The sequence below is a fragment of the Desmodus rotundus genome, chromosome 3 (assembly GCF_022682495.2).
Source record: "Desmodus rotundus isolate HL8 chromosome 3, HLdesRot8A.1, whole genome shotgun sequence".
Classification (NCBI taxonomy): Eukaryota; Metazoa; Chordata; class Mammalia; order Chiroptera; family Phyllostomidae; genus Desmodus; species Desmodus rotundus.
The window spans coordinates 132,863,000-132,935,088 of NC_071389.1; the positions used below are offsets into that span (position 1 = coordinate 132,863,000).

At 39.1% G+C, this 72,089-nt stretch overlaps 2 protein-coding genes across 9 annotated transcripts; both read left to right on the forward strand.

The window, feature by feature from the left end:
• The first annotated feature begins 14,910 nt into the window (after nt 1-14,910).
• On the forward strand, nt 14,911-44,162 carry NAP1L1 (nucleosome assembly protein 1 like 1). Of its 8 annotated transcripts, none has more exons than XM_053921086.2 (16): nt 14,911-15,047; nt 25,321-25,357; nt 29,483-29,568; nt 31,017-31,119; nt 36,486-36,627; nt 36,921-37,001; nt 37,613-37,741; nt 38,567-38,638; nt 39,265-39,404; nt 39,859-40,004; nt 40,096-40,115; nt 40,804-40,926; nt 41,667-41,696; nt 42,207-42,254; nt 43,283-43,354; nt 44,031-44,162. In XM_053921086.2, the coding sequence occupies exons 2-15, from the start codon at nt 25,341-25,343 to the stop codon at nt 43,316-43,318; spliced, it is 1,173 nt and encodes a 390-aa protein (XP_053777061.1). In that variant the 5' UTR covers nt 14,911-15,047; nt 25,321-25,340; the 3' UTR covers nt 43,319-43,354; nt 44,031-44,162. The 8 variants fall into 8 exon arrangements, with proteins under 8 accessions (XP_053777061.1, XP_053777063.1, XP_053777065.1 ...); XM_053921088.2 differs by having other exon boundaries at nt 43,283-43,326; XM_053921089.2 differs by lacking the exons at nt 14,911-15,047; nt 44,031-44,162 and adding an exon at nt 15,100-15,287 and having other exon boundaries at nt 43,283-43,637.
• Nucleotides 44,163-56,751: 12,589 nt separating this feature from the next.
• On the forward strand, nt 56,752-62,515 carry PHLDA1 (pleckstrin homology like domain family A member 1). The gene is made up of 2 exons (XM_045187315.2): nt 56,752-57,991; nt 58,416-62,515. Exon 1 carries the CDS (start codon nt 56,767-56,769, stop codon nt 57,955-57,957), a length of 1,191 nt encoding a protein of 396 aa, XP_045043250.2. The 5' UTR covers nt 56,752-56,766; the 3' UTR covers nt 57,958-57,991; nt 58,416-62,515.
• The last annotated feature ends 9,574 nt before the right edge of the window (nt 62,516-72,089 follow it).

The window sequence follows — 72,089 nt, forward strand, 5'->3', positions numbered from 1 at the left end:
CTCTCCTCTTTAATTTTTTGTCCAATTATCAAGAGAGTAACTACTGGATTTGAAATCTTTTTGTCTCTTTTTCTGTCGTGGTCTTGCTGTGTCTCTGTGCCTCTGTATGTCTCTCCCCGCCCCCACCCCAACATACATGTACACACGGAGGGAAAAATACTAGTTTCTGAGGAGAGCACTTGTCCAGGTTTACTCAGGCAGTGAGTGGAGGACTCTGGGATTTAAATCCATCTCTGCAAGTCTAAGTGCCCATCAGTACCTGAGTGGATAAAAAAGCCATGGTACGTTTACATAGTGGGATACTACTTGGCTGTACAAAAAAAAAAGTCAATCCCCCCTTTTGTGACAGCATGGACGGAGGTGGAGAGTATTATGAAGTGAAATAAGCCAGTCAGAGAAAGACAAATGTCATACGATTTCACTTATATGTGGAATCTAATAAACAGACTGAACTAACAAAGGGGAGACAGACTCATGGATACAGAAAACAGACAGCTGTCAGAGGGGGTGGGGTTGGGAGCTGGATGAGAAAGGTGAAGGGATTAAGCAAAGAGGAAAAAAGGAAGACTCACGGGGACACAGACAACAGTAAGGTGAGGGGAGGGGTTGGGGGGAGGTAGAAGAGGGTGAAAGGGGGATAAATGGTGATTGAAGGAGATGACTCGGGGTGGTGAACACACAGTACAATATACAGATGATGTATTACAGAATTATACACCTGAAACCTATATAATTTTATTAATCAATGCTACCCCAATAAATTCAATTAAAAACAATCAATCAATCAACCAATCAATCTACCTACCTCTGCTAGGTTCTAAGTTATCTGCTTGTTTTAAAAAGATTTTAATTTTAGAGCAGGGCAGGGGGGGTGGAGAAGGAGAGAGAGGGCCAGAAACACTGATGTGAGAGAGAAACATCGATCGGTTACCTCTCGTATGTGCTCCAACCAGGGACTGAACCCGAAACGCAAGCTTGTGCCCTGACCGCTAGTTGAACCTGTGACCTTTTGGTTTGTGGGACGATGCCCAACTAACTGAGCCACATCACTCAGAGCTAAAGCATCTGCTTTTTAAATGTAAACACTCATAAAAACAGACTGGTTTCTTTATTTTATTTAAAATTATTGAAATAATAGTTTCATCCCAAATAATAACTGTCATTTTTTTACTATAACATGCTGGTTCAATGTGCCCTTATGAATTAGCTCATTTGATCCTCTAGGTAGTAGAATGGCAGGGTTTGCTAAACTGGTTTTACGTGTGAAGAAACGTAGTAACAAAGAATTGAATGACCGGACCATGGCCAAGCAACCAGTTGGTAACATTGTCACAACCTCGTCTAATTCTCCTGAATCCCAGACAGCTGCGGTTTTTGGCTGTTTCATTATTGCCTCTTCCCTAACAGCCTACCCAATGAATTTTTAAGGGATTATTCCTTTTAACCACAGAGCTCTGGGGCATAGCTTCCCAGGGTAGTAAGAAAGCCACTGTTCTGAAATCCTATGACCTGGGTGTGAGTCCACCTTTAGCTATGGGGGGGTGATAGGACCTGCCCTGGGGAATGAACTGGGAGATACGAGAGTGAAGAATAATATAGAAAGGCCTCCATGTCCTTGACCACAGGCTTCTGTGTGGAAGGACCTCCAGCAGAAAAACCTGCTTACTCTGTCCGTCTGGAGTGTTTATGCCCAGGGCAGAAGGAGTGATGTATCTGATTGGGGCTTTCGGGAGGAGGAGCTGCACAGGACTCATCATCAGTCCAGGGCTGCATTCTGCCTTGCTGTGGGTCCAGAGGGGGCTGCGTCTGTGGCGAGGCCTCTGTCTTAGAGATGAAGTCTGATGCAAACCCAAAGCCATGTTCTCCAACCCCGTTTATCTGTAAGAAAGGTGGTGTTTTGATTTCCATTTGCCTGCCTCCTTTTAACTGATTCTAAACTCACATAGGGAAAATAGATTTTATTTAGAAACCAACAAATAAATAGATTCCTTTGCTTTCCTTGTTCATAGAAGATATCCTAAATTTACTGAAAAATTGTATCTGAGCAAAGTTATAAATACTTTTGATATGTGAACCAAGTTTAACTTGTAGGTGTGAAAAATGCTTTTATGTCATTATAAATCTAAATGAATATTGCTTTCCCACAAAAATCAGTGTTTGTTATTGGTGGTTCTGGAGAAATTTGGTATTTCAGAAGCTTCAAAATATCATAAGAACAGACTGAATATTTTTTAAAAACCCCGAAGAAGTAGAGTAATAATTATAATGCTAATAAAATATCACTAAAGTTAGGAAAATGGAAGTAGAATGCTCCTTTCTACCTTTTAAATTAGAGCCATTAACGTAATTAGCAGTAGGAATGTACTAGGACTCTCCTCTAGCTAATTTCTGATGCAGGAAAGTCATAGTCCCCTCAGGCTTACAAACATTATTCTTTGAACTTGCTATAGCTTTTATTACTGAGGCCTGGGAACTCCTTCATGCGAGGGCATCAGTACATCAACTCGTAGCAAGAACAGACTGAAGGATCCTGCCCGTTCACCTTCATCTGGTGTCTCACACACTCCTCCGCCTTTTCTTCTACTCCAGCTCATCCTTGCTGACTCTTCTGCCAACTCTTTAAATGCTGGAGCTCCTGGTCCTCTTGTTTTTTTCTCACCTTTTCTCCGGGCATCCTCATCTACACCACTTGCATTGAGGACTTCTTAATCCATATTTGCCTCCCCCCACCAAAATTATTCTCCCGAAACTATACATTCAAATTCGTAACTGCTAGAGGTATCAAGCCACCTCAAACACAGCATGTCTAGAATTTGGCTCATCTTACATACTTCTCCCAAATTGATTTCATATAAAAGCTTTTCTTGAAAAATAAGAAAATCTGATAATCCTGAACCCATGTGACAATAGCTGGCTGAGAGTAAGGAGTAGCTGCCCCCTTCAAATGAAGCCTGTGGTCTCTTGTTCACCATCCCTACCAGCCCCCATGTCCTGTACCTGGCTGACTTCACACAAGACATTCTTTGCCTGGCAACTGTAGATGCTGTAGTTTGTGACCACTCATCTAGGCCATCCTAGACCACTTGCTGAATTAAGAAGTGAATTAAAGAAACAAATAGCATCACTCTTTTCTATTCAGGCTGGAATTACCTGATTTTATTGAACCCTGGCTTCACCAGTTACTAAACTTGTTGCAACTTTGCCTAAGTCACTTAACTTCTCTATGCCTCATTGACTTCATCTATGAAATTGTGATAACAATACCAGCTACCTCACAGATTTGTTTTGAAAGTTGAATGAACTGAAACATAGAGGCAGCTTAGAACATTGCCCAACGCACAGTAAGCCATAGTGTTTGCTGTCTCAGCTCCTGCTGTTACTCTCTGTAGGATTTTTGTAACATATTTTTCAAACCATTTTCTAAAAGAGATTGCTTCATAGAATTTTAGAAAATTGATTTAATCTGGTTTGTGACCTATAAAAAATGGCTTGATTGTGTGAAACTACATAAATGCATTTTTTTCATTACTAAGAAATGACATTTCCGGACTTAAATAGAAGTTCAGTCTGACAAATGAAAGTAGAGAAAATGATAGGCCTAAACTGAACTAGCAAATACTTAATACCAACATATTTCATGACTTGACTAGAGGTTTTCTGTATACAAAATCCATGCCCAGCCAAAGGCAGAAGTCATTGTTTGAATGGTTTTGTATTCCACATGTATTTCCTACAGGACCGTCAACAACTAGGCCCAAATATCCCCCGTATGGCTGTTCTCTTGCCAGGAATGCTCTCCTGCTCTCGCCACACAGCAAGTTCTTACTACTTCATCAAGATTTGTTTTCAGTGTCACTTCTGTGACATCTTTTCTGCTACTCTCTTCTCTATAATTAGCACTTATATTGAGTTATAACTGCTTATTTATATGTCTGTTTTTCTTGGACTGAATTCCTTGAATACTGAGCCATCTTATGCATTTAACTAGAAAAGATGTAATTACCGGCTCAGGCTCTGGTGCCAGGCTGCCTGTAATCAAATCCCAACTCTGCCACTTATGGGCTGTGTGGCCTAGGGACAGGTCCTGGAGGATCTTTCTGAACCTCAACTCTTCATCTATATGAGAGGGATAATAATAGTATCTTATTAGGGTTGTGAGAATTAAATCAGCTGATATTTTTAAACTATATAGAATAGTTTCTGGCACATAGAAAACATTTAACAAATGTTAATGATTATTTTTGTTGTTGCTGTTGACTTGATTTTTAAAATTTTATTTCCATATTTTACTTCTAGTTGCCTTTGATTAATCAAACTTACTCTTCTACAATAAATGTGATACATCACAAGCAAAATGAAAGATAAAAATCACATGGTTATACCAATAGATACAGAAAAAGCATTTGATAAAATCCAACACCCATTTATGATAAAAACTCTCAGCAAAGTGGGAGTAGAGGAATCATACCACAAAATAATAAAGGCCATATATGAAAAGCATACAGCCAACATCATACTCAATGGGCAAAAACTAAAAGCATTTCCTCTTAGATCAGGAACAAGACATGGATGTCCACTTTCACTCTTACTCAACATAGTACTGGAAATCCTAGCCAAAGCAATCAGACAAGCAGAAGAAATAAAAGGCATCCAAACTGGAAAGGAGGAAGTAAAACTGTCATTATTCACAGACAACATGATATCACACATAGAAAACCCTATAGGCTCCACCAAAAAACTATAAGATCTAATAAATGAATTTGGCAAAGTAGCAGTATATAAAATCAATGCTCAGAAACCAGTGGCATTTCTACACACTAATAATGAACTCTCAGAAAGAAACTAAGAAAAGAGTCCCATTTACTATTACAACAACAAAAAATATGGGGTACCTAAGAATAAATTTAACCAAGGAAGTAAAAGACCTATATCTAGAAAACTATAGGACACTGAAGAAATCAACTGAGGAAGATACAAATAAATGGAAGAATATACCATGCTCATGAATTAGAAGAATTAACATCATTAAAATGTCCAAACTACCCAAAGCAATCTACAGATTCATCATAATTCCTATCACAATACCAATGGCATATTTCAGAGACTTATAAAAATATTCCAAAAATTTATGTGGAACCAGAAAAGACCTTAAATAGCCTCAGCAACCTTGAGAAAGAACAACAAAGTTGGAGGGATCACAGCACCTGATACAAACTATACTATAAGGCCATGGCAAACAAATAGTCTGGTACTGGCATAAGAACAGACACATAGATCAATGAAACAGAATAGAGAGCCTAGAAATAAACTCATGCTTTTAAGGTCAATTAATATTTGACAAAAGAGGCAAGAGCATACAATGTAGTAAAGACAGTCTCTTCAATAAATGGTGTTGGGAGAACTGGACTAGTACTTGCAAAAAAATGAAACTAGACCACCAACTTATACCATTGACTAGAATAAATTCAAAATGGATAAAAGACTTAAATGTAAGTTATGATACCATAAAAATTATAGAGGAAAACATAGGCAATAAAACTTCAGATATCTCGTGTAGCAATATTTTTGCTGATATCATCTCCTAGGGCAAGGAAACAAAAGAAAAAATAAGCAAATGGGACTACATCAAATCAGAAAGCTTCTGCACAGCTAGAGAAACCATTAGCAAAATGAAAAGGGACCCCACTGTATGGGAGAACATATTTGCCAATGATACATCAGAAAAGGGTTTAATCTCCAAAATACACGACTATAAAGAATTCATACAACTCAATACCAGGAAGATAAGAAATCCAATTATTTAAAAAATGGGCAAAGGACCTGCATAGACACTTCTCTGAGGAGGACGTACAGATGACCCACTGACATATGACAAGATATTCAACATCATTAGCAATCAGAGAGATGCAAATTAAAACCACAGTGAGATATCACCTCACAACTGTCAGAATGGCCATCATTAATGTCAACAAACAACAAGTGCTGGCGAGGCTGTGGAGAAAAGGGAAACACAGTGCACTGTTGGTGGGAACGCAGACTGAGGGGACCGCCCTGGAAAACAGTATGAAATTTCCTCAAAACACTAAAAATGGAACTACCCAGCAATTCCACTGCTGGGAATATACCCAAAGAACCCTGAAACACCAATTCAAAAAGACCTATGCACCCCATGTTCACAGCAGCGTTATTTACAACAGCCAAGATTTGGAAACAGTGCAAGTGCTCATCAGTAGGTGAGTGAATCAAAAAGCTGTGGTACGTTTACACAATGGAATACTAGGCAGCAGTAAAAATGGAGGAATTCTACCTTTTGCAACAGCGTGAATAGAACTGGAGACTGTTATGCTAAGTGAAATAAGCCAGTCAATGAAAGACAAATACTACTTGATCTCACTTATAACTGGAATCTAAGAAGCAAAATAAACTATTGGGAAAAAAGAATCAGAGACACAGAAACAAGGAGCAGACTGACAGCTGTCAGAAGGGAGGGGGAGGGTAGGGCTGCTTGAAAAAAGGTGAAGAGATTACATAAAGAACATCTGTGCATGACCCATGGACTTGAACCACGGTGTGGGGATTAACTGTGGGAAGGGGACAAAAGGGGGAAAATTAGGACAACTGTAATAGCATAAACATTAAAAAAATCTATGCTGCTACAACTGATACAAATCTAATTTTACTGCCCTTCACTTCTTCCAGTTTAAGAGCTAATCTTTCAAAATATGAATCACAATTTGATCTGTAAAGATAGAACATTGAGAAATGAAATATATTGAATGTCTAGTATTGGCAAAAGGTACATAGTCACATTCCATTTTTTTAAAAAAATATTTATCTTGCAACTCCTCCTCACTTCCTGATAAGACTCTTCTAGATAAATAAATTGATTCCCTTTAATTTTCTGTCCTCCACTCTCATTCCATTCTACCGCCATTACAGTGTATTTAATACATATTTGTTTTTTTTAAGATTTTATTTATTTATTTTTAGAGAGAGGGGAAAGGAGAGAGAGACAGAAACATTAATGTGTGGTTGCCTCTCGTATGCCCCCTACTGGGGATCTGGCCTGCAACCCAGGCATGTGCCCTGACTGGGAATCAAAATATATTTGTTTATATTTAATTATTATATTGCACGTGAGTGGTATGTAGAAATAAAAATCTGGGTGCTGGGCATGCTTATTGCTATTGGAGTACCGCTGCTTCTAGGCCTTCTCGATGGACAGAACTAGGAAATATATTCATACATACTAACCTATACGTGCACGTATCTATCTGTCTATAAACACGAATTCATGCAGATATCTCTGGCCCCAATCCAGTACCACAAGGCTTATTTTAGCCTTCTCTCCTGGCTTCCTTGTGACTTTTTCTCAGATAATGAGAGACCTGGCTCCCATTATCTACAGTTATTTACTTATTTGTTTGACCCTAGTGTTATCGGCTGAATTGTGCCCTCCCCAGATTTTTGTGTTAAAGTCCTACCTTCCAGTACCACATAATGTGATCTGATTTGGAGACAGTCTTTACAGCGGCAAGGGGCAAGCAAACTGAAATCAGGTCATTAAGGTTGGTCCTAATCCAATATGTCTGGTTTCCTTACAAAAATAGGACATTTGAACACAGACACATATGTAGAGGGAAGGTAATATGAAGACACAGAAAGAAGATAGATATCTACAAGCCAAACAGAAAGGTCTGGAGCAGACCCTTCCCTCACAGCCCTCAGAGGGGACCAACTCTACCAACACCTTGATTTCAGACTGCTAGTTTCAAATAAATTTCTGTTGTTTATGCCACCCAGTTTGGTACTTTTTTATCACAGCCTTAGCAAACTAAAACAGATTTCATAGTATATAGGTAAATTATTTCATAATTCCTATTACTTATCCCTATGAGAAACAAATTTACTAGAGTACAGTGTTTATGAATACCTCTTTTTGCAATTAGCCTTATAGTATCTTGTCAAAACACTGATTTCCAAAGTCATTTCCTTTTTTACCTATCCCTTCAGTGAGGCTATATTGTATATTTGTAATGCAGTTAATTTGTCACAGTCTGCATTCCAATCTGGGATCCCTCATTAGAATCCCTGGTAGATTTTTAAAAATCTGAATACAGCAAATGGATTTTGACAAATGGATAAAGGGTGTAGGTATCCCCTATCTATAGAGTATAGAGGAGTTCCACTAACCTAAAAAACCCCTCCCTCTGCAGAGTCTTTCGAGTCGACTCTTCATTCCCCTTGAGTCCCTGGCAACCACTGAAATGTTTTTCATTCCTGTAATTTTGCCTTTTTGATATGTCATATAAATGGAATTATACACTATGTAGTATTTTGTACTTGGCTTCTTTTGCTGAGCAAAAATGTATTTGAGATTCATCCATGTTGGTGAGTGAATCAGTAGTTTTTAAAATATATATTATGAGTGGGATTTCATTGTGCCACTGCTTATCTATCCGCCTGTGGAAAGGTATCTTCCTTGCTTCTGGTTTTTGGCAATTGGAATAAAGTTGTTATAAATGTTCACCTCTGTGTGTGTGTGTGCGAACATAAATTTTTAATTCACATGGGTAAATACCCAGGAGTGAATATACAATACTGCCAAACTGTCTTCCAAAATAATTGTACCATTTTGCACTAATACCAACAATGAATGAGAGTTCCTATTGTTCCACGTATTTGTCAATGTTTTTGTACCTTCGGATGTTTGGGGTTTTTTTTAAAGATTTTATTTATTTTTATTTTTAGAGAGGGGGAGGGAGGAAGAAAGAGAGGGAGAGAAACATCAGTGTGTGGTTGCCTCTCCTGCACCCCCCACTGGGGACTTGGCCCGCAACCCAGACATGTGCCCTAGACTGGGAATAGAACCGGCAACACTTTGGTTGGCAGGCCAGCATTCAACCCACTGAGCCACACCAGCCAGGGCTGTTTTGTTTTGTTTTATTTTTGTAATTTGACCAATTCTAATGGCTGTGTAATGATATCTAATTGTGGCTTTACTTTGCAAGCTCTGCATTTTACAGATTCATCCCTGTTGCCATACTGTGATCAATGTTTCGGCTGCATAACACTCCGATGTGCATTCACCACATTCCACCATCAACTCTCCCAATGATGGAGACTCTGATTGTCTCCAGTTAATACGATGTGATTTGCTTTCTTTACTCATTAAAATCCCAAGGATTTCAATATTGCTTTACTTTTTCTTTACCAGCAAGTTGTTGCATGGATGAAGACAAAAAACATCCAAACAAAGATTCAAACAATATCGAAACGATATCTGAAAAATCCTCTTGCATTGACTAGATTGCCACATTTTCTCTATGAAAACATTTCTCTGTGGAACATAGACTCCATGATCACTGTAATGCTGTCTTCAACAGAGGATTATTTGTTGTCTTCAACAGAAGAATTATGACTTCTGGTTTAATTTCAGTGACTTCTATTTCTCTTTCTCCCTCCACACACCCTCCCCTCTATGTTTTCTTCCTTGCTTTTAACTTTTCATTTCATTCTCTCAAACAAATATTTATTGAAGTCCTTGCCCTGCTAGTTACTGTCCAAACCAGCGGTATACAGAAATAAGGACACTTCCCTATAGCATGAATAATCTAGTATAGTGTATGTTGAAAGAGAAGAAAACATAGAAACATACACACAGAAAAGAGTTGTCTGCAAACAGACGAAAGTGTGCGGCCAGATATGCCTTTGTGAGTTAGGAAAGGTTCCCCGGAGAAGAGAAAATCTTGAAGTAGGTATTGAAGGATAGGTAGAGGGAAGAGCAGAGAGCATAAAGAAACACGTGGCATGTTGAGGGTTTGGTGAGTAGTTCAAAGTCATAGAAAGTGGGGTTCATGACCATGGGTAGTGGGATGCATGGCTAGAAAAATAAGATGGCTGTGGACTGGAATGGGCTTTGTAGACCTTATTTTGTCAGGCAGACATAAAGTGCCATTGAAAAGTTCTATGTACAAAGCAGACTTAATTACACTTATATTTTAGATCAATAACTTGTCAATACAGATCAGAGAGGAATAAGAAATTGATATTAGGGAGACTAAAGGCAAGGCTATTGCAAATAGTTCAGATAAGCAATATTGAAAACCACCCTGAGCAGAGTGATTCAGTTGGTGGGGCATCGTCCTGCAAAGCAAAGGGCTGTCCGGTTCGATTCCCAGTCAGGGCACGTGCTCGGGGTTGCAGGTTGGGTCTTCAGTCTGGTGGAGTGTGAGAGGCAGCCAATCAGTGTTTCTCTCTCACAATGATGTCTCTTTTCATCTCTTTCTCCCTCCCTCCCCCTCTCTGTAAAAATAAATAAATAAAATCTTTTAAAAAAGAAAGGAAGATTGAAAATTCATACTAGGGAATGGTCTATTTTCCACCTAAGTGGTCAATGTGTGAGAAACAAGAGAAAAAAGTAAAATCTGGGGCCACATTTGGCACGTAAATCAGGGGGGAAATACCCCGATCATCATGAAAGGCCAATGTCATTGATTCATGTGGTGGTAGAATGCTTCTACATCTTGCCTGTGGTGACAGATACACAAATTATGCACTAAACACACAAACACACATGGATCCGAGTGGAACTGGGGAAATCTGAGTAAGACTGTGTATTGTTGTTACCATGGAAAACTGGGTAAAGTTTACATGGATCTCTCTGTGTTATTTTGTACAACCGTGTGTGGATTTCCAATCAGTTCAACAAAAATTTCAATTAAAAATCATAGCAACGTAAGGATATTTTCAAACAAAAAAATCTATTAATCCTTCTTTGGATGCAGAGGGAGAAATTCAAGGCAATTTTTTTCATAATTCTGCACTGGAATTTAGATTGATTTTATGCTTTTATGCCTTTAGATTGATTGTATTTCTATAATAATTTGGAAAAAAAATAAAACCAACCAGACTCAAAACTAAGATAGCAGTTATTTAAATATACCTTGTGCAGTTTTTAGAGGACAATTGTTGGTGCTTTGAGACATTTTGCACACTTATTAGTTGGGAGGGGAAAATAAACATTTATCGAGCACTTCAAGTGTACGTCACTGCTCTGGGGGCTTTACATAGTCCTCTGTTTCATGCTAAGGAAGAGGCAGGCATGATTAGAATTGTTAATGCACTTTACAAGTGGGGAAACCTACGGGTCAGAGCACATAAGTCCTTGTGCGAAGTCAGAGTATTGGGATGAATCTGTCTGCCCTACTTTCAAGCTTAAGCACTTTCCTACTATTCAGGGGCTGAAATACAGACAAATGGACACTTCAAATATTGTTTCTGTCATTGGCTTGTCTGGTTGATCTCTACAGTATCTGTATCCAATATTTAGAAATTTGGAATATAGTACTTTCACGGTAATTGGCGTGAATCATTTCGGCTCAGTAAAACATGTTTAAAATTTCTGACAAGATAGCTTTCTACAAAATATTTCATAAAAATAGTGTTAGATACTATTAGAAGACTTCAGGAAAGTTCCCTCAAACTTCAAAAAATAAAAAAAAACCCAAATATACAAATTTAGGAAGAGGTTTATAATATTTAACTTTTATTGAGTGTTTACTATATGTCAGTTACCATGCTTATGTATGTAACTTACAGGGTGTTTAAAATTTCACAACAAAATAAGGACAAAACCTGGGCTGTTTGACTCCCAAAGCCATACTTCTAAGCCACTAGGCTAAGACGCGATTAAAAATCTATCAAATGAAAATAATGGGGGATAAGAAAAAGGGAACTTACCCCAAAGTTTATCACAGTCCCAGGTCAGTGACAGGACCACCGTGTATAGTAGTTAGATGAGTTAACTAAGTTGTGTGAGTTGGGGATCTAAGTCGGGTCAGTGTGCAAAAATCAATGGTTTCTTCAAGTCAGCCATCTTCTACCCCATTGTCTCGTTTTATTTTCCTCATAGCTCATGAAATCTACAATCATTTCATTACCTGTCTGACATTTGCTCAACCTCCCTAGAACATAAGTTCAGTAAAATCAAGAATCTTGTCTTTCTTGTTCAAGGATGAATTTCCAGTGTCTAAAGTTGCTCCTGACATATAAATATTTGTTTAATAGAAGCATAAGTGATTGGCCTTCCCTGGACTTAAATGGCTGGAGAAGAGGGGGGAAATGAATATAAACTAGTATCGATAAGCCCTTAAGTCTAGGGGTGGGAGTTGAAGCATCAGAAATTTGGAGGCCTAGGTCAGTGCCTGAAATTGGTGGGGGTCAGATGGAGTAGGATAGAAACCATCATTCTCAATTTGGTCTCAGAAGTTCTACCACCAAAAAAGGTTTATTGAGAGGAGGGAAAAGCTATTTAGTTCACTTTTAACATGTGAATTACCTCACATCGTGCATAGCTTTAATTAGAATGCAGAACTCTAGAGGCCTCCATTGAAATTAGTGCCAAGTGTATGTACATATTCAGCACTGGTCCACCTAGGTATTACGGATTCTTTTAGAGGAGTCTTTACCGATGCTATTATAAACCTTGTTAGCCTTACATCATTTTTGAGTAGGATGTGTATAAAGAAAGAAGGTTGAAAAAAAAGACAAAGAATAAAAATAAAAGTAAAAATAAAAGAAAGAGGTTGAGAAAAACAAAAGTATCACATGGGAAGAACCAAAATGAGTAGGTAAAGTGAGGCATCTGTAGTACAGAGTGGGAAGGCAGCTCATTTTAATGAAACTGGGGAGTGTCAAAGGAAAAAACTGTATCCTCTAAAATGGACTAGAGATAGTTTTTAAACATGAGTCTTACAATAGAAGACTCTAGGCGGTTTGAAATTTCAAGGAATGCAACATTTAGAGAAGAGGTTTTAAAAACTATTTGGTTTCAGTACCCCTTTGCACTCTTAAAAATTAAGGACCCCCAAAGCTTTTATGTGCCTTACATAAATACTGGTATTTATCACATTAGATATTAAAGAAATTTTTAGAGTAGTTACTCATTAGTTTATTTAAAAACAATAAACCAATTAAATGTTAACATAAAAGAATATTTTATATGAAAAGTGTTGACCCCTAAAAAGCATACACTACTGGTGTGGCTCAGTTGGTGGGAGTGTTGCCCTATAAGCTGAAAGGCTGCAGGTTTGATTTGTGGTTGGCACACACGCCTGGGTTGTGGGTTCAGTCCTGGTCGGGCCTTGTGCGAGAAGCAACCAATGGAGTTTCTCTCTCACATTGATGGTTCCCACATTGCTGTTTCTCTCCCTCTCCCTGCCTTCCTCTTTTCTCTATAATCAATAAGCACGTCTTCTGGTGAGGATTAAAAAAGAAAAAGAAGATACTTACTAAGAAGAGCTCCTGGTGGCTGTCAAAACCACTGCTAAAACTGCCTACTTCTCTCACTGATATGCCTGTCTGTGGTTCTGAGCCAGTGTTTATAAAGGTGTTACCGAAATCCTATTTTAATCAATAAAACTGAGACTTTCCCCATCCAATCAGAGCTATGCAGCTACATCTTCAATAGCATCTTTACTGACCAATCAGAGAAGCTACCTTCTGACTAATTAGGACAGTGCTTTTTGGACCAATCAAGCTGTGAGGATTTGGAGTCATCATTTGCATGAGGGGCCCAACAGGGTGAGGGACTTCTCCCTATACAAGTCGCTGTAATTTGGATTGCATGCTTTTCCTTTCCACCAAAGAGTGAGGACTCTGGTTCTCCGGCTGGAATTGAAACTCTGAAGATACTAGCAGAGCAGAGTAGAGCTTTCTACCTGGGGGCGAGGTGGGGGGTGCGTCATCTGTGCTGTTTCATAACTGAGCTGTTTCCAATACTGTTGCAAAGCTCTACATGCTGTATCAAAATTGATGTGTTTGCACAAAGTTTTCTTCTTCACCAAATCCCAAATTGGAGTCCCTCTTGGCTTGAATTAACACCAGCTATCATTGATTGACAAAGCAACGACTTTACAAAACAAAAAAATTGAGTGGCATGCTTTTACATTTTTGTAAATCTGTGTGCTTTACCAGCAGATGACTGCATCCTAACATCTGCTTCTGTTTTCAATGTTTCCATATCACATGTCATGTAGCTTCTGGAAAACACTGCGAGAGGATGAGAGTGCAAAAAGCGAGTAACTTTTTAGTAAGTACTTTTACAGGAATACTTTTGACCTCCTCCTTGAAAGGGTCTGGGAACCGGGACCACACTTTAAAAACCACAGTTTTAAGAGTGACTATTAGTCAATCCAGCATCAATTGAAAAATAGCCATGCTGTTTCATAGTCCTGAGGATTTACATAGGATTTACTTTTTCTGAAAGATGAAACATGACCATATTCCCTATAAAGCATCCAGAGAATAAACAAATATGCCACCTTCATCCATCAGGAAAAAAAAAAAAACTAAAGGAAAAATGAGGGACCACAAGCCAAGTAAAAGGAGCTGAGCTGAGGAGAAACCCCAGAAGCCAAGGAGATCCATCGTATAGGAGAAGCAAAACCGGTAAAAGCCGCCGCGGAGGTGGTCAGGAGGGAAGAACTGTTGTTCTTAGGGTTGAAATGGGCGGGGAGACAAAATGGTTCCCGGGAAAGGAGAGTTGGAAGGACAGGGACGGGTACTAAAGAGCGCTCGCCATCACCCTGCGGCGAGCGGGGACTAGACGGCTGGCCCCTTTTCTTCACCCAGTCCCTGCCTCAGGGCCTTTCCCCAGAATGAAAGGGGTTGAAATTTCCTTCCCAGAAGACCGGGTGAAAAAATAGAGATAGCCCACAGCATAGCAGGGGACGGAAGCGGGAACGGTGGAACCCAAGAAGTACGTAGAGGGTGTGGAGGTCGTCAGGGAAGAAGGACGGTTCTGTTGCTACGCAACCTGTCCTAATCCCGCCTCCCGCTCGCGTTGCTAGGAGATGGTGAGGCCAGCGGGAGGGCGGGGGAGCTGGTCCTACGTGCTGACGCTAATTGTATATGAGCGCGAGCGGCGGGCTCTTGGGTCTTTTTTAGCGCCATCTGCTCGCGGCGCCGCCTCCTGCTCCTCCCGCTGCCACCCTGAGTCACTGACTGCGCAGCTCCGGCCGCCTGGATACCCGTGCTAGCCATCGGTAACGGATTGGGGCCTGAAAGAAAAGAGGGAACGTAATGTCGGCCGCGCGGTCGGCGCAGAGGGGAGGGACGGAGGAACGGGGAACCGAGAGCTGGGGCCACGGGCCGCCCAAGGCCTCCCGGCTCATTGTGTGGGCCAGAGCCGGACCCGTTCGCAGAGTTTCGACCCCGTAGCCTGAGAGGCTCCTGGGATCGACCAGCGCTGTTTTTCGGGAACGGCTGAGGAGACGCGGGGGATGGTGAGGCCTGGGAGGGCTGGGGACCGTGCCAGTTTGCGCCGAGGTACAATAAGCACTACCGGCTTCTCCGCGCGGACGGGGGCGAGGCCACGGCTCCGTCCGGGCGTCCTGAAAGGCGACGGCTGCGCCTCTGGTTCCCGGGGTGCGGGGTGGGGGCCAAGCTCCACTGCATAAGCTCTTGCCGCCTTGACGTCCCCATTTCCTCAAAATTAATACCCGGAGGAGGCCGCTGGGGGATGGAAAGAACGGTGGGGGCTGCGAATTCCGATGGGTGGGAGGGGCTGTGAAGGGACGAGGCCCCAGGGCTGAGAGGGGGCGGGGAGGCTGCAAGGCTCGGGGGCTCTCCGCCTACTGGGGCGGGGACTGTGCTGGGCGGGGAAACTCCGGCGGCTTCCCTCTGCACGTGGCCGCCATCTGGGACAGAGGGCGACCCCACCTCCTGTTGCACTTTCTGAACGTTGCAGTGACGGTGGGGTTTGAAAATGAATGATGAACAAATAGTCTAGCCCTTGGGTGTCAAACTGTTCACCTGCTTTTATTTGGGCATAATCTTTTTATTGGTACAGGAGAAAAGTATGAGTGTTAGGTGATAGATGATGATGCAGGGCCTCCATTACTAGAATTTTTAAGAATTGATGTGTGTAAAGCGCTTATGTTAAGTGTTCTTAACAAAAGGTTTTTTGGTGTACCTCAGGTACAATTAGAATTTGGGTGTTTTGATCATGCTTTTTTGTTCAGAAAGGATTGATCCTCGAACTGTTTTAAGGTGGCAATACTAAAGAATTTGGCTTGCAGTGTCTTCAGTTCTTCTAGGACTTCTATTGCTTCCTCACAAATTAGTTACTTTATTGTAGTTTCCAGATAAGATACTTAACTAGCTGTTTAGTTTTTAAGGTGAGTGAGGGCATGGTGGAGGAACTATATAGTAGAATGAAGAGCAATGTAAACTTAGACAAGTTTGTAACATGCCTTGTCTATGCCCCCACTTCAAAAAAGGGGAGAGTGAAGGGAAGCAGCAAATGAATCTTGTCTAGGAGGGCTAGACTTCCAGAGTACCAAAAAATGAACTGGGTACCGGATGTGATCGAGGAGCCCCTGTTTTAGACTATCACTGTCTGATTAGTTTTGTAAGGGTTGCACTTTAAAAACTCAACACTAGTTGCCAGGTTTCAGGAGAGCTGGGCTGAAAAATGAAATTTGCCATTCTTGAAAGCAGGTAATACCAAAATACCTTTTAAAATGAGCGTTTAGGTCCTATTTTCTTGTCAGATTTACTACTACTGTACTTTCTATACTTAGGAAGTAAGCTACATTAACTTTGGGTAAGGGGAAAACCTTATATATTAGGCGTCACTAACTCCCTGGATGAATTATTTGACTTTAACTGAAATGATGTGTAGGCTAATCAATATAAAAGAGTTAGGTTCCTAAATCACCTAATCGACTTTAAAATAAAACAACATTAAATGAAACCATGATATTCTAGGACCTGCTGTATATAGACTTAATTTAAAACTGACAGGAGGTAAATGAGATTTATAGCGATATTTTGGGAGTATTGAGTCTCAAATGCTTGTTCAAAGTTGTCTGAGTTCGAGTGAGCCAAATTCAAAATGTGCAGTTTGTTTTTTAGGAAATCTGGAGGGTAGGTGAAACTAAACATTGATTGGTAGCTTGGATATATAATATTGTAAAAATCTTAACTTCATAGATTGTCTTTTTAGGTAAATGTTACGTTGATTTAATAAATAACATTTTAAAAATTCACAAACCTGTTTGAAAATCTTTTGTAAATTTTGTCTGTACCAAAACTAATCCAACATGCAGTTTTATTATGTGTTGTTTTATTGCAGCTTGTTTTATTACTTTATTTAACTTATGCATATTGTGTTCAGATGACTGATTTGATTCTAAACATTTATTTATTTAATTTTAGACAGATGGGGAGGGAGAAAAAGGGAAAGAAACATCAGTGTGTGGTTACCTTGCATGCACGCCCCCTACTGGAGGCCTGGCCCGCAACCCAGGTGTGTGACCCGACTGGGAATCCAAGTGTCAACCCTTTGGTTCACAGGTGGGCAGCACTCAACCCACTGAGCCATATCAACCAGGGCTGATTCTAAACATTTAAGAATACATTCAATACAGAGTCCTTTTGTGGGAAAGGGAGCTAAAAGAAGTAGAATCTATTTGACTTCAAGTTATGAAAATGTTAAAAAACAAAAGTAAGCCAAGTCAATTTGAAGATCTAATTAACATTTTTAAGTCATGGGCAGCATCCTACCCAGCCCTCTGAGGGCTTGTACCAAATGGAAGGTTTTCCTGTAGGAAGAAAGGGTTTTCAGCAGGGAAGTTTATGCCCTGCAATTGCCTGTTTCCATGGAGTGGGAGAAGAGGGTCCACGTGACACGTTACTTCATTGATGTCGAGCAAAAATTTCCAGACTGATTAAGGTTTCTGGGAGAGATTGAAACTGCAATTAGATCAGGTATTAAATCTAGGCTTGGTATCATGGGCTTTCAGCATGAGTGATGCCATTTTGGGCCTGTGGTTTTCTCTTCAACGATATCAAAATAAAATACTACATTGCTTACTTTGTTCCTTTTTTCCTTGGTTGTAAATTTGAAATACTAGTGACAGAAAGGATTAGAAGGAATGAATCCTAGTCAATTTAGAAAGCTAATGATTAGTCTATTCAGATCAAATCAAATATATGATTATTTAGTGTTCTTAGTTGATTCTTTGTGTATTTTAGTACCTGTTTGGACATATATCTTACATCATGAACCAAAAGGGAAATTGGTTGTCTATATAGAAAATGTTGAGTTGTGATGGTGTGAAGAAAAAGAAAGTGGGGTTAGAGTAGTATTTATAACATTTTTTTAAATTTAAATTTTATTGGTTTTAGAGAGAAACATCAATTTTTGTTGTTCCACTTACTTATGCATTCATTGGTTGCTTCTTGTGTGTGCCCTGGCTGGGGATCTGACCCACACCCTTGGCATATGCAGATGACACTTTAACCAACTGAACTACCGGGCCAGGGCTTCCACAACATTCTTCACATGAAGGAGCGTGTTACGGGGGTGATAATAAGTCCTATTTCATGCTTATTTCATCTGAATAAGTCCTTTCCTTGTTGGGCAGAGTCGGGGTTAGAAAGTGAGTGCTGTTTTCACTCATCCTTGTAAATTGTTTAGTACGTTGACAGCAGACCACTAGACTGCATTGCTGGGCTTGCCATGGAAGGTGTCCTGTTTAAGTCTGGTTACCAACTCCACCTTCTACTGCTGCATGCTTGTCTAGAAGGTTTGTGTATTTTGATTTTTATTGGGAAAAGAGGCTATAATTTTGAAGGTTATTAATTTGGATTGTGTGCTGAGGTAAAGAGGGTACAGAAGTAGGAAGATAATAACAGCACTTCCTGGGTGATTATTGAGGCAATGTTTTAAATTATTTTGCATGTATAGTAATTTGTTTAGTGCTTCTGGAGGTGGGTAGTATGACCATTTTAACGAGGAAATTGAGGTACGTAGTAAAGAACTTACCCAGGGATGCAGACTGAGGAATGAGGATTTCTAATGAGGATTTTGTATTGGTTTTAAAGTGATAGTTCCCTTGACTTAAATTGTTATGCTGTACATCAGTTTGGAATTTAAAAACATTTATTTATTTTTTTTTTAGATTTTATTTATTTTTAGAGAGAGGGGAAGGGAGGGCAGTGAGAGGGAGAAACCTAGATGTGCAAAAGCTATTCCGAGTAGTTGCTCTTGCGTGCCCCCAAGTGGGGACCTGGCCTGCAACCCAGGCATGTGCCCTGACTGGAAATCGAACCAGTGACCTTTCAGTTTGCAGGCTGGCGCCCAGTCCATTGAGCCACACCAGCCAGGGCTGAAAGCAGGTAATACCAAACACTCTTGCTGAGGTTTCACTGCTCTAAGGAAAAGCTGCAGCACTTTAGTGGTTATGAAGTTGCCTTTAATATGTCATGTTTCATGTGAATAAACTTTCTGTTTACGCTTGTGTGTATTTTCAAATATCAGTCCAATCCATTGTTTTCTTTGCCATTGGATTAGATAATACCTTAGATAATGAGATCCTTTGAACAGTGGTTTGTGTTCTCGAATGGGAGTCCATTTTGCTTGGGGCTGACTGAAGTCGTGTTGGAGCCATATCAAGTGCTGAGCCCCTGGACCACTGAAAATGTGCATGGAACAGTAATGCCTGAAAGACAGATTTGTTAAAGTGCATTTGGAATGAGATGGGGTCTGAGGTAAAGGGAAATCTTTTCCTTGGGATGTTACTTCTTCTCTTTATTAATTCTTATGCTTTAAAACATGTAGTTTTTAATGACTGGCTGTTTAACCATGAATGAGTAATTTTCCATAAAGGAGTAGTAACTACTTTGTTACATAATCTGTGGGACAATAGGCTGATAGGGAAGGCACCTTGGTGTTTGGAGTGGTGTGGACTGGGCGTGGGTTTTAGAAGTCAGATTGTAATTCCTAGTTTTTTTCCACTTGACCTCTTGTGTGTTGCTGAGAAAGTTGCGTAATGTTTTATATGCAAATAAGAGGAAACCCTATAATAGTCCACTACAGAGTAGGCTCTACAAATGTTAGCTTTCCTTCTCATTGAAAGTAAGGAGAACTTAGAACCAGGTTTACTGTAATGTTAAGTTACTTGATAGCTCCTGTCTGGACATCTAGCTATTATAAGATCACAAAATAATTAGTTTATGCTTTGATTCAATCACTTTTTCCCCTCTTTTTCTCCACTGTAAGGTTTTCTTTGTATTTAAGTTCTTAGGTTAAGGTATGCCTTTAGTCATAATGAACCTTGTCTTTTCATTGAGATCTTCTATACTTTACACATATAAGGTAATGAGTTGAACCTTTCACCTTTTTATTTCTAGTAATATTTTCCTTAAAGTCATTGACCTGATGTTATCACAGTGATACCAGTTTTCTTTTGGTTAGGATTGTATTTCAGTGACAATTTTAATAAGGGCCTTTAGTTGATTTAATGTAATTACTGCGGTGTTTGGTTTAAATCTGATTTTATTTTTTTGTGCTTTTTTCATCCAGTTTTCTTCAGGTTGATGTAAAAATACACACACACACACACGTATAATTTTTTTTTCCTCCTGTTTTGCAGTGTATATGTCTTGAATTTTTTGGAGTGTTAGCCCTAGACATTTCAATATACATAAATAAGAACATTAGAATACTTGGATCCATTTCCTCTCCTTGTAACCCTCACCACTGACTTCATATTGTAGCAGTTTAAATTTTTTAATATACTACACAGTGGTGATATTACTTCTAAAATATTTATTTAGATATATATGGATATCCTTTTGCCCCTCATTTCTTATATCTTAGACCTTCCATTTGCAATCACTTGCCTTCTGCCTGAAAAAAGTCCTTTTAGAATTTACTACTGAGAGTGTTGGAGCTGAAAGTATGTTATCTTCATATTTAAAGGATGTTTTGGTTGGGTATAATACTCTAAAATCCTCCATTGTTTTCACCATGTTAAGCACAACAGCACAGTCTATTGTCTTTTGATGTTTATTACTAAAAAGAGCTGTCTTTTGTGCCTTTGAAGTTAATACAAGTATTTTCTGTGTGTCTTTAAGGTGATTTCTGTTTTTAGTGTCTTGCTTTTTCACTCATATATCTCAGATAAGTGTGGGTTTCTTTTTTACTTGTCCCGATTGGGATTTGTTGGGCTATCATTTATTAGGTCTGGAAAATTCTTTGCTCCTAATTTCTTCAAACATTCTTCCCATTTTCTTCTTTACTCCTAAAAGTTGTATTAAATCTTTGTTAGACTTTATTTTACTCTAAAATCTGTTTAAACTTTAGTATTTTCCTCTTTTAGTTTCTGTCATATTTTAGAAGATTTCTTTTAAGCTTGCTTCCTGCTCACTTAATTCTTTAGCTATATTTAGTCTACCATTAAACTTGTGCATTTAGTTTGATTTTTATTCCTAGAAGTTCTATTTAGTCCTTTGCCAAATTAGCTATATCACCTTTAATATATTACTGTTCCTTGTCGATACAGTTGCAGGCATTGTATTTTCAAACATAGTTCACATGGTTGTTTTTGTCTATGTTTATAGTTACGTTTGTAGCCTTCTTGACAATATGTAAGTCTTTATGGACTGGTTTCTGTTGTCCCTTTTGTTCTTGGAAACTTTATGAGTTATTTGAGATCTAGGACGAAAGTGCCTTTCACTTATATTTGGATAGACAGGTGCCTAGAAACCCTTGTCAGAGACCACTTTAAGCTCACAGCTTGGATTTTGAAGGGAACATAGATGAGGTTATACTGGGCTTTTGTTCAGGAGAACTGGTTTATTCCTGCGAATTTAGCACTTTTAGGTTACTGCTTAATTTGGGAGGGTTGCCATATAGATTTCTCACCTTGAATAGGTTCATAGCTTTTGATTTCACCATTGTACAGTAGCTCAAGTTTGAGGTTGGCAGTTGGCCACATGCCAAAAGTGACTTCCTTATCCTTATCCTTTTGCTTCCTCAGGCATGATGGTTCAGAATCTGAGTGTGGAAATCTTTTTTTTTTGAAAATGAACTATTTGTAATTCTGTATTGACAGAGAAGTTGTAGACAGTTTAGACAGTTCCCAATCACTTTCTCCTAATGTTAACATCTTACATTACCGTGGTATATTTGTCATTCTGTACATTTGTTAGAACTAAAGGAATTTTTTACATGAATTTGCTTCTTAATGAGATCAATCTGGCAAATCTGACTTCTGGCCAAGATGGAGGCATAGGTAGACTCACTTCACCTACTCACACAAAAAAAGGACAACAGCAAATGTAAAAACAAAAACCAACCAGAACTGCCAGAAAATCAAACTGTATGGAAGTTTGACAACCAAGGATTTAAAGAAGAAATATTCGTCCAGATGAGTAGGAGGGGTGGAGAGGACACGTTGTGGTGAGGCAGTAGGGGCTGCTGCTGGTGGAAAGGGAAGTCCCACATTCATGTGCGGCAGATAAAAACAAGGAGGGACAACTGGGGGGGGCAAGCAATCCCAGCCCCAGGCCAGACTGCGCAGCCCAGGTTTCCAGCACTGGAGAAATAAAGCCTCATAACCTCTGGCTGCAAAAACCAATGGGGGTTGGTATAGTGGAATAACTGCCAGTCTCTCAGAAGAGTCCATATTAAGGGCCCACAGGGTCCTAGAACTTAGGCAAACCCACCCACTATGGGAATCAGCAGCAGGGCAGCAGCTAGAAGGGAGCCAGTCACTTACAGGAAGTAGAGTAAGTGACTGGAAATGGGGCTAGAGCTGAGCAAGTGGCATTGTTCACTCTCTGACCCCTTCTGGACATATAGTGCCATGAAGTACTGAAGTGGGTTGCACCACCCTGGCAAATATCTAAGGCTCCACCCCTTACAACGTAACAGGTGTGCAGACACAGGGAGGTTGCCAAATTGAGGTGACAAAGAAATACGGTCCAAATGAAAGAACAGATCAAAACTCCAGAAAAAGAACTAAGCGACATGCACATAACCAACCTATCAAAATGCATACTTCAAAACACTGGTGATCAGGATGCTCAGAGAAATGACTTAGTATGGCCACCAAATAAAGGAAGAAGTGAAGGTTATGCAAAGTGAAATAAAGAAAAACATACAGGGAACCAACAGTGAAGGGAAGGAAGCCAGGATTCAAATCAATGATTGGAACAAAAGGAAGAAACGAGAATTCAGAAAAATGAGGAGAGGCTTAGGAATCTCCTGGACAACTTTAAACGTACCAACATCTGAATTATAGGGATACCAGAATGAGAAGAGGAAGAGCAAGAAATTGAAAACTTACTGGAAAAAATAATGAAAGAAAACTTACCCAATCTGGTGAAGGAAATAGGCATAAAAGTCCAAGAAGCTCAGGATCCCAAACAAATTGGACCCAAAGAGGAACAGACCAAGAAACATCAAAATTAAATTACCCACAATTAAAGATAAGGAGAGAATCTTAAAAGCAGCAAAGAAAAGGAGAGAGTTACCTACAAAGGAGTTCCCGTAAGACCTATCAGCTGATTTTCTCAAAAGAAACTTTGCAGGCAAGAAGGGACTGGCAAGAAGTATTCAAAGATGAAAAGCAAGGACTACAATGAAAATTGCTCTATCCAGCAAAGCTCTCATTTATAATAGAAGGGCAGATTAAGTGCTTCCCAGACAAGGTAAAACTAAAGGAGTTCATCATCACCAAGCCCTCATGTGAAGTGTTAAAGGGACTTACTTATGAAAAAGGAGATCAAAACTATGAACAGTAAAATGACAGCAAACTCAGTTATAAACAATGGAATCTAAAAAAAAACCAAACTGAGCAAACAACCAGAACAGGAACAGAATCACAGAAATGGGGATCACATGGAGGGTTATCATTGCGGGGGGGGGAGATTGGGGGAACTGGTACCGGGAATAAGAAGCATAATTGGTAGGTACAAAATAGACAGGATGGTGTTAAGTATAGTATAGGAAATGGAGAAGCCAAAGAACTCTATATATGACCCATGGACATGAACTAAGTGGGGGGGGGGATTGCTAGAAGTAATAGGGGTACTGGGTGGAACTGGGCAAAAGGGAAAAGATGGCACAACTGTAATATAGCATAATCAATAAAATATACTTAAAAAACGATCAATAAGGAAAGTTTTTTTCTAATTTTGTAGATGATTGAATAAGGCTAGATTTTTCTTTTCCTGAACTATATATATTCCTCCAAAGTTATTACCAACCCAAATGATCTGACTTCAAAATTATGTTTTCTTTAAAAAACAAAATGTGTACAACCAAGAAATTTAATTTATCCAGAATGGGCATCTGTGAAGAAGTAAAAATTCCATCCTGTTCTGTGTTGAATCCTGTTTAATAAAGAATCAAAATAATTTTGTTTTAGGAGTTTGAATTTTAAATGCAGTGCCACCAAGTGGACACTGAGGGTTAGCGGTGGAGGAGTAATACTCCAAATATTAGCAATTGACTGCTAAAATCTGTACCTCTTACCATTTTAATTAACAAGCATATTAAGCATGTCAGTGTAAGGAATCATATCGTATACCATTTTGTGAGTTAAAGACTAAGGTTTTAATTTTTAAAAGATAAAAACTTGATTTTAATGTGGGGTTCTAAGCTTGATTAAAATTTTTTTCTTTTTACTATCTGCCTTACCAGTGGCATTCAGCCATGTTTCTGACTGAATATAACACACTTTACCTTAAGTTTTGGTTCTCTAAAAACAGTATTCTAAAGTTAATACTAATTTTACAGTAAGAAAGAACTTAGGATGTGCTGTGGTTGATTCTAACGGTATTCTTGTCTGCTAACCAAGAGCGCTGACAATGTACCAGCACATCCAGGGGAGGCCGGGGGGTGTGGTGGTTATCAGTGGCATGAAGAGACGACAAGGAAGGTTTAGTTGACATGGGTTGGGAAGCAGAGCTTTATAACTGTCATTAAATAACTTCAAAGGCTGACATTGGATACAGGGATTATTAAACCTTTTTTACAAAGATCTCCAGGGTTGGGGGCAGGTATGAGTATAGTGGATGGCAAATTTTGGCTTTTAAACATGAATTTCATAAAAATGAATGTTGTTAAAAATGAGTGGGTTTGTTCTGTAAAGTACTCAGTATCCTAAAAATTTAAACAAAAATTGACCATTCATGGTTGTTACAGGAATTTGAATAAAGATCCTTTGTATTGTTCTTTTCTGTGATTCTAGCATACATTAGGTTCTTTACTAACTGTGCTATAATAAAAGTCTTTACGTGATAGATTCTAATTTGCTACTTAGTAACTTCCTTATTTTAACCATGAAAATCTTTATGTTCCATGGTATCTCTTAACACTGATGCTTTTATTTAATGGGAGTATACATTTCTTTTCGGATAGTTTTTAACATGGTATTGATTTACAGGGTTTTGGTTTTAAGGGTTTTTATTGGTTTTGAATAAATTTTAAACTTTTAACATCGATGTTTCTCTCCATAGATATTTGGAGTTCTTACAACATGGCAGACATTGACAAGTAAGTGGCAGATAGTTGGTTTCTTTTTCAGAGATTTGTACTGTGATGTAGTTAATAGTAGTACTAGTTATGTATTATGAAAATGTACAGTAATGACTATAAGTTTAGTACCTACTATTATAAAAGTTACATATTGCATATCCAAGACAAAATATAGCATATATAATCACTCATAAATATAGTAAACCTTTTGACAAATTCATAGGAAAGTACTGAGCACAATAATGAATCATAGATGCTTTCAGAATCCATTTTTACCCTATATGTACTTCCCAAAGATTTTTATTAACATTGTAATGTATCATATATGTAAGATAAGAGCTATAAAAAGTGTGTAAAGTGTCTATGTAGAGATTAAAGAAGGATAGGACACTGTATACAAGCTTTTAAAGATAGACCCATTACTACTAGAAGCCCTGTGTGCGTGCCCCTTTTCAATTATATCTTCCACCTTTTCTCTTCAGAGGTGTAAGCACTGTCTTGGCTTTTGTCTAAATCATTTCTTTGTTTTTTGTTAGAGTTTCACCACCTACAAATTCTTAATGTTTTATTTTGAAAATCTAAACAGCAGTCACAAATGTAGATGTATAAAGAAAAAGGCAGTATTACCATTATTAGTTGAAGGCTCCAAGGTAGGAAAATAAAAGGCAAAAGGAACTGTCTGGGTCATTGTGTGGCCTCAGTTTTACTCCGGCCTTTTGAAGGGCTTATTTTGGAGAAGTCATTGGGCAAGGTCATGCATCCTGGAAATAGTGTTGGTGAAGTTGGCATTTGGTGCAGTTATAATATGGATAGGTGTCTCGTAAAAGTATGATCAGGAAAAATGGGATGAGCTGCACTATTTGTTGCTTGTAATTTTACAGTAGCCTGCCAACCTAGAGGACAGTTTAAAACAATATTTGGGGACGGGGGAGGTGCGATATGATTGTCCACAGCTTTTATAGGCAGCAGAGCATGGAGATGGAAGGGCAGGGAACTTTAGCACAAGGTTCACACGTTCAAGTACCGTACGTGTAGGGATCTGGCCAATCCTCCCGTGTGTGCTCTTCCAGGGGTCTGGTTTGGTTTCTCCTCTCTTGGGTTTGCTCATTGTTATATCCTGGTGTTTTTTGGTTCTTTAGTACTTTCTTAGAGGAGTATATGGGAAGTAAATTATTTTGAGATGGCATAAATGATAATGACATTTCTACTCTTATGCTTGATTGTGTGTATAATTCTAATTTGGGAATCATTTTTAAGAATTTTGAAGGCATTACTCTATGGCAACCTGGCTTCCAGTGTTGCTGTGTTGAAATTCAAAGTCTTTATTATTCTTGATCATTTGTACATGGCACTTTTTTAAACAAATGTACACATATATCTATTTCTGGAAACTACTCTGGTTTTGGAGTTAAATTTTTTACATTGTTGGGTCTGTATTTTCACCTCATGTTAATGCATTCAGGGGTAGACCCTTTGAACTTGGCCATTTGATGACTCTTAGTTCTGGGGAATATTCTTATTTTGATTGTCTTATTTCTGTTTTCTCTTTCTGGGTCTCCTCTTATGTTGTGTGTTGGGCTGGTTCTTCTAATTACCTTCTGTACTATTTTCCATCTTTGTCTCTTTGCTCTTTATAGGAAGTGTTGAAGAAACTTCATCTTTCAACTCTTACATTGAGTTTCCAAATTTCTATTTTCAGTTCGCAAGATCTCCTTTGCTATCTGTTCCTGGTTTTATAGCATCTTGTTCTTGTTTCATTGAGTATAATATGTTTTCTCTGGATGTTTCTTTCCCCTGTATTGTCATGCTTGCTCTTGAATTTTTATTTCCTCTGTTTTGGTGTCAGTATGAGAGGCCTTCCTCAAAAGGAGGTAATACTTGTTTGATTGCTCATTAAGATTGGGGAGGAGTGGGGTCAGGCAGTTGAAGGATGTTTTTAAAAAGTTGCCTGAAAAATTTGGGTGTTGGGAGGGGGATGTCCATTTGAGATTTTAATGTAAGGTCATCAAGGTGGGCATTTGTTGTGAGAATTCTCAGCATCAAGTTTTTTTTTTTTCTTGTCTGGTCAGATATACCTCAGTGAAGAGTGGGTGTTCTGGGAGCCAGATAAGGAGAAGACAGCTGGGGGGTGTCTCTACTTCTAGTACTCTAGTGTGCATATTGTCATACCTTAGATAGTTGTAACTGTGACCCTCCAATCCAGCTTTTCAGTTTATCCCTTTCCAGGGAAGAAACCGCCATATTCTGTTATTGTGAGGGGGAGGAGCTAAGGATTTAACTGCTTGTCAGGTTTTGCTTTGTCCTTCCTATTTTATCCATATTAAGTGTTCTTTTTAAGATTCTATTCTGTGTTTGAGTTGGCTCTCAGCTTTCCTGACTACTTAGATTTCAGTTCTCAGTGAAGTTGCTGTTCTTTTCTCTTTGTCTTTTGGTGTGTGTCTCTTTAAAAGCCCCTTTATCATAATTTTAGTAGGGATTCTGGAAGGATTGAGATCAGATGAGTATGTGCAGTCTGCGATTTTAACCTTCTTTACGTTTTATAAATTCAGGGGAAATAAATTGATTCCCTACTTCATTATTTAATTTTGGATGCCTGTGAGCCTTTGCAGAGGGAAGGAAAGGGGGGATTCTTGTTTTTTACAGCAAAAGTTAACGAACTTTTCTCTGTAAAGGACCTGTTCTTAAACATAGTAGGCGTTTTGGACCATATGTTCTTTTGCAACTCTGCTGTTTTAGCATGAAAGCAGCCATAGACAGTACATAAAAGAATTAACATTGCTGTATTCCAATAAAACTTTATTTACAAAAATAAGAGTGGGCTGGATTTGGCCACGTGGCATAGTTTGTAGACCCCTGTTTTAAAGCTTTAAGGTGTAAATGTTTAATAAGTGGTTGAATGAAATGACACTGGAGGAAGAGCTGTTCCATGTTGTCATCTTTAGTTACCCTTTAAGTATGCTTAAGTTTATACTGTCAGAGATATTTCAGAAATGATTATTTTGTTTTTGATAGGAAGGCTGGTTTTTTTTTTTCTTAGTTGACAGGAACGTAAATTTTGCTGGCAGAATACAGTTTACCTTTTCTGTACTTGTCCCCGTATGAAAATTAGATAGTACTTGTCCATATATGAAAATCTTTCAAATGCTGTTTGTAAGCATGTAAAGCAACCAGATCTCTAAACAAAATACTAAAATGTAAAATCACAAAAGGAATTATATAGTGATCTATATATTGACTTAGCTATTCTTATTTCCCTTTTTATTCCTGGTCATAATTTCATGTACAGAAGCTAGATTTTTAAGATGAAATGAGAAGAGCGTTATGTTACTACTTTTTATCTTCTCTTTCATTGGTGCCATCCACCTTGCTTTGCTCTAAGCATGAAGTAGTCTCAGGCCTTCTCCTTAACTTTTACTATTCTTTCCCATCTCCACTGTGAAGTATTGACAAGGGAGAAAGGTCCACAAAGGTAGTGAGTACAGGCTAATATGATTGCTCCACAGCCATCAGGGTTACAGGACTCTTCTGTTTTTCCAAACTTTTTCATCCTTATCTGGTTACTTCGATTATCTAGGTTGCCTCATGGTCCAATGTGGCTGCTGGGGCTCTAGCCATCACATCCATATTCTAGTCGGGAAACAAGGTCAAAAAGGCCTCCCAGCTGTTTACTGTCCTATAAAGGAATCTTCTTCAAAGTTCTATACTACTACTTTTTCTCTTGCTGCTAAAACAGTCACATAGACACATCTAAACTAAAAGGTAGTCTGGGAAATGTAGATATTTTAGCTTTGTGAACTGCCGTCTTGTAAAATAGAGTACTGTAACTAAGAAAAAACATTAGATATTGGGAGAAAGCACATACTTCCTGATACTACATTCTCTGAATCAAAACCTGTTAAAACACATTTTTAAAGCTTGAAGTATAAACTTTGTATTTGACCATATGCTTTTAAATGAAATTTTAAGTATTTGTCCTTGCTTACATATGAAGTTAGAAAGAAAACAGTTACCTTTTGGGTTTCCTATTTCATATTTTTGAAAGAGGCATATTAACTTAGAAAATGAATTGAAGTTTTTCTGTATATTTTTTTATTTTTGGTAATTTTGTACATTTGAACTTGGTGTGATACTATGATATTGTAGCAAAGAACAGTCTGAACTTGATCAAGATTTGGATGATGTTGAAGAAGTAGAAGAAGAAGAAACTGGTGAAGAAACAAAAATCAAAGGTATTTAAATTTTTTCAGGATCAGTGATTACTGGCATATGTCTTCTTAGAGGGTAGTAATAATTACAATTCTGTCTTTGATCCTTGTCTGCTTTATCCACTGGCCTATACCTCATTTCAGTAAGTCTTTGTATGTTGTGGGGGGAGGGATGGAGGAAAGATGGGAGTGAAATAATAGTAGTGGAGGAAGGTATGGGTATAGAGACCCCTCAGAAGTCACTGTGTGTACCCTTTACTGCTAGAGTGATGTGGCATAGCTGTGGAAAACAGTTTAGGTACCATGAGTTTTGCTTGAATTCAGAAATATTAAGCCCTGGCTGGTGTGGCTCGGTGGATTGAGCACCGGCCTGCAAAACAGAAATGTTAGAGGTGGTGGTGGGAGTTGTTTTGGTGGAGATTCTAAACAAATACCACTAGTTTAGTCTTACTTACTTGAAAATGTTTCGTATTCAATACATAGACATTATGAAGTTGTGTGTGCGCGTGTCTTTTTTAATCCACTTTAATCAAACAACAAAAAAGAGACATTAATAAGGGTCAATGGTGGTGGGGAATTACACTGTTTTAGGTTATATCCTGTAGATACGGGCCAAGAATATTAAGGTGTCAGATGACTCAACTTTTAATTTTTAAGCCAGAATAAGGTTAATTGTTAAAAGACTCAGAACTCACAGTTTTAGCTTTTATCCTGCAACATTTTCTTAAAAGATAACGAACTGTCCTTAGTGGCTAATATTGATACTCTAAAGGCATGTTGGTTATCAGAATGGTACATCATCTGATGACCAAATTAATATTAGAGGTAAATTGAACTCTAAAAACATAATTGGGAAAATGCAATTTGGGGGAATGTCTATTGGTGAAGAAAAGATAGCAAAACTTTTTCATAAATTAGCTATTTTTGGATCAAATATAATTTTCAGACACCATTGATAACTAAATTTTGTCTGGCTTTAGTTACAGCCTTTGACTATTAGCTGTTAACTTCTCTATTGGGACATACCTAGGCGCATTATACAAACAAACATCAAATAAACATTCAGGTCACTCGTTCCACTTTCTTACCCAGGCTTTGTAACTGTTACTGTTTGCAGTTTTCTCATGTGTTGTCTGCCTTTGAAAGATTATCAGTAGATAGGCATCTGGATGAAGCTTTGAGCTTCCCAAAATGCACCATGGCTGAAACACAAGATAGTAAGAAGAGAAAGGATACTGTTGACAGTTGTATAAGTGGTCTTGAGAAATGACATGGATTAGAGATCATTAGGAATCTGAACTTTTCCTACACATTGCATTTTCCTAGAATGCATTTTCTTTAGCTTGCTGCTTGTCCCTACTCATACAAGCAATTACTGGCTAGTCAGGGAAACCCCATGATTGGATTGTCCTATTAAAATAGCATAATACATTTTCATAAAATCCTTCTTTGATGCCCTTTTTTTTTTTAAGCGCGTCAGCTGACTGTTCAGATGATGCAAAATCCTCAGATTCTTGCAGCCCTCCAAGAAAGACTTGATGGTCTGGTAGAAACACCAACAGGATACATTGAAAGGTACAAGTTCTTTTTCATAGTCCTATTTCTCTTTCTATAGTCAGCATTGCAGGTGTATCTATTTTTAAGACCATCTGGGACTTAATGTATATAATAGCGGAAAGCTAATGTTTGTTAATATCTAGTATAGGATTATTTGGAGTTCAAGGTTTTGCTTAAGTGCCACCAATTTAGAATTGGTCTTCTAAAGTTTATTTTCATCTCCACAGGAACTATACTGATCTTAATCATTTCTGAGATTTGTTTAGAGGTTTGTTAGAAATGCACAGAATTAGAAGAAATAACAGATTTTTTATTTATTTTGTTGGTCATATAAATCATTAATAGCCCAAGTATCCTATGTGCTTGTAATTTTTTTACGTGGCTTTATGATTTTAAGATCCATCCGTGTTGCTCTCTATGTGTATTTCTAGTACCGTCTAGCCTCTGAATGTTGCCTCTGTCTCATGATGTTTGTCCGCCATGTTTTATTGTTTTTTCTGTGATGGATATACCTAGATTGCCTCCAAGCTCAGTTAGCACAAAGTTTACTGTAACAGTTGTCCTTGTTCATGTTCTCTTAAGGAACTATGTAAGAATTTCCTTGTACTTAGCAGTGGGATTGCTAGTTACAGAGTTTGCAAGCCTTAAGTTCTTCCCCCTTGCTTTCTAGAATGACTATCCAGTACACAAAGGTTCCTTTATATTTGTATCCTTTCCAACATTTGGCATTATTCAGCTTTATAGGTTTTTTTAATTTTATTTTTTACCAGTCGAACAGGCACAGCCTTATTTTATTTGTTTTTTTCTGACTTAAGAGTTTCTCTTAATGATTGTTTGGCTTTTCGGTTGCTCATTTGTAACCTTTGCCCTTTTTCCTGTTGGGGCTTACTGTCTTTTTCTTGTTTTGCAAGAGTTCTTATGTATGTATTCTAGGTATTAATTCCTTTTCAGTTTTCGACTGCAAATCTGTGGTGTCATTTTTATTTACATATAGCATCCTTCATTAAACAGAAGTTACTACTTTTTATCTTTGTTAAATTTTTTAACTTAAAGGTTCTTTTGAAGTTAAGTCCTTTCTATTCCTTCTCTATTTCCTATTAGACTAGTTTTACTTTTTACCTTTAGATCTTTAATCTCTTTAGAGTATACCTTTGTATTAGGTATGCATAGGCATCCATTTTTTCTTTTTCTTTCTCTGTTAGGGAGCTAGTTTTTGTAACACTTCAAACAGTTCATTTTCCTCCATTTGTGGTATCACCTTAATAGCACATCACTTTCTTTATAAACACCTGTTTGTCTTTGAGCTGGACTCTGCTGTGTCATTGATTTTTTTTTTTTTTTTTTTTTTTTTTTGTCATCTCTTTTGTCATTGTCACACTTAATTACTATGCCTTTATAGTATGTTTTAATAGCTGGCAGGGTGAGTTGCTTTCTTCCACCACCCCTCACCTCACACATAACCCCGCCTGCCACGACTGACCTAACAACCATCTATAGGCCCTTATGGTACATATGGTTAACAGTGAGTTTATCAGGGCTCTTTCAAAAACACACTGAAGTTTTGATAACCATTTCATTGAATAAAAATATAGATAAACATGGTACAGAAAGTTGATTTTGTATCTAGAAATTTTGCTACTCTTACTAGAGTAATGTGTTCTGTATTTTCTCTCATGGGCAAAAGATCTTATCTGCAAATAATGGCAGTTTAGCTCTAGTGTTCCATGTTACACTATACTGCATGTTTATTTTTCTTTATAACACTGCCAGGGCTTTCAGTGTTATGGTAAGCATTAGTGTTAAAATGGGCATCTTTGTCTTATTTCTAATCTTAACCAGGAGTGAATATAAAATCACCATTAAATAATGTGTGTCTGATTTTTTATGACCTGTTTTATGTATCACTTTAGATTGTCTTCTGACTTTTTCTTTGAATCTGTTAAGTGCATATTAAATATGTATTTTTGGAAATATATATTTTGGATATCAAACTAACCTTGCATTCCTGGAATAAGCTTAATCATGTGTTGTTTCATTATTGAGTTGGGTAGTAAATATTTTATTCAGAGTCCTTATTCATTAATGAAATGAACATAGGAACATAGATATACATGTGTGCATTTATGTATATATGTACAGTAAAGCTTTCAGGGGTGGTAATTGTATCTCTTGGTTTTAGACTCAAGATTTTGATTGCCTAATGAAATGAACGTGGCTGCTTTTACTTTTTTCCTGTTTTCTGGATTCACTTGTACAAGATAGGAATTAACTATTTCTTGAACAGTTGGTAGAACTCTTCTAAAGTTGGACTTGGACCTTTGGGATTTGGGAAGTAGAGGTCCTGGGGAATATTTCCCCTTCCTCCCTCAGTCCCTCCCTCCGTTCCTCCCTTCCACCCTCCTTCCATTCTTTCTCTCTAATTGACCTCTTCGAGTTCTCTTGTGCCAATTTTGAAATGTAAGCATTTCTAAAAATACATGCATTTTACTAGTTTTAAAATTCATTAGTGTATATAATTCATGATATTTTTAGAGATCTGATTATTTTTCATTTGTATTCTGTATTTTGCATTTCATTAGTTTTGCCAGTTGCTTTAATCTTACTGTTTTTTTAGAACCAGCTTTTGATTTTTCATTTCCATATTTTTGTTGTTGTTGTTCTTAATTGCTGCTCTTTCTCTGGCTTTAATGCTGTTTCCTTCTTCTTTCCAGTTTTCCAGTTCCTCTTTCCAATTTCTTTAGTTAAATGCTTAGTAATTTGATTTTTTTAAAACAGTTACTTTGTATCTTTGTGGCCTTAATATTCTGTTTTTATGAATGTTAAGTGTGGAGATGTATATGCTGAAATTAATAGCCCAGGCTTAATCATTGTGTTGTTCACATTCTCCTTATCATTACTTTCTGCTTGATCTAACAGAGTCTGGGAAGGGTAAGTTAAAAAGCTCTGCGTAATTTATCTGTTTCTCCCTGTAAATCTATCAGTTGTGGGTTGTGCTGTAAATTCTGTTATTTCTTATATCAAGATAGCTTTCTTTTGGGTTTTGTTTACTTGGTATGTCTTTTTCCATCCTTGTATCTTATTCTAATGTGTATGTTTTCTTCTTCATTAGTAATTTCAACTCTTTACATTTCTTAAAATTGGTAATGCTTTTGGGTTAATTTGCTACTGTCTTTTCCTCATTTTTAGACTTACTGTATTTGTTTTTTTCTCCTTTTCTGCTTTCATTGAATAGATTGAGTTGTCTTTTGCTGGTTTGAAAGTTAATGCATTCTTTTTTTGTTGTTATTATGGTAAAGGGTCTAACCCTTATACCTAAGTTAATTTTTTTTTATTTTTTACATTTACCAATATCTGTGTTGTTTATAAATTTACTAATTGATTTTTTAAAAATTTACCAGTATCTGTATTCTTTATATGTAACTTCTAGTTCTCTGTCATTTCCTTTAAGGGAACAGTAAAATTTATTAAGGTGTTTTACCACCCATACCTTATCTATAGCCTCTTTTGGATTTTTTAACTTAATTCAAAAATTATTTTTAATGATTACAATGAGTATTCGGCATACTTTCTGAAGTCTGATATACCTCATACAATTTTTATTTTGCCTTCATATCTGAATAATAGTTTGGCTATAAAATTGTAAGTTTAAAGTTCTCAATTATCTAAAAAATTCACTTTATTCTTATATATATGCAGTGTTTTCTCTTGAAACGTGATGTCAGTCTGATTCCTTTTCTTTTGTAGGTTATTTGCTTTCTTCATTGTGAACTCTTAGAATTTTCTTTTGTCTTTTGATAAATGTCTGGGAATAAAATAAGGATTTTTACATTGCTTTAACTCTGAGATTCTCATTGCTTTAGGATATTTATCTCCCTTTTTTTTTCAGCTATTGTTCAATTTGTCATTCATATCTCACAGCTTTTCTGTCTTCTCTTGGGAGACCTTTTAAACCTCATGGACTTTTTCTTCAGTTGAACTTGTCTTGTTTATCCTATTTGTTGGTCATTTTAGTTACTGTATCTTTCATAATATTCCTACCTTGTTTTGTATTTCTTGGTCTTGTGTCATATTGTTAGTATATTCTCTCATCTCTTTAAGTATATTTATTCTCTTGAAATTCTTAACGATGCTCCTTCTGATTTCATTCTTTCATAGACATTGTATTCAAGTGTCTAGTTTAGGGATACTGGACTGTAAGTGTTACTCTAGTAATGAGTATTGAGGGGGGAATGAAGCTCAGACCCTGGTTTGTGTCAGTCCTGTGGAGTTTAAGGAGAAGGGGATGGGATGAGCTGAAGGAGAGTTCCAGTTACCTCAGATTCAAAGTTTGCTGACGATTCTGGGCAAATTTTTTGGCTGCTTTGGGAGGAGGCAGTCTCCTCGTTGTAATCCATTGTACCCAGATTTCAGGGGGTGAAGGAGGCAATGGGTTCTGAGCCAGAGTCCAGGTAGTGACCAGCAACCCATTAACAGAACAACATTAATCTTTTCATTTTTAATTGTTAGAAATAAAATGTTGGTAAATTTAGGTATTTGTTTTTTACTTTTGGTTATCTTAACTAAAGCTGTGGTTAGGTAAGATAATTACTTGATACACAACAATCTGTTTATGGCAGGATATTCTAACCTGGATTGTGGATCTGTTACACAGACTCCCTGAAGTTAGGTAAATTTTGAGTGCGAGCATATTTTGGCAGGTGGAGTGGTTCATAAGTGTAAGCAGTTCTTTGAGGGGCTCACAGACTAGGTGTGTATAACCTTTTAAAAAGCTATGTGCCACAGTAAATTGTATAATACATGAATTGTATCTCAGTAAAGCTGTTAGTTAAAAAACCCAAGTCTCTTCTTCATAAAATACTACATTCTTACTTAGTATAATTTCAAATTCCAAATTATATAGAGACTAAAATAGAAAATAATGGTTAGGGTACTGTCGCAATACACACATACTCCCTTCCTTTCCCCCAGTACTAAAGAGTACAGGTGAGATACTCTTTTCTAAAGAAAATTTAGGTTATCATTGAGAGTTAGCATTGTCATTCCATGACATTTTAACTTTATAAGGTAAACTGTATTTTATAGCTGAGATGTGCTTACTGAAAACAAAACTGAATCATGAGTGTGATTAAAGATCTGGGTTGATAATATGATTTACATTTTTCTATCAGTTTACTGTACCTGGTTAAACTTTTACTTTTGAACTCTTCTAGTCCAGAGGCCCATGTATTTATATTTCCTAAAGTTTAGTTACTTTAAATTAGTATATCTTTGCTTCATATAGGAAACCTATCATTCACTTTTATGCTTCAGTTTCAATAAGATAAAAGAAGTCTGACTGGTGTCTTACTGTGATGCTATGTAACTGGTGCTTTCTAACCTTTCAGCTTGCCGAAGGTAGTTAAAAGACGAGTGAATGCTCTCAAAAACCTTCAAGTTAAATGTGCACAGATAGAAGCAAAGTTCTATGAGGAAGTTCATGATCTTGAAAGAAAGTACGCTGTTCTCTATCAGCCTTTGTTTGATAAGGTAATGCTTTTTACTGTTTCATTTTATTTATTTTAAAAACAAGAAGGTAATAAAGCTCCGGAAACAATTTAGACCTCTCAGCAAAATAGTTATTAGATGTATGAATTTGGGAAAACTATCAATAATAACATTTAAGCATGTGCCCTGACTGGGAATCGAACTCACAACCCTTTGGTTCGCAGTCCACTGAGCCACACCAGCCAGGGCTGTATGGGTTCTTAATGAGAAACAGCTAGTTTTTGCTTGAATGTCCGTGTTTTTATGTAAGCCTTTTTTTTTTTCAATCATTTTAGCGATTTGAGATCATTAATGCAATTTATGAACCTACGGAAGAAGAATGTGAGTGGAAACCAGATGAGGAAGATGAAATTTCGGTTGGTACCAACTTTTAATTTAGTATGTTTTATACCTTGGAAATAAAAACTTTTCCTTTGAACTTGATTACGTGCAAAGGATTGTTCACTTTTTTTCAAGTGAAGAAATGGAGGCCTCTGAGTGACTTGCCTGCTACTATTAATGGCAGAGCACAAATCAGTGCTGTTACATGACTCTGTTTCTCCAGAATTGCTACTTTCATGTTGGTTAAGAGAATATAGTATTTTGATTAAAAAACATTGATAAGTGATTTAAAACATTGGACAAGTTTTATATTTGTTTTGGTTTTCCTGTTTACTATGCTTAAAAGTCATTATTTTTCATGAATTAAAAATTTTTTTTCTCCTAAAACTTCCTACAGCTCCTGGTCCTAGTGGTTCTCTTTGGGAACCATATGGTAGTAGCAATATTTATAAAAGTAGGTTTGGTATGGGTAACAGCAGCATTTATGCAATTGGACTAGAACTATTAGGACTGAAAGCTGTAATTATTAATTGAGGGTTTGTTGGTTTCTATGCTTCTGCTACTGCATTTAAATTAAGTGAATATATAACATTTTATCAAGAGGTCTAATCTTAATATTCAATAATACATGCTGTTATTTATCAAGGAGGAGCTGAAAGAAAAGGCCAAGATTGAAGATGAGAAAAAGGATGAAGAAAAACAAGACCCCAAGGGAATCCCTGAATTTTGGTTGACTGTTTTTAAGAATGTTGACTTGCTCAGTGATATGGTTCAGGTAATATTATTCTTAAAAATGATAGTTTACCTTAGACAGTAAGCCTTTGAAATTTAAATGACTGATGACTAGTCTCATCACTGTTGATATTTGTAGAATGATTGCCTTCTCTTGAAAGAGCTGTTATGTGTAGAGGGAATATTGCAGCTTTGTTTAATGTAACAAAACAAATTATGATTCATTTTCAAAAATTAGGTAATGAAACGGTCCCTTTGATAATTGCTCATTACTGTCTGTTCCTTTCTCCTGGCTTTCTGCCTTCTGTCTTAGATGCTTAGTATGGTAGTAGGGTGTGAGAGACTTAACAGTTTCAATTGTCTTATCCAAAAGATGTTTCAGTCTGAAATGACTATTCCAAGGAGCATTTGCATTTTAAAAGAACACTGTAAATATCTTTCACTCTTTTATAATCGTCACTTTTTCTGGGGAAACATTGCCCCTCAATCAGAAACATTTCTTGAGCCACTACCATCTGTATGGTAGTACTTGTTGCCTGATAACTGTGATTGTTGGAAGTTAATGTCAAGAAAAGGAAATTTCAAAACAGTGACTGCTTATTGAATTTCTACCTTAGCCAAGTAGGAAAGCATCAAGCAGACTGAAAGGAACAAGAGCAGCAAAAGGCAGTAGTTACAAAAGCAAACATCCTATTTTACACTTGGGTTTTGTACACTTCATCCCAGTCAGTGTGGATAATGATGTCGTCATTGCTACATAAAACTTCATTCTAAAATATTTATTGTCCAGTAACAAAACACTAATTCTAAAATGTCACATTACTCATTTTTTATATATATACAAATTTTTTTTTTTTTTAATTTGAAGGAACATGATGAGCCTATTCTGAAGCACTTGAAAGATATTAAAGTGAAGTTCTCAGATGCTGGCCAGCCTATGGTAAAAAATTTGAAATACTTTTAATTTTGTAACATTAGGTGTTTACAGATAATAAATGGAAACTTTTTTAAAAGATTTGACATTCGTGGGGGTGAGAAGTTAAAAATGATACTTGGTATACTTAATTGTTGGTTAAAAAAATGTTTGGATGTTGAGAATGTGATACAACATTTATTCTTTCTCCTACCTTTTAACTGTTTTCAAAATATAGTCTATTCTTGATCCTGGATTAAAAATGGATTAAGAAAATAATATCAAGGATACATGAATAAGAAAATACTTTTTCTGTATTAAAAGGCATATGTCTGGGAATTACATAAAACAAGATGTTAGTGGGTCCCTACTTCCCCATTATGAGAAATCAACCAACAGCTTCTCCCAAAAACCATCAATGGTATCATATAAAGTATGCAAAGCTACTACTATAGGCTCTAGGTTCTTATATTAGTAAGTGATAAGGTTGGGCTTTTTCTCATGTCAAGCTCAGGATCTAGTCTGAGATTTACAAGTTATCTTCATGGGGATGGTGGGAGGAAGGGGGCTTGGTCAGCTTAAGCTTTATTTACTAAAGCATTGAAATTGATGATGTAGGAATTTAATTAGTTTTTATACTTTTTTTTTTTAAGAGCTTTGTTTTAGAATTTCACTTTGAACCCAATGAGTATTTCACAAATGAAGTGTTGACAAAGACATATAGGATGAGGTCAGAACCAGATGATTCTGATCCCTTTTCTTTTGATGGACCAGAAATTATGGGTTGTACAGGGTGAGTTTTAATTTTACTATATTAACAGAATGCTACATGCTTTTGTTTTACTTATGATTTGTGATACTGGTATTTCCTAGTGTGTGTGCTTGATACATACATACATCGTTTATTTCCAAACAAACATTTGAGTAAAGTGTTTTCTGAGAACTTAGCCATTTTCCTAGAATTTTTCTTGGCCTGTGGGCTATTACAGATATTTCTCCAAAGGAAGTGCACATTTTAATTTACTATATTTCTATGTGAATTTGTGGTAATTGTGAATATATTTATTGAAAAAAATTGTTTAGAAATAAATTTTTCTCTTTACATTGCTACAGAAAACATTTGGACGAGTTTTTCCCTCTGAGTTGAAGTTAATATACTATTTATTTAGAAAAATCATACTTCTCCTTGCAATTAAATGTAATGTGTTAATAGTGACAGAAGATTCCCCCCCTCTTTGTTTTGGAAGGTGCCAGATAGATTGGAAAAAAGGAAAGAATGTCACTTTGAAAACCATTAAAAAGAAGCAGAAACACAAGGGACGTGGGACAGTCCGTACTGTGACCAAAACAGTTTCCAATGATTCTTTCTTTAATTTTTTTGCTCCTCCTGAAGGTAAATAGTGTTTTAGTTTGGGTATTTTTGGTTGTTTTATAAGTTTGGTTTAATTTTTTACTCATTTGAATTTCTCTTCTCAATTTTGCAGTTCCTGAGACTGGCGATCTGGTAAGCTCAATTGTTATTTATTTACTTATTTATTGAATTGTTTCCTGTGTGTGAAATTAAGACTGGTTTTCAAAAGTGCAGAGTGGAGTGGTTGCTATTTAGCACTTTGTCCTGAGCCTTGCAGTACATAGAGAAGACCTTTATGCATCTGAAAAATTCCATTCAAAATACTCCTGGTGCTTTCACTGAGAAATGCTGAAAAACTAAGTTTTTTGTTTTGTTTTGTTTTTTTCCTCTTTTGAGACTTGGCAGGTATGGCTGTGAGGGATTCAGGGTTTCAAGACTATATAGTTTTCCTCCTTATTGAAACTAAAACATATTTGTGAAAACCTGACATTCCTTCTATTATTCCACTTGGTGTTTTCAGTAACTGATATTTTAAAAGGAAAATTTTAGTCATATAACCAAGTTGCTTATTTATATTTTACTTTCAAGCCATAAAAAGTAAGCAATAACCAGCTCTAATTTTTATTTACCAAAATATCTGAGTATGTACTTAATTTCTAACTTCTTTTTATTAAAAATCTTTAAATGACTATTTGATCACACCCCATGTAAGCTAGTTTAAAAATGATGGGAAGAAGTTAAAAGTGAAAGTGGGTCTCTTCATGATTTAAATCCAAGCATCCTGAATGTGCCACATTAAATAACAAAGTTAATAAATTTTGTGCTTTTCTTTTTCAAATAGGATGACGATGCTGAAGCTATCCTTGCTGCAGACTTTGAAATTGGCCACTTTTTACGTGAGCGTATAATCCCAAGATCAGTGTTGTACTTTACTGGAGAAGCTATTGAAGATGATGATGATGATGTGAGTGAATCTGAATCCTGCAATAAAATCGTTTGGTGAGGGTATGATAGTCAGCATTGGTGAGAGGTTTAATGAATAGATGCAGTAATTTTTAGAAAGCAAGACAGAATAATGCGATTAGGATAATTACCGATTTCCTATAGATAACTTTCCTGAATTGTTTTAAGTAGGCCATCTTTGGGTCCATTTGTTGTAGTTCTTATTTTTCTGCTAATTGGAAGACCCGGCTGAATTAGTGAAAATTATATTTGCTTAGTATTGTGGATCTATTATGCTCGTCTTTAACCAGATAAAACACACCAAGGACTTTTTTAGTGCTTAAGAAAACAATATTAGGAAGCATAGAATTTTTATCCGAAGAAATACTACCTAATGATCAAGGTAAAATTAGGCTACCCTCAAAGGTTTGGGAGGCTAAATGGCAATATTCAGAAGGACTTTCTATGCAGTATGTTTCACACATAAGTCAGGAAAGTAGTATTTACACTAGTAGTTGCCTGATCATACTTTATCCACAATTGGTACTTTGCTCTGATTTTTTCAAATTATCAGATTTATATGGCACTGGGCTGAGTGGTGATTCCTACAGCTATTGTTCTTGTTTTAATTTATAGTCAATCACTTTAGGGAAAGTATTTTTCCTGTTTTTAATTATTAATGGATACAATGATGGATGTAAATAATGCTGTTCTCAAAAGTTTGTTAGCTTCATCAAACTTGATCCTTTTTTCCTTTTTTAGTATGATGAAGAAGGTGAAGAAGCGGATGAGGTAATGTTTACCAAATGAGCAGATAATTCTGTTTCAAACACACTGAGAAGGAAATTGAGTGACTTATGTATTACTTTGCTTATAATCATTATTCTGTGATGTGGGATAAAAACATTTTTTGGAAAAATACGATTTTAGAATCTACAGCCAAACAATGTATGTATAAGGTTTCAATAAATAAATTGCAAAACTCAGAACATTTTTTTTATTTCAAATAATTCTGTTCTGCTGCAGGGTTATCAGCTCTTTGAAGAAGTCAAAAGCTGCAGTAAACTTTTTCAACGTTGGCTGCAGTAAATCTTTTCAATAAAAGCTGTCTGGATGTCTCAAGTTGTGTTGGGAAATTTTTCATATTAGAAGCTTTCAAATTAAATTGCAGTGTCACCAAACTTTGTAATCATGAAATTCTGTTGACGTATAGAGTAACTTGTATTAAATTCTCCCTACGTTATGAGCCGTTTCTTGCTACTATGTACCTACTTCATGGATGCATTTTGAACTTTAATATAGGAAGGGGAAGAAGAAGATGAGGAAAATGATCCAGACTATGACTCAAAGGTGAGCAAAATTCGTGCTGTTTTCTATTAAATTTAAATCAGGTTAAATAAGAGTTGGTGTATCTGAATATAAAGTTTAATTTTGTGCATTAAAGTCTAGACCATTGAGTGTGTGTGTGTGTATTTAATGCCACTGGCATTTCAACAGGGCACACACTTTTGAAGCTCCTCTCCTAAGAAACTTTTATTTTTGGTTCTGACTGTATTTTTCAGTTTTAGGCTAACTTAAGTCCTAGGATTCTATTTTAATGGCATGTTATCATGTACATTTTTTAAAATAGTGTTTTAGAAGTATTTTAAATTATAGCTTATGGCTTTAGGTTGTTTCCCTCCAAAGGAAAGCTTATAAACAAAGGTCAGGTTTAAAGCATCTGCATGCAGGAGTGCTTGGTTAGATTCTTTCAACCGCCTCTCTTCCCCATCTCTGAGGCCCAGTGTTATTCCTGGAATTTGTCATATCAGGATCAGTAAAGGCCTTTATCTGCCCACAAAATACATCGTACATTTTACCAGGATTCATTTGTAACTCTGATCTCTCTTTAATACATTCATTAATTTGCTAAATGCTATAAAATATCCAGAAGATAACTTTAACCTAGTGAGCAGGTAAGAGGGGATAATTAAAAACCAAATTAAATATTTTAACAGGTATAAATTACTCCTCTAACAGCTCACTTGTGAATGGAATGAGTATTTTTTTAATAACTGATCTATAAGAAAGCAAAGATACTGTGTACTATGACTAACCTCAATTGCTTAGTTATCTAATTTAATGAGATTATGGCTCAGTGTGTCTCAATTTATGGAGTTCATTCTACAGTTTAAAATTTGGGTTTATTTTAGTACTTTTGTTATCTGCTAATGTTTGAATAAATAAATTTTCTATCGTTGCTATACCCTGTCATGAATTTGGCAAAAGTTTTGACAGAGGAGTGAGATAATGTGATAATTAAGGTAGTTAATTGCTAGTGAAAAGTTAACTGAAGCAGGTAGAAAAAGATAGATTGACTTCTTGTTTTCCTTTAACAGAAGGATCAAAACCCAGCAGAGTGCAAGCAGCAGTGAAGCAGGATGTATGTGACCTTGAGGATAACCTGCACTGTAATAGCCTAAAAACACAACTATTATTTACTTACAGCCTTATGTTTTTGTATTTTCTTGGTAGACTCAGTAATTTTTTTTAAAGGAAAGGAATTGATATTTTAAAAATAATTTTGTTCTACCTAGCATTTTAACTTTGGTTTTTCTGCCAGATATATTGAATGCAGAAATTCTCTCACACATTGTCATTCATTGCTACATAGTTTGGTTCTTCTGGGGTATTTTTATCATGTAATTATTAGATTACAGCTACCAAAATAAAACAACTATTAAATGAAACAGATTTTTTGTTTTGCTATTTTTTTTCCTTGAAGAACCAAAGTATTTTTTCAGATGGTAGTTACACGGGTTTAAGTTTGCTTGCACTAGCTTTGCCTCTCATTACTTTGTCATAGAAATGCAGTGCCTATACTAAAACAATTTATCATTAATAAGAAAAACTTGTCAAGATAAGGCTATGGTTAAGAATTTCCAGTAAGAACACACACATTAACCTAGATTATTAATGGATTTTTATATTTTAGGTGATGTAGTTAACTGGAAAGAACCAGTAGTATGGCTATTGGTTACCATAGGGAGGTGAATAAAACCTAGTATTTTCAGAAGTTAAGCTTTATTATTTTAACTGTACTCTTAATTTAACCTCCATTAACTAAGCATCTTTTCTTTGTGGTAGGGTCTACCTTCTGCTTCCCTGGAAAGGATGAATTTTCATCATTTGACAAGTTCATTTCAAGTTTTCTGTTGTTTGTTTGCTTGCTTGTTTTTGGTTTTGCAGCCTAAAATAAAAATGTCAAATATAATTTTAGTTCTCACAAATAATGTCTTAATTTTGTACTAATTCAGGCAGAAGTAGAGCCCTAGTTTGAGTTAAACATTGTGCTCAGTTTACCATCATTTTGAAGAAAAGGGTGCCAACTTTGGAAGAGGTGTATTGCATCTAATAAGAAAGTGTAAAAAACAAAGACAAATGATGTAATTTTTTTAAAGAAAATTTAAGTTTTATTTCTTTTAGTCGAAATGTGAGAGGGCCCTAAGCCTCTATGGTTAATTCCAATTCTTACTGTTTAAAGTACGAGCATATTATTTACCCATGCTTTTGCTTACTATGTATTAAAATGGGTAGTACTGTTTACTTAACTACCTCATGTGTTAGGCATATTAAGTTATATTATATGAAATGTTTCTGAACCTTATTAAATGCTTAAAAATTTGGACCTGTTTGCACCACAAGTATGATATTCAGCCTTTCATTCTATCACAGTTTGATAGATAAACTAGAAGACGAAAGTTAAGTACTTTATTTTGGGATCTGGTCATGCAATGTTCTTTGTGTGGCTCTTATTTTAATAGAAGTGGATGGATAGCTAATTATTTGAAAAGGTCCAAAGACTGTTTTTCAGTATTTTAGTTATGACCATATTGTAGAGATCATGGTACTAAAATAGAAATAAGACTATTTGTGGGGGTGGGTGGAATGCCATTACATTTGAGGATTGTAGAGCCACATTTAAAATACCTCAGGCTAATTACTGTTAATTTTTTGTGGTGAACTTAAAAGCTTTGGCAGTAAATGTGGACTAATTGGATTGTAATTGTAGAACAGCCTAAAGTTTCTGCTCATAATAAAATAACATTAGGTTCATTTTTAGAAGTAATAGAGCTTCCATTTTTGGAATGTGAATGAATACATTTTGTTACTTGTATAGTATTATCTATTTCACTCCTGAGATTTTAATTAACTACTGGAAATCCTTAACCAATTGCAATAGTTTATAGGGAAAAATGCCATGAAAACAGCTTATATTTTTTTTTCCTAGTTTTCAAAGTGATACAATTGCTTTGATCAGATACTCTGTTAATTTATTTTGTACCCATACTTCACTAGAACACAGCTAAACTTAAAAAATGTTAATCTAAAGATAGGGTCCCATTTTTAATGAACTTACACAGTAGCAAAACCAAGTGGTTTGTTTTTTGTTTTGGTTTGGTTTTTTTTCCCATTCCTTTAGGAAATAGCTATTGCCAAAGTGGGGGGGTAATACCATTTCGTCTTGTTAGATAAGGGTGATGTGGTTTGCAGAGGAATTGTTCTCTTAATGAAGTTGGGGTTTCAAAGGATATCAGTGTTCATCTCTGCCATCTCTCCATTTCCAAAGTGGTTCTACCCCATTCAAGAAATTTGAAATATGTAATTGGAAATCCTTAATAAAATTTGCATTTAATTTTATAAAATGTACTGGTGATGTTTTGGGGTTTTTTTTTTTAATGACTTTTTTGGTAAGAACAGAGTAGAGATATTTAGAGTTGGGTATTCTATGCTTAGGCCATGGTGGCCTGTAGATTGGCATAATTTCAGAATATGAGCAGCCTCCCAAACCCTGCTAAATGGAGTTTGTCATTGGAAGACTAGAAAGGAAAGGAGTTCCACAGTTCTATGGATTTTACTGAGTTAACTATAGATATTTTTTTGAGACACTTCAAATTTTTAGTTCATAGTTTTATGAAAGTAAAATTTACAGAATTGGCGTAGAGTAGTAAATACTTAAGAAAAATGGACTTTTACCTCTACTTCAGTTTTTAGCTTATTTAATAACAGGTAGACATGAAAAGGAGACCTTAACTTGAATAGAAATATTTTCATTATTTTGTGAATAGGTTAATGACATTGATTGGTATATAAGTCCTCTAAGATAATTGAAGTAACTTTATTACTGCTGCTCGTAAGACTGAACTCGTGGGTTTGTCTGGGAAAACACTGTACCATGCAGAAACATGAATATTCAGATATTCTTTCAGTGTTTGGCTTCGGGGCTTGGTTTAGAATGAGTCTGTTTTATGGGTTGGTTAATCTTATAAAAGTTTTAGCCTTTATATTTTTGACTGTTAAAATCAAGCCAGATGTTATTTTATTTTCATTTATCTTCACAATTTAATCCAATTTAAAATTCAAAGTATACTCAAAGAATTACACGACAAAGAAGATGAAGGGGCACTGCACTGTTTGGTTTTGGGGCCTCTATATCAGGTTCTGAATAATTTTGCCACCTATTGTAATACACAAACCCTCGTGCAAATAATCAATAGTAGATCTCAAATTAGTTATATTGGGATCACACTCAGTGGAAATAGGGTGCCCCTGATAATGTTAGAGGGGTTACTGAATGCAAAATACGGGACATGTCTCACTTTAACTATCATAGAACACATCTCTTGCCAAAATTTCCCTTGGTCATAGCACCTATTGCTCATAGTATCCCATAATGAACTGGAAAGCTCTGAACCAATGGTTCGTGAACCAAAATTAAGCCTTTGCCACTTCCAAATTGGGTCAGCAGAAACGAACCCCACAGAATTTACCCCCCAGTTTAAGTACGTTATATGGCTCAATGTATATTAAATAGGGCCTTGAAAGATTGAAAGCAATTATACAAAACTTGAAGTAATTATTTCTCTTAACCAGAGTTATTTTAAATGACAATAAATGGATAGGTTGAAGGAAGCATGTTACTTAGTTTTTTTAATCATTATTGGTAATTGTAAACAGTTTTTTTTGAAAATATGTATTCATAATTTAGATAATGTGCTACTTAAAGCACTAAGTCTCTGGTAGCTGAAAATTAAATGGTGAAGTTAACTCGTGATTAAGTTTTAGCTGTATAATGGTGATTTTTGTATACAGGTTTAAAAGTCCAGTTATTAACTGGTAACATATAAAAAGCCAAGTTTTGGGGCTGGCCATTCATATTTAATGAATGTGGGAGTAAAATAGTTCCCACATGGCAGTACAATGGTTAAAAAGCCTTTAGAGTCCATCTACCACTTGTTCATTCATGCTCAGTGGTGTGATAAGTTGTGAAAGATTTGGTTGTGCTGAGAATATACTAGGACCTGGAAAGTACTTCTACCATGATAATAGGCATAATGAGCAGTTAGGAAATGGGCTTTCTAACATAAGAAAACCTAGAGTTTGTGGTTAGGATCATCATTTAAATTGATGTTGGCAGTTAATTTCAGAATTAGTTGGGGGAGGGCCGGGGTGTTTCGTCGTTTTAAAGGTAAAATTGCTCCTTGCTAAGAGATGCCGTACTTGGTGTGCAAAATAACACTGAAATTAAGACTGCAGAATACACATTTTGTATGTTTTTGATATTGTAACAGGAAGAAAATAATTTGATGCCCTTAAAGAAAGTCAATTTAAGAATCTCATTACTTTAAAAAAAATATGTTTTCATATGCTGGTTTATTTTGCTTTTGGTTGAACCCGGAATGACTTAGGATAAAAGTAAATGAAGTCATAATTTGTCAGCCTATCCTGTATCCTGTACATCCCTGATACCTACCTGGAGCCCTGGACACTAGGGATGGACCGTGAGAGGTGTCTGTCTGGAGGTCAGACAGAGGTCTGTCTGGAGGAAGTGATTTTCCGCTTGGATCAGGCCAGTCAATACATACAGTATGTGTTTCAAACTAGAGGCTGGGATCTGTTCTTTGCTGTTCAGTTGGCCTTGGTGAGTGGACCTAACCTTAAAAGCAAGTTGGACAGCAATAACTCAGCCTCTCTAACATACATTTGCACTGTTTCAGCTCTGCTTGGCTGCCTTTTCATTCACTTCCTGCAACTGATCTTAGATCAAAATAGTCACCTTTTCATTGAATTACTACCCACTCTTTGGTTCTCCAGTTCTGAACTGGTAAGTGTATAGCAAATTTTTGCATGTGTAGATTACTTAGGATTTATCTGGACTCCTTCCAATGTACTGGCCACAATACTCTATGGGGCTATGCAACAAGGTAAGTAATTGATTCTCATTAGTTCAGTCTCATAAGTCAACCAAGATACTCCCAAGATCCTTTGTAGTAGTCACATCCATCCATAACTGAGTTGCTTACATTGAGGAAATTGATAAAAATATTGTTTGTAAACTCAATGGGACTGGACAGTTTTTCATCAGTAGTTACAGTTACCTAGCACCGCATAACAAAAGCACTACCAAAACTTAAAGCAGTGACAAGATTTATTTACTCTCTGCTTGGATACTTCATTTCCGCTCAACCATCAGCAGGGGCCGGCTTTTAAAGGAGAGCAAGTGGACTTACCTGAAAGCTTTTCATACACAGGTGATAGATGAAACAAGCTGGGGTGTTGTCAGAGCGCTACCTAGACATTGCCTCACAAGGTGGTTGGTTTCCAAGAGTTGGAAAAGTATCCTTTTTGTGACCTATCCTGAGAAGTCTTCACTTCTGTGCTCTGTTGGTTACAGAGTCAGACACAACCCACTGAGATTTAATTGGAGAGGGACTCTACATCTTGCTGGAGGACTAAGATTATGGAAAAGTGAACTGGAATTTCGCTGTGGCCACAGTTGTTTTTTTTTTGGGGGGGGGGGTGGTACAATAGTGTTGATACAGCAAAAGCTGCAAGTTTTCCAAAGTGACCAGAAACATCAAGAAAGATTATTACATGCCTGTTTTTGGAGAAAAAAGTCACTATCATTGGAATTTTACCATTTTTACAAATACTATGAATCATAAAAATGTCAAGTTTGATTAATAAAGGAACCTCAAATGCTATCAGATGACAATGAAGTACAGATTTCTTAAGGTTGGGTGCAATATACAGTGAGAGACAAACTTCACTGCTACCCTTGATTTTTAACTAGGTGGGACATTTGCTTTTATAGCATTATAAATCTCGATTTTTGAAATGTGTAATTTAAGGCAATAGAAGCTATCCTTTAATTTTCATGCTTGTTTAAAGATGGTTGTTATTCACTCTACATGTAAGGATAGAAGATGAATGACAAGGGCCACAAGTTGGTATGTGTTGAAGGCAGTATACGGCCTCCACCTGTGATGCTATCCGCCCTGAGACTCCTGCACCTGCTTCCTGTGGGTAAAGTAGTGGGTAAATACGCACTGTAAGGTGGAGATTTCAGAATATCAAATATTTTAGAGACCAGAGTTATCTGGACTTAACTATTGCCAGAAAAGAGGCATCCATTCTCTGTTTTGCTGTCTTTGGCATATGGCTTCCATTGTCAAAGTTGCTTTGTCTGAAATTCTGCATTATGCCCAGGCAGCAGGGGTGGTGGGAAGAGGTAAAAGACTTCTGACATCCAGCCATATTTAAAGAAGACCCTGTGATTAGTGCTTACAGCACTCAAGAGGCCGTAAGTGAAAACCTGGACCTCTAGAGCCTGAGCTGAGCTTGTTAGGAATTGGAGAATGAAGGTTGGGACGGCAGGCACATTGTCCACATATATTGAAGAACTTCGGGTTTACAAAAGGATTGTTTGGGCAGGGATATCCTAGAACACAGACAAGTAACTGCACTTCAGAAATAAGTAGATGGGCCTTAGATAATTGAGGAATACAGCCTAAAGGATGTGTTCTGGTGAGTCAGTCTTCACCCAAAGCTTACATTTGATCTTGCGTGATACTTTTCCTAGAAGGATACACATGAGGTTGGGGCAATGACCTAAGCAGTTGTGTAAATGGAATCTCAGAAAAAATATTCTAGTTCCTCACTACTTAAAGGATACTAATAGTTACTCAAGTAACAATGATTTTGTTACCTTTTACATGGGAGGTTATTTTTTCTGATTGGTTTAATGGCATTGTGGAAGCTTGCCATAAAAAGCTTTCTTGGGTTCTTTGATAAAATGTCCCTCTACCTTTCTGGGCCTGGCTACACCAAAGAATTATCTTTTTCGCTCTTCAGTTCCCTGTCATTTACCACCTGTGACACAACTCTCCAATCGTTGGCTTCAAGCCTGAGTTCCTCTACCATGTAAACTTTGTCATTTATGGTGCCCAAACAAGTTTATCACACAGTGCGTCTTCCTCTGCCCCCGAACTTTTGGAAATAATCACCTATCCTTGCTGCTGCCTTTCTTCCTCTAATGTCCAGAAAATGGCATTGCTCATTTACTGATTTTTAAAAAAATAAATAATAAAGACCAAGTTGAATAGTCAGTTCTTTCAGACTATGCCATATGTAGTAATAGGAGACTGCAAAAGGAGTGGTTTGGGGAGTCTAGTCCCTTAAGGGGAGAGATCTGCCCAAGTGGCCATCAGCCATACATTCAGAGTTGGAGACAACAGGAGCATTCACCTAGTGTGAGTGCAAGGGGACTTAGGAAAGGATATTGGGTGCTTTGGAGTTCTTAATTGGGCAGAGGCTCACGTGCTGCTCTTCAGCTAGAGCAATGCTCAAACGTTCACTGCTGCCACTGTCAGCCACTGGACTATGATGCTTCTCTACTGCCACCCCTGCAGGCTCAGAAGTCAGTATCAATGTTTTTGAGTAATAGTAGTTCTCTGACACCATGCTATGGGTTCTTAGTCTCCATGGGGCTACATTCCTTGCTCAAAGGTCATAATTGCTGAACTTAGGACAAAGCCAAACCCCTGCTCCATTTTATCCGCCAATTTTTGTCACTTCACAGCTAATATTACTCTTAACAAGTAAGCATCACCAGACCCCTTAATTGTTACTTGGCCATCTTCAATAAAATGTCTCTTCAGCCTGCCTGCCAGTCCTCCCTGCTTTGAATAACAGCAATATATTTCCAGTCAGAACTAACATGTAGTCTCCACCTTAAGTGCAGTCAGCACCTAAGCAGCAGCCTCCGTCGTGATCCACCATGCTAGTAAGCACAATGACAGAAACTGTTACCCGAGATGTTATCAAATCTGAAGTGGTGGAATATGAATAGGGAGGAATTAGCCAAAAGAAATGTAACAGCATTTGAACTGGGCTTTGAAGAACAAAATATTACAGAGGATTTGGGGAAGCAAAGTAGGCACAAGTAGTGACAAGCTCACAGAGTGGAAGGAGTCTAAATTGTGAAGGCAAGTAGGACTAACTCTTGGAGCAGGGGAGGGCTTGGAATGTTCTCTACAGTGGTAAGCGACAACGTTTTCTATCGTTATCAGGAACAGAACTGGTAGCAACAACACAGGATAGCGTGGATTCCAGTGGTTGGGCTATTACGAGAGCATAGGTGAAAAAAACGAGAACCTGAATTAGGCTATTGGCAGAATAGAAAGGACAGAGAAAGCTAATTGATTGATCTACAAACAAGTAACAGTTTCAAAAACACGAGCATTAAACAACTATTCCAGCTTGCTCTAAGCTGTGTTATACAAATTGGTCACTAGGGGGCATCAGTCACCAACTAGTAAGGCAGAAAGGAAGACGAGTAAGCCAATGCACCAGAGAAGTCTGGCTAGTTCAGTATTCATTTGAAGAGAGTCGATATTTAACCTTCAGCTTGGCGTTGGGGAAATCAGAATCTTCATGATGGGTTTCATTTAAAAAAGGAAATGAATAGAAGTCAACGTGGGCATTTATGCACCGAAGGGTAACTTGATATTTTTGTAGGTTTGACTTAATTATTTTTTGGAAGACACTTGATGTTTGCTGTATCCATATATTGAATAATCCGTCATAAATTTTTACTGTGTATTGCAAATTGGGAAGCTTACAGGTTAAAGATTTTTTGATCGTATAATCAAGTTATAAGTGAAAGCAAGCACTTCTTAATAACTTAAAGTTCTGTTAAATATAATGTCTTTAAGTCAGTATTAATGGATTTTTAAGCAAGTATTTGGCCATTTAACTGCTAAGTAAGAAAAATTGCCTCCAACCATTTCCATTACTCTTTCTCAGCCTTTGGTTACTCTTATTAGAAACCAATAGGGTGATAATTTAAATACCTGTCACAGCCATGGGAATGTAAAGTACATGTAGGAAATGGAGCAGCCAAAGAACTTACGCGCATGACCCGTGGACATGAACAATGGTGTGGCTGTTGCCTGAGGGAGTGGGGAGTGCTAGGTGGAGGGGGGCAAAGGGGGAAAATTGGGACAACTGTAATAGCATAATGAATAAAATAATTTTTTAAAAGTGAAAAATATTAATATTCAGTTGCATGTGGCTTTGAAAAGAAAAGGTTTGCAGGACTTATTTTAGAAAACATCTACAGAATAAGTATTTAAATTCATAGAGGCCTAGCATATGTAGCAGTTAATCCATTTAAAAAATAATACCAAATATATATTGGTATGGCAAGTATTGGAAGTTTTGTTATGAAGTCTTACAGTTTGAAAAAAATTTAAAGTAGGATGTGTTATGAAAAATCTCAAAAAACATTTAAAGACATTGATTTTCTTTTCATGTCAGGGCTTCTGAATGCATTTCAATTTTCTACATATGTTGAGTCCCTACTATGTACCCAGAATTGTACTAGGTGACTGGGGTACATCAAAAAAATGATCTTTGCCCTCTTGAAGAGTTTACATTCTATAGTAAGGGGAACAGGAATAAGCAAAGGGCATAATAACTCAGTAGTGTGTTAGGAGGTAACACATGCCATGGGGAGAATTAAGGGGAATTGGAGGGTTGCAATTTTTAGAGTGATGAGGATAGGCCTCACTGAGAGGACATGTGAGCAAAGACCTGGGAAAAGTGATTAGGATGACCCTGACTGCTGGGTTAAAAATAGGTCATAAGGCAACAGAGACAAGTTAGGAGCTCGTTGGAGTAACTCAGCAGAAGGAGAGAGCGATGGTTTGGATCAAGGTGGTGAAGAAGACAGATGAAATATACATGTAGTTTTCAGATTTAACTGATGGGATTTCCTGGCAATTTGTGGGTTGGGTATCAAGAGAAAGGAGTAAAAGAGAGCCGCAAGGCAGGCATGCTCCTGAACAACTGCAACCCAGGGTCAAGAGTACATGGACATACACCATTGGTGAAACAGAAGTTTGTTAGATAAAAATACATTCAATGCTCCTATCTTGGCAAATACACCTTCATGAGTACCTGGTGGGTCAGGTTTGCATTTCAGATTCTTGAATTCCAGTGACAGAACATTATTTGCAAGCAGAGCTGATCTTCAGTCATGTCCAACCTTCCTTCTCTCCCTATCCCTGGCTCTGAATTGTGTGGCCCCAAGCCTCCTGCACGTTGTGTGGACATCCTGGCCTGCACGTTCTAATTCACCCTCCTTCCGTTCCAGTGCACACACTGGTGACAGAATGCACAGTCCGGAACAACCGAAGCCATTTAGGCGGGGTATTTTGAATCCTGAATGAGTGGGCTCCAGGTAGGCACGTCATTTTGACACATCTAAAGCTCAGGGCTCTGGGTAAGGGCCTCTCGGCTTGTTTTAAGGGCAGTACTACCCCCAAGGTTTTTGGTCTTAACATCTGTACAGATGGTATTGCCCTCAACTGAGAAGGGGACTGACTGCAGGCGGAGATCAGGACCTGTTCTATTAGACATCCAAATGGTACTATACAGAAGGGTAAAGGGAAAATTTCAACTTATAGTAATACTAGCCTGGAATATATCAAACAAGACTGAAGGCTGTTTTCACTATAACCATTCCAACCAGTTAAAGATGTTGAAAAAACCATGAAAAAACCCACTCTTAGTGAATGAATTCCATCTGGAAACTTTTTATCCCATTATATATAAACTGACAGACTCCATCTAATCTGGAGCACTTTTTCTTTATTGTTTTAAATTAGCAAACACTCTGAGCCCTGCTTTCTATGACCTAAAATTCCCTCAGACATTTTCTCCTAGTGACGTACTCAGTGAACGTCTCCACTAGCATTTGTTTTCTTGCTGGAATGTATCTTTTTTTTTCTTTGGTACTCTTTGTTTTATTCTTTGGCAACAAGTAGATATTAATTTGGGAGCCTTTGGCATATAGATGTTATTGAAAATGATGAGACTCGATGAGACCAGTAAGGGAGTGAGTATAGATAGAGAAACAAGGACTGAGCTCTAAAAGATTGGGAGGAAGAAAAGCACCCTGTAGAGGAGACTGAGACAGTGACCAGGGAGGTGGAAGGAAAACGAAGAATAAGTAGTGTTCTTGAAGCCAAAGGAAGAATTGTATACGAGAGGAGAAAATCATCAACTGTGCCAAATGCTACCTATGGTACAGATAGGCAACTTGATACAGCCAGCTGTAATATATACTTTGAGTTAGCCATTTCAAATTTGTTTACCAAAGCAATGATTTTGTTAGCTAGCTTTCTAAATTTTAGTAACTTTTAAGTGAGTTTTGTAGGTTTTCATATCTGTAGCTGAACTTGTAGTATATCTTTGGAAACTTATTTCCTATAATTCTTCTTTTATGTGTGAATTTATTTCATTGCCAATATGACCATTTTTGTGAGTTGGTGGGGACTGTTGAAATAAATGACAGTCAAAGCTGTCATTGATCCACAAGATTCCTATAATCTGAGATTCCCAATAATCAATGCACTGTGGTCAGAAAGAACACACTATACTTCTGAGCTGGTAACAAAGTCCGCAAATCATGAAATACCCAACTGGAAATTCTGAGTTTTAAAGTCTCTAGTTAAAGGAAGTGCTTTAGAAAATTGTACTTGTTCAGACATTCTGAAGTGATTTAGATACAACGCATTTGTTGAATCTTGGTAAACTGCAGGTTAGATAACACCAAATATATCGAGTTTCTCCTAAGAAAATGGCTTGGGCTTCCAGATTACATCTTATTTTTTATGCAGTCAAGTTTGTATTGTATCACTTTCCATATGAAATGACTTTTCCAAACACACCTGCCCTCAGGAACTCTGAATTACACACTTAAAGGAAGTATCCTTTCCAAATGAGTTGAATGGCATTCTGCTAAGAAGATGAACAGCTGGTCATGTAGAAATTCTCTGGAATGCCCACTTGTCCCACAAAGGCAAGGAAAGAACGAGATGTGAGGAGCAGTGTTTGTTATTGGTATACAGAATTGTTTGTCTTTTTCACATAATCTTACTAAAAATACTTATGTAATTTTAATAGTTGCCTTTTTCTTTAAAAGACTGCTAATTCATTCACAATGTAAAGGTCCTGAGAACCCACCAAATGCAATTCAGTGGGACTCAGGATTGTGCTGGAATTGTCCCATTTGCTAAGACATTGTTTCTTAGATTAAGACTCAGAATCCTCCTGTTTTAAAATTATGCTTTAAACCCGCCGTTTTAGCTCAGTAGGCGGCGCGTCAGTCTCATAATCTGAATAAAATTATACGTTGTTCTCAATTACCTTGAGATTAAATTCGAATTTCTTATCATAGTACAAAGGATTTGACTCTCGCTCAGCTCTCCAAGCTCATCTCTCACTTCCTCCCCTATTGAACTCTTTGTTCCGGCGGCAAGAAATCAGCAGATGAACGAATCTCTCCCTTCTCGGCACAGGCAGCACACAGCCTTTCTTCCTACCTTGTCCAGTTCTGACTGTCCACCCCTGGTTTATTTCTGCTTCGTGCGATTCCTCCTCATGCCCTCAAAGTCAGTGCACAGTTGGGGTCCTCTTTACTTAATGGACGAATTTCCCCATCAGGAGCTTTGGTTTCAGGTTATGCTCTTTATTGCTTTGTTTCTCAGAATTTCTATAGAAATTGAGTGTGGGAGTAGGAGAGAGCTAGGGGCAAGTTCAGCGTTATCTTTCCCACGTCACAGATAAATAATATTACAAAACAGAGATCTGGCCCAGTAGGCATTTTTAAAGAGAGTGACCCACGGAGCCCACTCTGCCCTTAGAAGGAAGGGCTAAGTAAACTGCCTGGAGTGTGGGTTCTCTCCACACAGGACACTCCCCGGATTTGTAGTTAGAGTTGAGTTACTGTTGCGAGATGTTGCAGCCTCTGCCGATGGGTCTAGAAGGAAGCTGGAGAGCTGGGGAGAAGACAGGTAGTGCCTGCGCTCCCCGTCGAGAAGGGAGGCGAGGTGCCATCTGAAGTGGGCCACCTTCCTCTACCCCTCCCAACCGGGACAGAGGGTAGCGCTACCGCTTCAACAGTCGCCCTCTCCGATCCGAGAAGACCTGGTTGCGGACCGTGAGCGAATATGAGAGTAAAGACACCGTGTCCTCTCGGCCTTCACGCCCCGAGATGTTTGCCTAGCGTCCGGGGAGGGCACACTTCCGCGGGGCTGCACGGCTCTCCGGCCTCGTCCCCAGCCTCCCGCTCTCCCAGGTCAGGACCCTGGCTCTGCGGGATTCCAGGGCGCCGCGCGGGTCCCCAGGGCTGGTTGCCGAGGGCGCAGAGGGAGGCCGGCGTTCCAGGCACTGGCCGGGAGCGGCGCCCACCTCGCGGCCCCACTTCATTTTCCGAGGCTGGTGGCCGACTGCCCCGCCGGCCGGGAGGAGGCGGGGCGGCGGGGACAGCCTCTCGGCGCCCTCCGGGCGTCAGCGTTCGTCCTAGAGCAGCTAGGACACCCTCCCTGAACGCCCTGGCGGAGCAGCGCAGTCGCCCGCGCTCGGGTCCCCGCAGTCCTCCCGGAGGCGGGGCGCGGGAGCGAGTGGGCGGGGGGAGGCGGAGCGAGGGGAGCGGGGGCGGGGACGCGGCCGGCTTGGGGAAGGCCCCAAGTTAATGAGGCGCGCGCCGGCGGCGGAGCGCCTCTCGGAGTTGGGCTTTTCCCCGCGGTGCGGGCGCCAAGAGCCGCCTTTTCCGCTGGGTGTCACTCGGGGGTGGAGGGGATGGCCCATTCAAAAGCGTCGCGAGGGGGCCCGGCCAGTGCCCTTCAGTGAGCGCTCGCAAGAGGACGGCAGAGGCCCGGAGGCTCGCGGCTCCCGGACCTTCTGGCGCATCAGGACGCGGCTGCCCCTCTGCCCGGGCCGCGAGGCGCCGCCGCTCTGCTTCCTGCGTCTCAGCCTCCTCTGCGCGCTCCGGGCGGGCGGCCGCGGAAACCGCCGGGGCGAGGACGGAGCGCGTCTGCTGCTGCTGCCCCCAGCGCGGGCGGCTGGAAGTGGAGAGGCCGAGCCGAGCGGCGTCCCCCCCTATGCCGGGAAGATGTTGGAAAGCAGCGGCTGCAAGGCGCTGAAAGAGGGTGTGTTGGAGAAGCGAAGCGATGGGTTGCTGCAGCTCTGGAAGAAAAAGTGCTGCATCCTCACTGAGGAGGGGCTGTTGCTCATTCCGCCCAAGCAGCTTCAACACCAACACCACCAGCACCAGCAACAGCCTGGGCAGGGGCCGGCCGAACCGTCCCAACCCGGAGGCCCCGCTGTGGCCAACCTCGAGCCGCCGGTCAAGCTCAAGGAATTGCACTTTTCCAACATGAAGACCGTGGACTGCGTGGAGCGCAAGGGCAAGTATATGTACTTCACTGTGGTGATGGCCGAGGGCAAGGAGATCGACTTTCGGTGCCCGCAGGACCAGGGCTGGAACGCCGAGATCACGCTGCAGATGGTGCAGTACAAGAATCGTCAGGCAATCCTGGCGGTCAAGTCCACACGGCAGAAGCAGCAGCACCTGGTCCAGCAACAGCCCCCGCAGCCCCAGCTTCAGCCCCAGCCCCAGCCTCAGCCCCAGCCCCAGCTCCAGCCCCAGCCCCAGCTCCAGCCCCAGCCCCAGCCCAAGCCCCAGCCCCAGCCGCAGCCCAAGCCCCAGTCCCAGCCGCAGCCCCAACCCAAGCCCCAGCCGCTGCACCCGTATGCGCATCCGCACTCTCATCCGCACCCGCATCCTCACCCGCACCCGCATCAGCTACCGCACCCGCACCAACAACCGCTCTCGCAGGCGCACGGCCACCGACTTCTCCGCAGCACCTCCAACTCTGCCTGAAGGGGGCAGCACCCGGGCAACACAAGGTGACAAGGTAAGGTCCCGTCACTCCCGGCTACCGAGGGCCACACCAGGATTGGGGCTCGGGGCTGTTAGGAGTAGGAAGCTTGTTCACCGGTTTGACTTTTGGGTGGAAGAAAGAGAAGTTATAACAAGTTTCTGGGTAGGTGAAAAGAGGAGAAGCAAGCCGGAGCCAGGAGATGCCAGACAGAGAGGGGAGGGTGGGGAACGCGGGCCGGCAGGGAGGCCTCGCGCACCGCCACCCCGCCCACCCTGGCCGGCACGCGTTCAGTGGGGTGCACCCCAGCGGCACCGCTGGCCCTTTCCGTGTCTGAGCACTTGGAGGGAGTGACCTCGGGGTCTTAACGAGCACACTTTGTCTGCATGACTGGCCCGAAGAGAACTGGGTCTTGGAGGAATCTGAGCCACCTACTTCATTTCATGCCCTTTCTTTCCAGGTTTTGAGGACTTGAGGAAGTGGGACGAGCACCTTTCGATTGTCTCCACTTGGATCGAAAACAAACCTCTCTGCCCCGCACCAGATCGAGTAGTTTGGACAATACCAGACTGATACCTTGGGATTCCTCTTCAGTTTTCTGCATCCTCTTCTTCATCGCAATGCAGGAAACGGTTTCAAGTCCAGAAGGCTTTATTTATGAACCTTCGAAAGGATATTCCGCTATGGTGGGCCTTCTAGGAGTGATGATGTACTGTAATTTTATTTTAATGTATTTTGATTTATGATTATTTATTAGTTTTTTTTAAATACTTGTTCTAAGACATTTCTGAATGTAGGCCGTTTTCCCAAAAAGGAATTTTATTTTCAAAAATCTATTCCCTAGTAAGTTCTAATCTTGGGAAGGAAGAAAGGGCGGTGTAGGGGAAAACACTAAGAATTCATTAATTCCTTATTCCTGGGGCATTTTCAGAACGTCTGACACTCCCATTGTTATGCCAGGTGATTAAAATTAAAGTCTGTGATAGAACTTTTTTTTTGAGGTTTTTTTCCCTTAGATATATCTGTTGTGTAGAAGTTTAAAGAATTTAAATGTTCAGAATTGTGTAATTATGAAAATCTAATTGTTTTTCTAAAAGGAAATCAGTAGTAATGCTGACTACTTCAAATACTTAAAACATAACCCAACTGATGGCAAGGTGATCGTGAACGTGTGGTAGGGCTGGGTCTACTGTAGGGAAAAAACCTCACTTATGTTATCTGTGAGGGGTTTAATAAGGACATTTCTTTGGTTGCTGAGTATAAATGCATTAGGTGTTTCATTTCAAAAAACATAGTGAAGGAAAGGGGAACCGTTCAGCTTGTTTGACGGAACATTTTTGCGTTCTGTCCACAGTAAAGGTTACCCTTCTCCGAGGGCTGTGCGCACTTTGCTTGAACTACATTTTCTTACCTCGTTCTAGAAGCATGCCCTAGAATCTTAGAGTTTAAAAAAGACAGTTTGTAACTATTTCAAAGGACTAAGAGTCATAACTTTCTGTTTTCTTACTGAAAATAATGTTGATCAGAGAAACCAACTGTTTTACTTTCTATTGCTCTGTGAAAAATTGGAGGGTTACATGTTTTGTTGTTAGGTTAACTAAACTCAGAAATTGAAAATGAAAGGACTGGATAAACACTGGATTTTCAGTAGGAAAAACAACCCCAGTCTTGTTTTAGCAGCCACTTGTTCCAGAGGGGTTGGGTGTGGGGGGATGTGCTTTTAAAGGTAAAACAAACCCTCTTCTGTGTTAAATCAAAAGGACGGTCAAAATCCACAAGGGCAGATGCTACTTGAGCTTAAAATGTACTGTAGATTGTACAGAATCCACCAGGGGCTGAAAATCACTTCCTATCCACACGGCTTTACTCACGGGTCCCTGTTTTCCATTATCTTTTTCACAAAGTCTTGGTCGGTAATTTTCCAGCATCCAAATTGAGCAGGTCAGTATTAGGCCCATGCTAAGTTAATGTAGTCAAGAAATGAAAACAGAATTTTGTGTTAGAGATACTCCTTCATCTGGAGAGGAGTATTCTGGTCAAATTACTTTTTAGTGCAATGATGAAATTTTGAGCTCATAACTAACCCAAAAAGTGGCAAGGGAAAATGAAAACTTGAGAAAATGACAAGCAGAACTTAAGTGGACTTCCACTTCCAGTGGCTATTTGAGTTATGGTTGTGAACATATGCTGCAAAGATTTCAAAGATCACACACATATATATATGCGCATGTAAATAGATAGGCAACGTAGAGAGCCAGATCCACAGAGCTGAGGCAGGTTGGTTCCGCTTCTTTGGATCCACCGCTGTACTTTTCTCATAATGCCTCACTCAAGGTTTCATATGTGTAGATTACATAACCCCTATTAAACTACAGCTTTTTTCCAGGTAGAAGGATTTTTCTTTCAAATTCCTGTGCTATAAAAAAGGTAAAACTTATACCAAGTACTTTTAAAATTAAGGTTCCTGTAGGTTGTTAGCTTATATATAGGCTGAGTACTGGCTGGCAGAAGTTTTCTTCCCCAGTGTCTGTGGTTCTCGATGGGGCCATCAGAATCACAGTCCCTTGTTCTGTCTCCACAGCCTTGGTCTGCTGTGATACTTATGTTGAATTGACCCTGTTAGTGGCTCTCTGGTTTGAAGGTCTCTTAGCATTTAATTGTGAAACCTCAGAAATGAGAAGGGAGAGGGGCAGGATGGTTTCTGTGTTTTGACAACTTTGAAATTATTATGGTTGAATAATTCTTCCAGAACAAAGAAACAACTATGCTCAGCAAAATACAAATGGAAATCACTTAATGTGTCAGTGGTTGTATTCCACCCGTAAAAAAAATGATACAAGCCACCTAAGGTATTAGAAGTCCTAACCAATCACCTCCATGAAAAAAGATAAAAGTACTTCTTTCAACCCAAGAAAAAGAAAAAGAAAAAGGCAGGTCCAACCGAAATCCCACTCCTTAAGTAAACATAAAATGTAAAAAGTTGGAAAATTAAAAGGAATGTCTCATCTGAACTTTTGTCCTTGAACTTATGTTGGTACCAAGCTTTGTATACAGTGAACTCAATTAACCATTTGTCAGGACAAATGAATGAAAGGGAAACAATGTGTAACTTCTCAGCACCCAGGAGGTGGTCTCTCTTGCCTCACACTGTGCTTCCTTTGCCTTCCTGGCGTTCCCTGAGAACGCTATTACTGGGAAGGGCTTCACAGCCTGCCTGACGAAGCTCCGGAGGCAGACTTTCCTAGCGGAAATCACAGATCTGCGTGGGCCCTGCAGGGAGTGCTGAGGTCAGAGACTAAATGGCTATAAAGGGCCCTTTCAAAGCGAACATTGCCCTCATAGAGGGAGCTGGATTTTGCTCAGAGAGAAATCGAACCAACTTTATAATTTCGCTTGACATTTTTTTCACTTGGAGGTAGAAAAACCCAACTTGCTGCTTAAAAGAGTTTCTTTCCCTCACATGTAAACGCTGTTAGGAAGTCTGGTTAAGTTCAAAGATCTTTTTTTTTTAAACTTTTTGTTAAACCTCAAATACCTATTTTTTTAAAGATTGCTCATTTTAAATCTGACACTCCAAGTTTGTTGCCAGTGTGGAGGTTCAGACATGTCACTTGTTTTCCCTTTGGCTTGTCTCCAAGTGTTTACAATGTCATGTTCAATGGTAGGTTTACAAGAGGGGTCTAAGACTCGAGTGGGACTAGAAAAATCCCGTAAAACATAGAGCTTTGTAGGGCGAGGATGGGCCTGTGAGCGTTTGTTCTTCTCTCTCTGTTTTCCTAAGTGTCAAACAAACTTCTTTTTGCTCTACCAATAAAATGCTCTCAGAATAAAATTTCAATTTGAAAATTATAGAGCTTGGTATTGAAGCCATCAGTGATTCTTTCAAGAGAAATATACCAATTTACCAAAAGCAAACTAAGATACATTAATTGTGAAGTTGTGTTGGGTGGGTTTTTAAGAACTACTTTCTAAAATTTGGACGCAATTTGGAGGGTGACTTTTCTGATCTGCATGTCGTGCAGCCAATCGAGATGGATTGACAGAGCATGGGATGACGGCAGGGCGCCTGCCAAACCAAGTGCAGGACCCAACTGGGTTTTCTTCCAAAGGGCGCAGCTGCTGTCCAGTGAAGGAGGCAGAAGGACTCCGGGTCTTTCGGAGCATCTGCGTAAGAGCTGGAGCGGCCTGCTCCTTTCTGCTCTGAAAGAGCTGATCACTGGCCTGCTAGCTAGTGATCAGCGGGGTAGTGAGGAAGAGGACCTTAATAATAAGTGGTTCTTCCAAATCACTGTATTTATTTTGAGAAGAAAGATAAAATGATTGTCTGTTACATTCCACTGTCAGCTTTCTGCTTAGTTTCAGAATATTCAAATGCCAGCTGCTGAAAAACGCGTATCACCACGTACCAAATGCTTTACTATATCACATTGGTGGACTTAAGTGTGGTCATAATTTGTGTAAATATGCTGCTTAGATGATATGGATAGATGTGATATATTTTTCATATTTTAAAAATGCATTCCATTTCCAATAAAGTACCGACTGAGATGACCAATCCGCGGACCTTGTGAAAGCCTTGTCACCCGGCATGGGCCCCATGCGTCCCTGTGGGAGAGACGCTCTAGAAGGCTTCTCTGTTGTAAAGCCTGTGGCCATTCTGGGAAGAAAAAGACCATTTTTGAGGTTGGAAACTTATTTTTAAAAACATTACCTGGGCAACTTGAATATGGCATATAAAAATTCACTCAGATCTTTTGGTGAAATAATTACTTCATGCTAATGAATTTGAGTTGAATTTTCCATGATGCCCCAGAGGATGAGAAATGGTGTTTAGTAACTGGCTTGAAGGCAATTCCCTCTTGAGTCCCAGGGAGAGTCTAGTCCAGGGGCGTCAAGCTCTTTTTCACCGGGGGCCACATCAGCCTCAAGGTTGCCTTCAAAAGGCCGAATGTAATTTTAGGACTGTATAAATGTAACTACTCCTTAACTGGTAAGCAAGAGCTCAGTGCTGCCGCCTGGTAGAAACAAGGTGCTGGGCTGGATAAAACAAGGTAGGGCCAGGTTCTGCCTTTGGGCCTTGTGTTTGCCACCTGTGGTCTAGTGCTTCGAGGTCTCTTGAGAGGGTAAAGGCTTGACTTTAAGAGAATCATTCTTTAAACATATAAAGCTTCCTGTTTTATGCTGAGAGCAGAAGAGAGACTTGATCCTTTAAAGGAAAATAGCATAATTTTAAAAATCTCCATTGGCATTAAAAACCTTTAAATCTCAAAAGGTTTAAATAGAAAATTTGGGGCCCTGGGTGGTGTGGCTCTGGATTGAGTTCTGGCCTGCGAACCAAAGGGTCACTGGTTCGATTCCCAGTCAGGGCACATGCCTGGGCTGCAGACCAGGTCTCCAGTGAGGCTGCATGAGATGCAACCACACATTGATGTTAAAAAAATAATAGTAATAAAACAGAAAATTTGAAGGCAGTTTTTTTTATCCCTAAGCATAGTCTTACCTTGTCAGCTTTATTACTCTATTGTTTTGTACAATTTTTTTTGTTTTTTTAAAGAAGAAATGAAATGTGAGAAGACAGACTACTGCCCTTGTGAGGGGACTTCAGGGGTATGGTGTGAGGTGAAGTTACGTAGCAGATGACAAAGCACAGTTGGTAACAGCCAGGACTTGGGCATCAGAGTACGTGGGTTCAAGTTCCAGGTCCATTGCTTACCAGCCATGTAGATACTGAGTTATAAAACCTTGTGGAAATTCAATTTTCTTCTCCATAAAATGTAGTTGACAAAGGTATTTACCTCAGGGTCATTGAGAAGATTTAGTAAGTTAGTACGTATATAAGAGTGCTTGGAAGCTCCCTGTATTTTAGGGCACATAAACTGGCTTGGGAATCATTATAGCCACATGAATACATAATATGTGGTGTTTTAAAGCTATGAATTGTATTTTCTGAGGTTTCAGCACTTCTTTAAATGGTAAGAGTAGTATGATAGCAACATCCTTGCATTCAACTTTGAAAAAGAGAAAAAAACATTATTTATAGTGTTATTATTTCATTTGCTTATTACCTTTCAGTCTTAGTTCATATGCTTATGTATTTTGAGTTATAATGAAATGATAAGTATTTTGATGGTTTCATCATAACCTTATTTTACACACACACACACTCTTTTTTAATAGAGAGAAGGCACTTGGTCCCTAGGTATGGTAGTGCTGGTGGCTGTCATGCTCTCAAGTGAGTCCTTGTCTCAGAATTGTCCTCAGTCTTGTCTCAGGGAGAATCACATCACCTTAGGACGCACCCGCTTCATGGTAACCCACGTCCAGTGATTGGTCTGGATCCGTCCAGGGAGTGGATAAAGACCAGGCCCTGTCATCTCCATCAGGACAACTGTAAAAGGCCATCCCAGCTCCACAGCTCCCTGCGGAACGGGCAGGGGCCCTTCTCGATAATGGTCTGGCCTTTCAATTGTCCCTCTGCCCAGGTCTGCTTCCCTTGCTTCCTCACAGGCGAGGTTCTCGAGAACACTGCCCTTTCTCGCCCCCTTCCCACCTATCCCTTCTGCAGTCAAAGCCCAGAGTCTCAGATCCTGTCTCTTGGAGAATTCTGTCTGTGACTATGTCTGTATGAAAGAAAAGTGTTTCTGTAGGAAGGCTGGGGGTGCTGGAAGGAGGTGTGTAGCATGGTGGTTATATCTATGCTTTAGAGCATGGCTCTCTGCCTGGAACACTTTTGTGCCTCAGCAGACATTTGATAAGTTGGAGACATTTTTCATTCTCACAGCTAGTGATATAGGTCAGAGATGCTGCTAAATATCCGACAAATCACAGGACAGTCCCTTACAACAAAGAATTATTCAGCCCCAAATGTTATTAGTGCTGAGGTTGAGAAATCTGCTTAGAGTCAGATAAGCTTGTTCTTTTTAGCTGAGTTCTCTTGGGCACGTGATTTAATTTATTTTAGCTTCCGTTTTCACGTTGATATGCAGACAGCGATGGCACCTGTCTCGTGGAGTTGTGAACTCAAAGTCAGTTCACGTAAAGGGGCTGTTGCTCTTCCCGTCACAAGTGAGCATTCAGTACACTGTAGCTATCTTCTTCATTATTACTATCTGAAGTCATAATTTTACTGAGAGCACAATAGCCTACTGAGTTGATATATTCATTCCTGTGTCATTGTCATCTAGTGCGTTTCTGTGTTTATACTGTTACCAATACTGCTACAATAATTCATGCATACCTTATACTGGAACCAGCATGGATGGACTCGGGTTCTAGTTCTGACTCTGATTAGTCTTGCGACAGTAGGCAGTTTGCTTATGCTCTCTGAGCCTTAGTCTGCTCACTTGTGAGTGGGGCTGAGAGGCCCATCACGCCTGAGGAGCCCGCATGGATGCACTAAGAAGTGGCATGAAATCCACGTGAGGGCAAGTCCCAGAGTCACTACTTAACCACTTTACTTATAGTGAAGCATTATGCAAATGAAAATATTATGATTATCCAGAGACAATTTTAAGAGGGATTAGATATTTATGTTTCCATAATACCTATAGAGATATAGATATTACACATCATATAGTACATATAATGTATGTTTCAATTCAAATAATTTGGATTTAAAAACAGGATATTATTGCAACTAAAATAACACCAAGTAATTCCTGTAGAACTCAAGGCAAATTAATATTTATGTTAAAGTGGAAGGAATCGTAGGAACACAGCATTGCAATTGTCTAGCATCACTGACAGGAAAACCTGAATGATGAACTCACTGATCCTATGAATCTGTCAATCAAGGTGTTCTTCCTTGCTTTGTTTCCTTCTGAAAGACCTAGTTGGAAACCTGCAGCACACAGGCAAAAGGGCGCCATGGGGCGGGGGTTCTAGAGCCCTGGCCCTCCTTGCCTGCACTGTGAGTTTGGTTATGAAAGAGGGTGGAGGACTTCAGAGATCTGGAAGGGCTGAGTGCACTGCTGATGTAGGCAGATCTCCTGGGCCTGAGGGTTTCCTGAATCTGATTTTATCTGTTATCTTGAAGTGATTTTTAGAACCTGAGGACCAAGAGCTGCACTTCGCTACACCTGATGCCAAGTCAGAATTAACGCTGAGACAAGGTCGCTGTGGGAGTGGACTGCTCCCTGCCTGGGCATTCAGTGAAGCATTTGATGTGTAGTTGGACGCTGGAAAGGAAACCGTGAAAAAAGACTCAGCGTAGTTATGTTGCAGACCCTCAGACCCTGCCAGAGTCCTTTACAGCAGAGCGAGCAAACGTGGACCGCAGTCCTGTAAGACCAGACACCCCGTGCTTCCCCAGTAACAATAAATGAGTGTTCAACTATTGTATAGAAAGAAACAGGAAATGACTCTTGCGGGGTTTCAAAGTTTTCATTATGTCACGGTCCTCCCCTGGCTTTCTCCTGAAGCTGACAGCTCATGTACAGTTCAGTTCCTCCTGAAGCCAACAGTTCAGTTATTTTGCAAGTATTTGGTACTTGGCTGGAGCAAATTCTACCTAGTGGTGTGGCTTACTCTGTCAGGGCTGACTCATCACCTCAAAAGAACAGCCTGCCTTTGTGACTAATCGCAGTTAAAGAAGCCAAACTGGAAATAGGTTTAGGCATATTCTCTTTCTACTATTTAGCTGCCGAAAAAATGTTTACTTCTACAAAGCTTGGCTACAGTTTGTAAACACCCCGCCATTGATGATCCTTCTAAGTAATCCTCAATACATACGTTTGTGTGTGTGCATTTATATATTCACTTCTTTTGCTAGCACCTTTCATGGCTCGTGAAGGTGAATTGGCCAGTTTTTGTTGCAGAACCTGACATCTGAAGGGTTTGAAGCAACCCCGGGGGCAGAGCTGGCTTCCCCAGAGCTTCGAGCATCCTGCTTTGAGGGTTGGCCCCAGCCTGCCTAAACCCCTGTTACAAAGCAGTGGTCTGTGATTATGCCAAGTCCCTTCGTAATTGCCTGTTGCCCTGTTTCAACACCACCACTGGAGGCAATGGCTCTAGTCTCAGTGGCAGAATAAATTATGAACTTACTCCTTTAGTTTCTGGCAGGAAAGGAGACTCTTAAGGTAGCTATTAGTACCTGAATTGTGGTTGAAGGTATGAGGGCGAATCTGTCCCTTGCCACAGTGCACTGGCTCACAATAGAATAATTGTAATTATTGCAAGAAATTTTAATTAAACTTCGGATGCCTATAAAAAGCGCCAGGTAGCTACTAGAAGATGAGCTGCATGGCTGTCTCCAGCTGGTGGACCCAGGTTGGTATGCGCCTTGTATAAAAGAGTAGGCAATGATTCCGCTCTTCTATCCGCATAAATGGTGAGTGTGAAACCAGAGCGGAAAATGGTATTTTAGAAGTTTAGACAAAGTCTCATTCATCCCTCCTCTTTCTGCGGTGGAAGAAAATGAACCCAGGAGGGTCCAGTAAGCCACCCATGGTCACAGCCAATTAGTCAAAGACAGGATTCTAAACCAAACCCAGCCCCCTTGATTGCTAATTAGTGCTCTTTCCCCTGAGCCACTACTCTTACAGCTTGGGAGGTAATTTATGTAAACTCAAGGTATTGTCATTCTGGCAAATAATTACTCGAAGCTTTCAGACATCACACCCTGCACCCCCTGCACACCACCCCCCCGCATGCCCCCCTAAAAGTATAAATTTTATTTAAATTATGTAAGCTGTCTTAAGGAGTTTATACATATTAAAAGTAAACTTTAATTCTACAGTTTTCAAAAGTGAGTTCTCACTTAGACTTTCCAAATATCGCCCATGCGTTTTCACAAAAACCTGAAGTGAGCAGAACATTCACAAATGAAAGCAGATATATATTTTGAAACAAGCATATTTTAAAATGTGGTCATTAGAATATATCCTTTTCAAAAATTAATTGAAGTATTTATTTGGAAACTGGGATAAAAAGCTGTTTGGAATTCATTTTATCACGAGACTCCTAAAATATTCATGGAATGTATCCGGTATTACCAGCTACCCCCACCTCACCCCCAAGGTCTTGACATTATCTCTGGAGCTGAAAAAAAAATGTTGAAGTGATTTGAATGTTTATTCAGTTGTTTAAGGAGGTAGCTGACTGGCTTCCTCGCCTCTGTGTAGGTGTTGGGAGCAGTATTTCCCGAGGAAGGTGTGCGCACGGCAATGGGCAACCCTGGAATCCGGAAGGGGTCCAACTTGTTGCTTCCCTTCTAGGAAACTAGGTGAAGGGAATCCACAAAGCTCAAAATTCAATAATAAATAACAGTTTATAGCGTAAGACATTCAATAACCCCAACTAGACAACTTGGAGAAGATTTCAGAACTCATAGCTTTTCATGAGAGGACAGAGGGGAAAAAGGAGATTTTTCTTTGGACATGGTAAGTACATGTACTCCAGCATCCAGGAAACAGGTTTTTAATTCAAAATTATGTATGCCTCCTGGGTGACGCCATTATTTCCTCTTACATAAAATGACCTTTCACAGGGCTTCATTCATAGCACTTGGCTCCCTCCGGAGTCACAGCACTTGTCACAAGGCAGCCGGTCGCCTGCTTGTTCTTATGCAAGTGATGACTGGGAGCGCTTGATAGGGGTGATGCTGACAGCCTCTCTCTGACAGCACGTCGTCAGCGTTCTTGACCCGGGCACTCCAGGAGCCTGGGAAAACACTTTGATTTCCATGTGGCTTTAAAAAACAGCACCCAGTTGAACCAAATGACTGCATAAAGTAGGTCCACAGAGCAGCTCCTGTGGAATTAGCTGGTTCTCAGTACTCCTAAACAAATGAATGACAAGGGCAGTGTGCTCAGCAGGGCTCCCTCTTATTTGTATGAGTTTAACTTGACAAAAAAAAAATCAATATTCTTACTTCAAACTCATTGCACAGAAATTAACATACAGAACAAGGATGGGAGACAAAGCATTTACGAATTAGAAATATGGAAAGAATCAGGTACGAAATACAAGGGTGTGCGTTGCAAGGGGGGGTGCTCGGGCCAGGCAGGTCAAGGAAGTGAAGATCTTGTAAAAAAAAAAAAAAAGAAAAAGAAAAAAATATACATGGGAGTGAAGGGGAGGAAGGAAGGTATTTTTTAAAAGATGTTCTCAATTCACACTCGGTTTGTTTCTAACTGGTGATTAAGAATATAATTTTTTTTAAATGGAGGTTACTTTAGAGGAAAAAAATGAATAATTAAGCTTTCTTCTCTCCTTTTATGACTTTGTTTATCCTCTAAATGAGTCTTTGAAAAAAATAAACATAGGATAAAACAAAACTGTGAGCTTTCTATAGGCTCAAATCTCTTAAGAAACATTTTCTGTAATTTGGCTTCAGTGTGCAAAACTGACACTCATTAGAGTATTTCCTTCTAGATCCTAACTCTACAAAAAGTGGAGGAGGTGGCCCTAGCTCTCCCACAAGACTGATATATTAGAGATTAATTCAGGCAAGGTAGGGTTTTCTCTATGAGGCAGGCACAGTAGGAGCCAAGACGGGGACCATAAAAGGGGAGGAGTCTAGCCTGGGAAAAGGATCAGGTCGGATAAGGGACACAGGACCTTGGAAGATCTAGGAAGTTGATTGGTTTGTGGCAACGCCCAGCACAAACCGACAAAGGACTGAAAAAGACATTGGTCAATTTGAAAGCTCAGGATAGCATAATCAAAGCTTAATAAAGGCCTCAGTCTAGGGACGTGTTTGTTTGTGTGTTTGTCCTTCTGGTTCTCTCTCCGTAGCAGCCACGTGGGCCTGACAGAAGTGCAGGCCCCAGGGCCGCTCCCAGAGTAGGCTCCAAGCATGAGCCTGGGTACAGCAACGCAGCGCCAGCCAGGAACAGAGACTAAGCTAGTCGGCTGGAGACTAAGCTTTGGCATGGACTAAACTGATGGCACAGGATCTCTGGACCCCGGCCCTTCTGGGCTTGGTGAACACAAGGCTGGACATCTTCTACAGTGGGATGGAGCAGAACCACCTGGCTGTGGATGAGACACAGGCACGGGGCACCTGGGACAGTCCTTTGTATTTGCTCCATTTCATGCTCCGGCTTCAATGAATGTTACCGCGACACCTCGTTGCCCCCTGCGTGGGTCCCCGGAATGCTTTTCTCATGACCCTGTGGAGGTACCCCATTTCCACCAGCAACGAAAGTGCTTAGCCTGGTACCTAGTTCACAGTAAGTGCTTAATTAAGGATAGGCCCGATAATAAAATGAGACACCGAAAGGTTGGTGATAGGGTGTGGCAAGTGGTTTTTTGGTCCAGTGCCAGACTTTCCACGTTTTTTTGCACATTTTTTTGTAAAAAAGGTAAACTTTTATTAACAATATACCTTTATAAAACTGTTTGCTAATTCACATGTAAATAACATAATACATACTTTAAAACAAGAATTAGGAAATACAAAAACCTATGTAAAAATTGGTTTTATTTCTTCAGGTTTTATTATGAATGATTTACGAGGTCTGTCCAGAAAAAGTCCAGCCATTGTTAATATAATGAGAACAGTTTGCTCAACGTCAGTGTAACCTGGCAGCCAAGGAGAGTGGACTGGAATGCACATGTGTGAACAGTGACCACTTCACTGTACTAGTCAGTGGAGGTGGTAGATGCTGTGGAGTGAGCACGTGTACTGTGTGGCCATCACATTCAAAATGACTGACAGATAGAGCAATGAACCTGCATCCAATGTTGCTTTAAGCTTGAACGTTCCTCCACGGAGACTATTCAGACTATTCAGAAGGCTTTCAGGGAAAATGAGAGCAGCGCAAATGAAAGTGTGGCACGCACGCTTCGAAGATGGTCGAAAGTGATCTGTGTTCCGGAAGGCCTGCAACAAGCCAAAGCCCTGAGAAAGTGGAACGTGTATGGGCTGCAGTCAACAAAGGTCGGAGACCTGGGTGAGGTCCCAAGGTGCCTACTTTGAAGGGGGCTGAGGCGTCATTGTCCTGTGTACAGTGTTTCTTGTATCTGGTATCTTTTTCAATAAATGCCTCTATTTTTCATAGTACACGACTGGATATTTTCTGCATAGACCTTCGTATAAGCTTGGTTCTAATTAGCAGATTTAACTAAAAAACTTAAAATTACTTTTCCCCTAAGGAGAAGATGCCTTTAGAAAATTATGTGCAGGGCACAGTGGCAGGCCTACAGACAGTAGTAAAATACAAGCTTTGCTCTCCAGGAACTACATGGGAAGCGCGGGGAAGACGAGACGTGACACCATTGGCGGCGTGGTACTAATCATAGAAGCTAACAGCGTTAACGATAGCAGTAGCAGCAACTAAAATGTATTGGGTACTTACTAAACGCCAGGCCCTACATGTTTTATATGAGTTACCTTATTTACTTATTATAAGATCTTCAATGTTGATACTTCAATCAGCATTAGATTTGACTGTATATAATAGTTAATTCTAAATAAGTGTATTAAGATAAAAATTTACTTTTCCTTTTGTAAAAGCAACCCAGAGGTGGGTGGTTCGGGGCTGGCGTGGTGCTGTTTGGTCCTCATGGGCCCAGGCTCCTTTTATCCCCCCCCTCCCCTGGCTACAGGGCTTGGATCCTCGCGATCCAGGGCGGCTGCTAGAGTTCCAGATGCCTTACCTGAGTTCTAGACGGAGAAAAAAAAAAAAAAAAAGAGGAACTGGGGGTAGAGTGAAAGGGAACACCTTTCAGATAAGTAATTCTGTTTTAGAGAAATTTCAGAACCTTCACATGATGACTTCCACTTGCATCTCATTTTCTATCCGAAGTGGCAAGGAGGACCAGACATAAACCCCTTCAGCCAACACATCGACATTCCAAATAAAATCAGGATTCTATCAGCCTGAGCATGGTTATTGGGAAGGGAACTAGCAGTCTCTGCCATAATTCTTACCACCCTCCAATTAGTAGCTGAAAAGTTGAGGATTAGGAGTTGAGGAAATTTACCAGCAAATGGTGGGGCCAGGGTGAGGCATCTAACTCCAGTGCCTTTGAGTCCAACCCCTGTGCAAACGACGCCCAGGAGCTGGCATGGAAATGCAAGGCGAACCTCTCACAGAGAGGGGAATGTGCTTAGAAACATTAACACAGCGTTTTCAAAATGTATTTTCACAATTCTTACTGACATCTTAACACTTTCTTTTCAAATACG

Coding starts and splice junctions, on each gene's coding strand:
- NAP1L1 (XM_053921086.2), top strand. Junction 29,569..31,016: donor TGAAGAAACAAAAATCAAAG/GTATTTAAATTT, acceptor TTTTTTTTTAAG/CGCGTCAGCTGACTGTTCAG. Junction 40,005..40,095: donor TTTTTTTGCTCCTCCTGAAG/GTAAATAGTGTT, acceptor TCAATTTTGCAG/TTCCTGAGACTGGCGATCTG.
- PHLDA1 (XM_045187315.2), top strand. CDS start 56,767: ATGAGGCGCGCGCCGGCGGCGGAGCGCCTCTCGGAGTTGGGCTTTTCC.